The following is a 72,089-nucleotide window of genomic DNA, read 5'->3' as shown; positions in this document are numbered from 1 at the left end:
GGTGACTCCAGACTACCTCCCCCTCCTCAGCCTGGTGAGTGGCCGGCTCTCCGTCCTCACTGTCTGCCTCGTTCCTCTGGGCTCTGCTGCTGAAGCGTCTCCCTCGAGCAGCTCCAGCTCTGACCGCCTCAGTGATGCCCCAGGGCTGCGGCGATCAGGATATAGGCCACCATTCCTGGTCCAATTCAAAGTACATTGTCTGCAGGGGGTCAACGTCTGGCACCCATCATTGCGGACAGGGTGACCGGTGGCTAGTATGCCAAGCGGTGAGCTATTCGGCCCACAGCTGGCACCCTACGCTGGTCGTTGCCAATTTGTTGTGCCGCGTGCTGCCCCGCCGACTGTGATGGCCAGTTCGGTGGTAGGTTTGGAGTTGGGTGTCTGGCTAAGAGGTTGTGGATTGTGTGCACCCATACAACCGTTTTACTCGGCACACCCTCGGGCCATGTTGAGCGGTCAGTCCGGTGTGCAGCACGATGGCTGCCCTGCAGGCCTCCGCAATTGCCGTCTGTGCCTCGATACTCATGTCCCGTGGGATGTCACCGCCGGACCCATTTGCGTGTTAATCGCTTTCACCGGCTGCTGTCTCTGGGCCTGGAGGAGACGACCTTGCAGCCCGACCTACATGTCCACATTAACTTCACCCAACTTTCACAGGTACACCATAGAACCTATTCTATCTGGCTGCATCGCAGCCTGGTATGGCAACTGCTCGGCCCAAGACCGCAAGAAACTTCCAGAGAGTCGTGAACACAGCCCAGTTCATCACACGAACCTGCCTCCAATCCATTGATTCCTTCTATACCACCCGCTGCCTGGGGAAAGCGGGCAGCATCATAAAAGACCCCTCCCACCTGGCTTACTCTCTCTTCCAACGTCTCCTATCGGGCAGGAGATACAAAATTCTGAGAACACGCACGAACAGACTCAAAAACGTCTTCTTCCCAACTGTTACCAGACTCCTAAACGGCCCTCTTATGGACTAACCTGATTAATACTGTACCGCTGTATGCTTCACCCAATGCCGGTGCTTATGTAGTTACATTGTGTACCCTGTGTTGCGCTATCTTGTATTTTCTTTTATTTCCTTTTCTTTTCATGCAGTTATTGATCTGTTGAGCTGCTCGCACAAAAATACTTTTCACTGTACCCTGGTACACGTGACAATAAACAAATCCAATCCAATCCAACCCCTCCCCTGTCCCCTCCCTCCAGCCCTGTCAGTGGAAGGACCAGCAGCCTCTGTGTCACCTCCTGTCTCTTACTCGCCAGCCACCGCATCTTTTTCATGACCTTTATAACAAGTGAAACTCGCCGATGCATTACTTCCAGGGGCGGCGGAGCATTGTGGAAGCACTAGCGAATACTGTGTCGAGCCCACTAATTATACATAAATGTCGTTAACTGTACATATCGAGTAGAACGCATTGACGCCTTTGCCGAGGCGTCGAAGCATGGAAGAAAACCGGGTCCCCTGCACCCTCCATGATTTTGGCTTCTTGCCCGATTCTCCACCCAATCACCATTCCCTTTTTTGGCGTCGGCCAACGGAGCAACCGCCCAGGGACTCATCATTTCTGGAATTGAGGAGCAATCCTTGGAAGCGCCGAGACTGGAGGAAGGTGCTGGCGATGTGACACTCGGACAGCGAGACTGGGGTGTCCGATTAATGCGTCTTACATCACCAGTGCTGCAGTGTGTGAATAAATAAGAACGGAATTTCAAACTCACCAAATGTCAGTTTACTACACTGCACTGAGAAGATAAGTCAAATTTTCCACTGCCTGCAAAGACATTTAGAAAATTGTTTGTGCTGACCAGTTCCACAAAACCCAACTTTGTTTCGAAGTTAAACATTAAATCTAGGCAGCATAATATCCCCTAGATTCAGTTCTTCAGTCTGGAAAACACAATATTCCCAAGGATAAAATTAAATTATTGCAGATGCTGGGATCTGAAACGAAAGGAAAATGCTGGAAAATCTCAGCAAGTCTGCCAGCATCTGTAGGGAGAGAAAGGCGCTGACTTTTGAGTCCGATGACCTAGAATCAGATCTTGAATCTAGACAACACAATATCCCCGAGAATCAGATCTTCAATCTGGACAACACAATATCCCCGAGAATCAGATTGTGAATATATACAGCACAACATCACTCAGAATCAGGCTTGAATCCAGACAACACAGTAGACCCTCTAATCAGATCTTCAATGCAAACAACACAATATCCCCGAGAATCACATCTTGACTCTGGAGAGTAATATCTCCCCTCCTATTAGATCTTGAATCTAGAGAGGACAATCTCTCCTCGTATTTGTTCTTGAATCTGTACAACAAAATATCCCCGAGAATCAGACATTGAATCTAGTCGACACAATATCCCTTCGAATCAAATCATGAATCTGGACTACGCACTTTACCCTAGAATCAGATCTTGAATCTAGACAACACACTGTACCCTAGAATCAAGACTTCAAATTTAGACAACACAACATCTCCTTGAATCAAATCTTGAATCGAAATAACACATTATTCCCTAGAATCAGATTTTCAATCGAGCCAACACACTGTACCCTAGAATTAAGCCTTTAATCTAGAAAAAACAATATTCCCTCGAATCATATCTTGAATCTAGACAACACAATATCCCTTAGGATCAGATCTTGAATCTAGAAAATACACATTCCTTAGAATCAAATCTTGAATCTACACAACACAATATCCCCTAGAAATATATCTTAAATCTGGACAACACAATATCCCCCAGAATCAGGTCATTAATCTCGACAACAGAATATCCCGAGAATAATGTCTTGTAAGTAAACAGAACGATATCCCCGAGAATTAGATCTTGAATGTGGACAACCCGATATCCCTAAAATCAGATCTTAAATCTAGACAACACAGCCTCCACTAGAATAAGATCTTGAATCTAGGCAGCACAACATCCCCAAAAATCTGGTCTTGAATCTAGGCCTCACAATATCCCCGAGAATCGGAATTTGAATCTAGACAATACAATATACCCTAGAATCAGGTCATGAATTCAGACAACCCGATATCCCTAAAATCAGATATTTAATCTAGGCTACACAATATCCCCTAAAATCAGCTTTCGGACGCAGATAACACAATATCGCCTCGAATCAGATCTAGAATCTAGACAACACGATATCCTTAAAATCATGTCTTGAATCTTGGCAACACAATATGCCCTAGAATCATGTTTTGAATCTAGACAACCCAATATTCTCCAGAATTAGATCTTTAATCTAGGCAACGCGATATCCCTGAAATCAGGACATGCATCTAGGCAACATAATATCCCATAGAGTCAAGTTTTGAATCTAGACAACACAATATCCTCCAGGATTAGATCTTTATTTTAGTTAACACGGTATCCCTAAAAGCAGGTCTGATATCTGGACAACACAATATAACCTAGAATCAGATCTTGAATCTCGACAACACGATATACCTAAAATCTGGTCTTGAATCTAGACACAATAATATCTCCTAAATCTGATCTTTATTCTAGACAACCCGATATCCCTAAACGCTGGCCTGGTAGCTTGATAACACAATACCCCAGCTATTGGATAGGTACATGGATTACGGTAAAATGATATAGTGTAGATTTATTTGTTCTTATGGGCAGCACGGTAGCATTGTGGATAGCACAATTGCTTCACAGCTCCAGGGTCCCAGGTTCGATTCCGGCTTGGGTCACTGTCTGTGCGGAGTCTGCATGTCCTCCCCGTGTCTGCGTGGGTTACCTCCGGGTGCTCCGGTTTCCTCCCACAGTCCAAAGGTGTGCAGGGTAGGTGGATTGGCCATGATAAATTGCCCTTAGTGTCCAAAATTGCCCTTGGTGTTGGGTGGAGGTGTTGAGTTTGGGTAGGGTGCTCTTTCCAAGAGCCGGTGCAGACTCAGGGGGCCGAATGGCCTCCTTCTGCAATGTAAATTCAATGATAAGCTATGATTAATCTGGGACAAAGGTTAGGCACAACATCGTGGGCCGAAGGGCCTGTTCTGTGCTATGTATTTTCTATGTTCTATGTTCTATGTATCCCCTAAATAAGATCTTGAATCTGGACAACACAATAACCCCTAGAATCAGGTTTTGAATCTAGACACAATATCCTCCAGAATCAGATCTTGAATCTAGACAACCCAATATCACTAAAGTAAGAACTTGAATCTAAGCAGCACAATACCCCAGAGAATCCAATCTTGAATCTAGGCAACACCATATCCCCTAAAATCAGGTCTGGAAACGAGATAACACAATATCCCCTCGAATAAGATCTTGAATATTGACAACCCGAGACCCCTAAAATCAGATCTTGGATCTTGGCAACACAATATCTCCGGGAATCAGATCTTGTATCTGGGTAAATCAATATCCCCGAGAATCAGGGCTTGAATCTAGACAGCACAATATGCCCAGAATCAGGTCCTGTACCTAAACGGCACCATATCCCCAGAATCAAATCTTGAATCGCGATAGCGCAATTGCTCTAGAATCAGATCATCTATCTAGACAGCACAATATCCCATAAAATCAGGTCATGCGAAAAAAACACATCTTCAGCTGATTTCCATCTCTAACCCTCTGATGCGAATGCATCAGGAATCCTGGATGTTAAACGACACTTGGAAGGAGCTGTCAGCAATGACACCGAGTGATTACTGATGTCGCATTTCACTGCCTATCAGTGAGAGGCTGGGGCGTAGCTAATCATTGTGCTGCGCATGCGCTGAAGGATATGTCTGAAACCTTTGTTTCAGGACATGCAATGAGACAATCAACAAGAGGCGAAAAGCAACTCTGCACTGTCCTCAGCAGATCATACTTACCAGATAAAAGCACGACCGAGTCGTTGTGGAAATACATTCCCATGATGACACGTCAATTATTTTGTCAGGCACTGAGGCAGTGCCTAAACCAGCGAATCATAACCGAAATGCCACCTCAAGTTGAACCTCCAAAGTTGTGGGTCACCATCAGCAAAAGATTTGAGTTCAAATACAATCAATAACTACACGAACCACGATAAGACTTCACTCTCAACAATATCAAGGCAATGGTAGCAGCACGGTAGCGCAGTGGTTAGCACATTTGCTTCACAGCTCCAGGGTCCAAGGTTTGATTCCCGAGTTAGGTCACTGCCTGTGCAGAGTCTGCACGTTCTCGCCATGTCTGCGTGGGTTTCATCCGGGTGCCCCGGTTTATTCCCACAGACCAAAGATGCGCAGGTTATGTGGATTGGATATGCTAAATTGCCCTTAATGTCCAAAAAAAAGGTTAGTTAAGGTTATGGGGAAAGGGTGGATGTGTAGGGATAGGTTGGGGGTGTGGGCTTGGGTAGGGTGCTCTTTCCAAGGGCCGGTGCAGACTCCATGAGCCGTATTGCCTCCTTCTGCACTGTGAATTCTATGAGTCTATGATTCTATGATAATGGGGCATGTTTGGTTCAATCTGAACGTTAAGAGACCATGGCACGAACAAGATCAAAAATATCTAAATTAAGGCGAGAACCTGCCAGAATAATGCCGAAAGCAGGATGCGGCAGACAGACAAAAACCTCACCAACAGCGAATTATATGAAAGCTCTTCAATCCAACTGCATCCAGTTATGAATAATATATGCTAATATATTATATTCTATAACCAATAACTGACGGATCAAGTTCCGAAAATATCCCCAAATGAATTGCAGTTTAATTTCTTCATCGTGGGATGTTGCCATGGCTGGAACGGCCAACATTCGGTTGGTAATGTTTTGTTCCGCCATGTCGGCGGGCATTAGGAATCATTCACATTACCGTCATTTTGGTCTCATATGTGGGCCAGACCAAGTAAGGACAGCAGATTTACCCCGATAAATGGGATTAAAGGACTGAAATTATTTTTTACAACGTCACAATGGTTTCTTGGTAACAATTATTAAGACCGTCAATGCATGGCAGATTTATTTATTCAGTCTATATTTCAACAGCTCCCTGTTTGACCAGAGTGTGAATGCAAAAGGTGTACGGTAATCGTTTCCACGCGCTCTCAGATAAACGTGCCAATTGGACGATCTATATCGGCCTCCTCCTGCAGGCCAGAAAACCATGAATTCCAGTCTCCGTCCTCCCACATCACTGTAGTGGATATCAATAAATGACAATGCCTATGGACTCGTATACGTGTTTAGTTAATTTTGTGTTCGTAGTTGTGGCCCAAAATTCGAATAAACAGCGTTAGATACAACGAGTGATCTGAGGGTATTCGGCCATTCAATAGGGGAAAGTATAGGCATCGTCTCCTTTGTCTAGCAACATTGATCGTTGCTACTGGGTGCCAGAGAAGCTGGCAACAGGACAATTTAAGGTCAGAGAAAAAAATCACAAACAAACCTAATCACAATAATATAATATAATAATAATGTTTATTGTCACGAGTAGGCTTGCATTAACACTGCAATAAGGTTACTGTGAAAAACAGCCAGTCAACACATTCCGGCGCCTGTTCGGGGAACAGGACAACATAAGACCATAAGACGTACGAGCAGGATTTGGCCACTCGGCCAATCGAGTCTGCTGCGCCATTCAATAATGGCTGATATTTTTCTCATCCCCATTTTCCTGCCTTCTCCCCATAACCTCTGATCCCCTTATTAATTAAGAACCTATCTATACCTGTCTTAAAGACATCAGTGATTTGACCACCACAGCCATTTGCGGCAAAAACGTCCAGATTCAGCACCTTCTGGCTGAAGAAATAACCCCTCATCTCTATTTTAAAGGATCGTCCCGTTAGTCTGAGATTTTGTCGTCTGCTTCATGTGTTTCTTACAAGTGGAAACATCCTCTCCACGTCCACTCTATTGCAGGTCTCGCAGTATCCTATGAGGATCAATAAGATCCCCCCTCCCCCCCCCCCCCACCCTCGTCCTTCAAAACTCCAACGAGTACATATCCAGAGCGCTAACCCGTTCCTCATACGACAAGCTCTTCATTTCAGGCATCATTTTTGTGAACCTCCAAGGTCAGCACATCCTTCAATAGATATGGGGCCCAAAACTGCGCACAATAGTCCAAATGGGATCTGATCAGAACCTTCTATAGCCTCAGAAGTACATCCCTGGTCTTGTATTCTAGCCCTCTCGACATGAATGCCAACATTGAATTTGCATTCTTAACTGCCCACTGAACCTTCACGTTCACCTCAAGAGAATCGTGAGCAAGGACTCCCAAATGCCTTTGTGCTTCTCCTAAGCATCTCCCAATTTAAAAATAGCCTATGCCTCCATTTCTCCTTCCAAAGGACTTTTTCACATGGTATTCCATCTGCCACTTCTTTGGCCACTCTCCGAGCCTGTTCAAGTCCTTCTGCTTCTTCAATACTACCTGTCCCTCTACATATCTTTGTATTGTTTACAAACTAAGAAACTGTGCCTTCTGTTCCTTTTTCGAGGTCATTAATGTATATTTGAAAAGTTATGCTCCCAGTTCCGATCCCGGAGGCACACCCCTATTTTCCGGCTGCCATCCTGAAACCGACCCCTTGAACCCCACTCTCTGCATTCTGCCAGTCAGCCAATCCTCTATCCATGCGAGGATCTTACCCTTAACACCAAGGGCTCTTAACTTATCTGACATGTCATTTATGGCACCTTGTCAAAGGCCTTCCGGAAACCTAAATAAATCATGTGTAGATGGGCTTTAGAGTGGTTTCACAGGTCGGCGCAACATCGCGGGCCGAAGGGCCTGTACTGCGCTGCAATGTTCTATGTTCTATGTCCACTGGTTCACCTTTGTCTAACTTCCTTGTTACTTCCTCAAATAAGTCTAACAGGTTTGTCAAACATGACCTCCACTTGATGAAGTCGTGCTGAGTCAGTCCTATTCTATAATGCACTTCCAAGTACTCCGCGATCTCTTCTTTGATAATGGGGCTCTACATTCTTACCGATGATCGATGTCAGGCTTACTGGCCACTTATTTCCCGTCTTCTGCCTCCCTCGCTTATTTAACAGCGGCGTTACATCAGCCACTTTCCAGTCCTATGCGACCCTTCCTACCTCCAGAAATTCCTGAAGGATCATCACCAATGCCTCCACAATCTCCTCAGCTATCTCTTTCAGAACCCTAGGTGAAGGCCATTCGGTCCAGGTGATATATCCACCTTCAGGTCTTCTCCTTCACGATGGTCACTGCAATCACCTCTGCCCCCACATTCTCATGGACCTCTAGCATCTTCGACCGTGAAGACAATTGCAAAGTAACTATTCAGTTCGTCTGCCATTCCTTTATTTCCTATTGTTACTTCTCCAGCCGCATTTTTCAGTGTTCCAATATCTATTTTTGCCTCTCTCTTTTCTTTTTATATATGGGAAAAACACTTCCTATATATTACTAGCTAGTTTGCACTCATATTTTATCTTCTCTTTCCCCCCCCCCCCCCCATATTGCATTTTTAGTTGCCCTCTGCTCGCTTTTAAAGGTTTCCCAATCCTCTGGCTTCCCACTAATCTTCGCCACTTTGGATGTGTTTTCTTTTTATTTTATGCTGACCTCGTCAGCCATGGATTTCTTGACCTCCCCTGAGCATGAGTCGTCCCGCTTGGGATGGATTTCTCTTGTGCCTCACGAATAACCACCCAAAATGTCTGCCATTTCTGTTACACTGTCTTTCCTGCCGGGTCCTTTTCCAATGAATTTTGACCAGCTCCTCTCTCCTGTCTTTGTAGTTACCCTTATTTACCGGGGGAGAATTCAGACTGTCCAGATTACCTAACAGCACTTCTTTCATTACATATCCGGAGCACCCCGCAGAAACCAAAGCAGTCACAGGGAGAACATGCAGACTCTGCGCAGACAGCGACCCAAGCCAGGATTCGAACCTGAGACCCTGGCGCTGTGAAGCTCAGTGCTAACCAGTGTGCTACCGTGCTGCCCAAAGGTGATAAAACCGAGAGTTGTTTCAGCATCTTGGCAGTTGGAAAAGACAGGATGAGGGACACAAAGAAATGAGTCGAGAGGAAGATGATGAAGCAGATGGAGGGAGCAGGAGACAGAAACGCTGATAAAGACGAATGGAGTGAGATATTGTTTTGACCCACTGCCAAGTCTGCGGTCAGTTCCATTGTTAAGTCGCCGGAGTCACGGAGTATGAACATAAGTGAATTACGAATATTTTGTGTGTTGTTCATGAGAGGTTTGACAGTTGATTTACTAATGAGTTACAGACAAAAGAGCTGTAAGTGAAACATAATCAAAAGTGTTTATCTGTAATAATAGAAGAGATAAACATGAAATGGCAAAAGTAGAACAATCCCATGGTAAACTAACTATTCACTCAAACCTCCCCCACCCAGACATACGCAAGATAAATACGCGCTGGGTGGGGTGGGGTGGGGGGGGGAGGGGGTGGATTATATTTTCTAGAATTGAAGGAAAAGTTTTGACATGAATATTGGCTGCTGAGATTCTTGTCTATGAAGGCGCCTGTCGACCTTCTGGGAAATCATTTTCCACAGGAAATTCAGGTCGAGACAATTCTATCCTTCGATTACTAGGTGAAGCAAAAGTCTCACTGAGTGCAATCTCCAGTTCTCCACAACTTTCCCCACGTCTACGTCGAGGAGCAAATCACGTTCCAAGATAAATTGAGGACGATAGTAGGGATCAATGTTTCGTCCACCTGTCCATGTTTGTTGGAGCTGTGGCATTTTCCCAAATTACCAGGAAGTGTGTGACCAGCTCCCACAAACAGGACAATCACATTCTCACATTGTGGGGCCAGCACGGTGGCGCAGTGGGTTATCCCTGCTGTCTCATGGCGTCGAGGTTCCAGGTTCGATCCCGGCTCTGGGTCACTGTGCGTGTGGAGTTTACACATTCTCCCCATGTTTGCGTTTGTTTCGTTTGCACAACCAAAAACGATGTGCACGGTAGGTGGGTTGGCCATGCTAAATTGCTCCTTAATTGGAAAAAATGTAATGGGTACTCTAAATTTATTTTAAAAAAACATTCTCCACATTGTCTATCAGCTGAAGTGTGTTCCTGTTCTCCCACTTTTACACCCACTTCGTGATCCGGATGAACCAACATTTACATCAACCAAACTGAGGCAGTCCTCTGTCTCCCACAAACAGGGTCACAATGACGGACTGGATTCTACCAGCCTGCTCATTGCAATCTCAAGCTAAATCCAGATGTGTGTAAGCTTATTGTCCTGTTCAACACTGAATCCAACTTCCTCCCCTAAACCCAACCGATTAACAGCCATCTTTCTATCAGCACCCAAACAGTGCAACCTCACCCTTCCTGCTGCCTGAACCTGAATACAGACATTACTCTCACCATTCTCAATCTCCACAACGTTCTCCCTACACATTCCCAACACATCCTCAAACGACACGGTATTCCTAAAAGCTGGATCAACTTCCACATTTCTGGTCACGGTCTCCCTGCACATCTCCTCTCATTACAGTGAAATCGCGAATTGTTCTGAAGATTTTCGACAAATTTTTCCAAAAACTTCGTTGCTGACCCCTCCCTCCCCATTTCATCAGCCCCTCCAACTATGCATTGCTCTTCACATTCTCCGGTCCTCCAGCCTATCATGTAGAGCAAGATATCTCCTCTTCTTCCAAACCTTCTGTTTTGCGATAAGGCGATTTTATCCAAGGAACCAGAACGCCAGAATGTGGAAATCAGAGGAGCTTAGAGACAGGAGTAGACCATTTTGAACATAAAGCCCATTTTTATCCAATGAGATTAGAGCTGAAAAATGACCTTGATGCAATTGCTTTCATATGAAATGACATTATCCTTCTTTTCTCCTATTTCTTATTCATTGCGCTCAGTCACGGGGCCAGCTCCCATCCCACGGTGAATACAACTGAGGAATTGCAACCCAGGGAGGAAACCTCACTCGAGGTCACATTACAAAAGAAGTCATCAACCAAACAAACATTAGCCAGAGCTGCTCCAATCCTACCAGGTGGATGTAGGGTCACATGCTCCTGGTTCAGTCTCACAGGATTGGACGGCAGTTTGCAGGAACAACCTCACAGGATGATGGCCATGTTTTTAAGAAGCAAATTAATCATTAGCAACTCATGGAAGAAAAGGTTCCAATTGCCTGTTCGTGACTTTTGAGCAGGTTACACGTCGGTGCTTATGATTTACAATATCCTACCTCTTTGGCATCACTCCTGCAATATTGTGTTTTGTTCATTGCTGTCGATGTACTGTCAGCAAGTTCACGGAGTTTGCGGGAAAGCCGTGTTTATAATTAGCAGAAAATAACCAACAATTGGAGAGTTCACAGGAGGAGCATTTTGAAGTCTGCTGTCACATGGACGCTATATTTCACCAGTAACTACAGGGACATAATAAAGCACAGCGCACGACACATGGTTCATCGTGAGAGGAAGATAATGGATCTGCAAGTATGTCTCAGCATCAGCTCATGTATTGCAATATTCTGGGTTCGTGTGCTGATCTTTGAGTGTGGGGGAAGTACCTGATTTCTGGCCAATGATTGTTATTTAATCCATATTCGCTGAATGAAGGGGTCAGTCAGACCAAGAATGAAACTGTTTCTGCAACGAGCAATCGCCATCAGTTTTATCAACATTTCGTAGGGGTGGCAGGAATTCTCGCTCTGTTTTCTGAAATGTCTGTTTTCTTCTTTAGTTCCTCCATTGAATGTGGGTTCCAAAGCCAGGTCACTGAAATCAGAACAGAAAGGAACAGAATAGTGACAGATTCACCTCCCTCCAGCGATGGACTGAAAAATCTTGCTGTCGAGAAGAATCCAACACAAAACCAGGCAGATCATTTCGGTCACAGTTTAGAACTCGAATGGAGGGGGGAAGTTAATTTCTCAAGTGTTAGAGGAAAATTAATAGGAAAATAATATGTTTGTATTTAAAAGCGAATCTCAAAAATTCCACTGTATAGTTAGATTTTTCATGTTTCAATGAACACAAAAACTTTAAATTCAGAAGTTCAGAAGATATAGGAGCAGAATTTGGCCATTTGGTCCATCGAGTCTGTTCCACTATTCGATCATGGCTGGCACGTTCCTCGTCCCCATTCTCCTACCTTCTCCCCATGACTCATGATCCCCATATTAATCAGGAAATCGTTTTATTAACCGACAACATATAATTTGTGCTGGAAGTGCTGTTCCCAACATGGCTACAGACGAAGCTTTGGACGGTGAAATCAGACAGTGTAACTCTGTCTGAGAACATCAGAACTAGGAGCAGGATTGGGCAATTTACATTTCGAGCCTGATCTATTATCATGGCTGATCCTATCCTGGCCTCAAGCCCACCGTTGTACCCGTTCACCATAACCCTTCAACCCGTTGTCAATTAAAATATCCGTCTAATCACTCCTTCAGTTTTCTCAATGTATTCGTGTGAAGTTTGCACATTTCTCCGTGTCTGCGTTGGTCTTATCCCAACATCACAAAGGTGTGCAGAGTACAAGATTTGCAATGCTAAATTATCACTCAATTTGAAATAAAAAAGAGTTGGGTACGCTAAACTAAAAATAATAAATATTAAAAATGTTGCAGTATCCACCGCACTGTGGAGTAGCGAATTCCACAGATTCACGACCTTTTGGGAGAAGTAGTTACTCATCATCTATGTTTCCAACGTTTTGGCCATTATCCTGAGACTATGACCATTCTAAAGTGCCCTACAAGAGGAGCATCCACATTGCTTCTAATTTATCCATACTTTTATCATTTTGTGTACCTCAATGGACCTCCACTCATTTTCCTAAATCCTAGAGAGTATAGGCCAAAACTGTTCAATCTCCCTTCATAAGACCAACATCCCAACACTGGAATCAATATAGCGAACCTCCTGTGAACTGCCTCCAATGTAAGTACATTCCACCTCAACCAAGGGAACCAAAACTGTGCAAAAATTCTCCTTGTGTGGTCTCATCGATGCCTTGTTATTCAAACTTCCAACCACGTGACTCCATGCTCGGAGCTAAAGCTATCTGAAGGCTGTTATTATCCCACAGAATACCCTATCAATTCCTGCCGTGACAACAATGTTCTGTGACAATCATTAGCCAGGAGATACTATTAGTTCCCATCTCTCCCTTATTATTCAGCTGTTACAACATCTGCGCAGCTTTCGTTCACATGTGCTTATGTCCAGAGGAGAAGCAATGGGATTCGCAGGGATGGAGGGACAGCATCAAGATGCCCCAAACCTTTGCCCTCCCATTTAAATCGTGAAATTGCGCATGTAACAGACATAGCAGAATAATATAGGAATCTACACCACCTTTAAGATCCCTCCTCCTGATTATGTGTGATACCAACAGCAGTTTCTGTCCATGGGAACAATAATTCAGGAAACGTTCTCCCCGTGTCGGGTCGGTTTCCTCCGGGTGCTCCTGTTTACTCAGACTGTCCAAAGATGTGCGGGTTAGGTGGCTTGGCCACGTGAAATTGTCCTTAGCATCCAAAAAGGTGAGGGGGGTTACTGGGTTAGGGAAACAGGGTGGAGGCTGGGGCTTGTGGGGTGCTCTTTCCAAGGACCGAAGCAGACTCGATGGTCCGAATGGCCTCCATCAGCATTGCAAATTCTATGATTCTATCATTCTTAACTTCTCCCTCAAGGGCAATTAGGGATGGATAATAAATGCTGGCCCAGCTGCGATACCCGCGTCCCATGAACGAACAAAAAGAAATTTGCATTTCGTTCTTCAGTTATCTAAGTCTGTATGGCTGCCACACTTAACCAGTAACCTCCCTCCTGGCCAATTAATCCACTTCAATATCCCTTTGCTGTTACTGAAGGATGTGTGACGTTCTGCAATAATTTACCGATACTGTACATTTACGAATGCGTAACTGTGTAAAGTTGGGTTTGCTTTTATAATACAACAAATATTCTGTAAACAATATGCAAATGGACAAGTAATCTGACGACACAGATAATATAGGGGGTCGAGAAAGGTGTTGTTGAGGCACGGTGACTTCAGTGCTTTTGTGAAATCTGATCTGTTTTATTTTATTGATAAGGTCACCAAGGTAGAGTCGATAAATAAAACAAAACTGTCAAAGGGGAAGAGCAGAATGCCAGAAGTGAGGTGAGAGTGACTGCATTTGACTGAGTATGGAATCATTGAGCCCCAGCTAAACTGGAGACTATGGGCATCTGGCGGAACTGTCTCAGCTGATACAAGGGCAGCACGGTAGCATTGTGAATAGCACAATTGCTTCACAGCTCCAGGGTCCCAAGTTCGATTCCGGCTTGGGTTACTGTGTGTGCGGAGTCTGCACATCCTCCAGGTGTGTGCGTGGGTTTCCTATGGGTGCTCCGGTTTCCTCCCACAGTCCAAATATGTGCAGGTTAGGTGGATTGGCCGTGGTAAATTGCCCTTCATGTCCAAAATTGCCCTAAGTGTTGGGTGGAGTTACTGGGTTATGGGGATAGAGTGTGGAGGTGTTGATCTTGGGTAGGGTGCTCTTCTCCAAGAGCCGGTGCAGACTCGATCGGCCGAATGGCCTCCTTCTGCACTGTAAATTCTATGATCTACACACAGATAGATAGATACATAGTTGATAGAAGCAGGAGGGGGCTTTTTGGCCCTTCGAGCCTGCTCCACCAGTCATCACGGTCATGGCTGATCATCCAACTCAAAAGCCTAATCCTACTTTCTCCCCATAGCATTTGATCACATTGTCCACAAGTGCAAAATCCACCCGCCTCCTGAATATTTTCAAATTTCTAGCATCAACCTCTTCCTGTGGTAATGAATTCCACAGGCTCACCTCTCTTTGTGTGAAGAAATGTTTCCTTATCTCTGTCCGAAATGGTTTACACTGAATCCTCAGGCTGTGACCACTGGTTCTGGACACACCCATCATTGGTAACATCTTCCATGCATCTACCCTGTTATAATTTTCTTAGCTTCTATGAGATTCCCCCTTATTCTCCTCAACTCATAAGAATTATGAACAGGAGTAGGCCATCTGGTCCCTCGAGCCTGCTCCACCATTTAATGAGATCATGGCTGCTCTTTGTGGACTCAACTCCACTCTCCGGCCCGTACACCATATCCCCGAATCCCTTTATTCATTAGAAAGGCATCTATCTTTTTCTTAAGAACGTTTAAAGAAGGAGCATCGACTGCTTCACTGGGCAAGGAATTTCAGAAATTCACAACCCTTTGGGTGAAGAAGTTCCTCCTACACTCCGTCCTAAATCTACCTCCGCTTATTTTGAGGCTATGCCCCCTGGTTCTGCTTTCCCCGACCAGTGGAAACAACCTGCTCGCATCTATCCTATCTATTCCCTTCATAATTTTATATGTCTCAGTAAGATCCCCCCCCCCCGCATCCTTCTAAACTCCAATGAGTACAGTCCCAGTCTACTCAACCTCTCGTCATAATCTAATCCCCTAAACTCTGGGATCAACCTAGTGCATCTCCTCTGCACTCCCTCCAGTGCCAGTATGTCCTTTCCCAGGTAAGGAGACCAAAACTGAACACAATACTCCAGATGCGGCCTCACCAACACCCTATAAAATTGCAGCATAACCTCACTAGTCTTGAACTCCATCCCTCTAGCAATGAAAGACAAAACTCGATTTGCCTTCTTAATCACCTGTTGCACCTGCACACCAACTTTTTGCGACTCGTGCACCAGCACACCCAGGACCCTCTGCACAGCAGCATGTTTTAACATCTTACCGTTTAAATAATAATCCATTCTGCTGTTATTCCTCCCAAAATGGATAGCCTCACACTTGGCAACATTGAATTCCATCTGCCAGACCCTAGCCCATGCACCTAACCTATCCAAATCCTTATGCAGACTTCCGGTATCCTCTGCACTTTTTCCTTTACCACTCATCTTAGTGTCGTCTGCAAACTTTGACACATTGCACTTGATCCCCAACTCCAAATCGTCTATGTAAATTGTGAACAACTGCGGGCCCAACACTGATCCTTGAGGGACCCCACTAGTTACAGGTTGCCAACCAAAGAAACACCCATTTATCCCCACTCTCTGCTTTCTGTTAGTTAACCAATCCTCTACCCATGCTACCACTTTACCCTCAATGCCATGCATCTTTAGTTTATGCAGCAACCTTTTGTGTGGCACCTTGTCAAGAGCTTTCTGGAAATCCAGATATACCACATCCATTGGCTCCCCGTAATCTACTGCACTGGTAACGTCCTCAAGAAATTCTACCAAATTAGTCAGACACGACCTAACCTTTGTGAACCCATGCTGCGTCTGCCCAATTGGCAATTTCCGTCCAAGTGCCCCGCTATTTCCTCCTTAATGATAGATTCCAGCATTTTCCCTACAACCGAAGTTAAGCTTACCGGCCTATAATTACCCGCTTTCTGCCGACCTCCTTTTCTAAACAGTGGTGTCACGTTTGCTACTTTCCAATCCTCTGGGACCACCCCAGAGTCTAGTGAATTTTGATAAATTATCACTAGTGCGTTTACAATTTCCCTAGCCATCTCTTTCAACACTCTGGGATTCATCCCATCAGGGCCTGGAGACTTGTCTACCTTTAGGCCCATTAGCTTGCCCAATACTGCCTCCTTAGTGATTACAATCATCTCAAGGTCCTCGCCTATCATATCCTTATTTCCATCAGTTACTGGCATGTTATTTGTGTCTTCCACTGTGAAGACTGACCCCCAAAAAACGTGTTAAGCTCCTCAGTCGTTTCCCCGTCTCCTATTATTAAATCTCCCTTCTCATCTTCCAAAGGACCAATATTTACCTTAGCCACTCTTTTTTGTCTTATATATTTGTAGAAACTCTTACTATCTGCTTTTATGTTCTGAGCCAGTTTACTTTCATAGTCTACCTTACTCTTCTTTATGGCTATTTTAGTAGCTTTCTGTTGTCCCCTCAAGACTTCACAGTCCTCTGGTCTCCCACTAATTTTTGCCACTTTGTATGTTTTTTCCTTCAATTTGATACTCTCCCTCACCTCCTTAGATATCCACGGTCGATTGTTCCCCTTCCTACCATCTTTCTTTTTTGTCGGTATGAACCTTTTCTGAACACTGTGAGAGATCGGTCGGAAGGCTCTCCACTGTTCCTCAACTGCTTCACCATGAAGTCTTTGCTCCCAGTCTACCTTAGCTAGTTCTTCTCTCATCCCATTGTAATCGCCTCTGTTTAAGCACAAAATACTAGTGTTTGATTTTACCTTGTCATTCTCCAACTGTATTTTAAATTCCAGCACATTGTGGTCGCTCCTTCCAAGAGGATCCCGAACTATGAGATCATTAATCAATCCTGCCTCATTACACAGGACCAGATCTAGGACGGCTTGTTCCCTTGTAGGTTCCATTACATACTGTTCCAGGAAATTATCCCGGGCACATTCTATAAACTCTTCATCAAGGCTGCATTTACCAACCTGGTTAAACCAATCGATATGCAGATTAAAATCTCCCATGATAACCGCTGTACCATTTCTACATGCATCCGTTATTTCTTTGCTTATTGCCTGCCCTACCATCTTGTTACTATTTGGTGGCCTATAGACTACTCCTATCAGTGACCTTTTCGCCTTACTATTCCTGATTTCCACCCAAATTGATTCAACCTTGTCCTCCATAGCTCCAATATCATCCCTTACATAGAATTTACAGTGCAGAAGGAGGCCATTCAGCCCATCGAGTCTGCACCCTACCCAAATCAACACCTCCACCCTATCCCCATAACCCAGTAACCCCACCTAACACTAAGGGCAATTTTGGATATTAAGGGCAATTTATCATGGCCAATCCACCGAAACTGCACATCTTTGGACTGTGGGAGGAAACCGGAGCACCCGGAGGAAACCCACGCACACACGGGGAGGATGTGCAGACTCCGCACAGACAGTGACCCAAGCCGGAATCGAACCTGGGACCGTGGAGCTGTGAAGCAATTGTGCTATCCACAATGCTACCGTGCTGCCCTTCGTGTCCCTTAGTATTTCCCGGATGCCATCCTGAAACAACAAAGCTACACCACCCCCTTACCGTCCATTCTATCCTTTCGTACAGTCTGACACCCTTGGATATTTAACTCCCAGTCGTGACCATCTTTTAACCATGTTTCAGTAATGGCCACTAAATCATAGTCATTCACGATGATTTGCGCCATCAACTCATTTACCTTATTTCGTATACTACGAGCATTCAGGTAAAGTACACTTATGCTGTTTCTGATGTCTTTGTTATGAATCCTAACACCTTGATCAGTAACTTTTCGCAATTTATTTTTCCTCTTACCCTTTCTCCTAATTTTCCTTGTCTTTGAACCCAAATCCCGACATAATAACCTGTGACGTAACCTGCTGCCTTGATCTCCATTAACCATTATACTGTCCATAGGTTTACACTTCCCTTCCCTCCATCTTGCTAGTTTAAAGTCCTTGTGACCAACCCATTTATCCTATTCGCTAGAACACTGGTCCCAGAATGGTTCAGGTGAAGACCGTCCCAATGGTACAGGTCCCTCCTGCCCCAGTACTGATGCCAATGCCCCATGAAATAGACTTCCTCTTTCCCGCACCACTCCTTTAGCCACGTGTTAACTTCTCTAATCTTCTCAATCCTATGCCAATTGGCACGTGACTCGGGTAGCAATCCAGAGATTATAACCCTGGAGGACCTGCTCTTTAATTTAGTCCCTAGTGTTTGATAATCCACAAACAGGTCCTCTTTCCTAGTCTTACCTATGTTGTTAGTCCCAACGTGGACCACAACAACTGGATCCGCCCCCTCCCTCTCCAAAATCGTTTGGAGCCGATCAGGAATATCCCTCACCCTGGCACTGGGCAGGCAACATACCATCCGGGACTCTCGATATGGCTTACAAAGGATGCCATCAATCCCTCTAATTATAGAATCCCCTACAACTACCACGTGTCTTTTTGCTCCACCCTCTTGAATGGCTTCCTGTAACCACGATGCAGTGGTCAGTCAACGCATCCTCCCCACAGCCGTCTTCCTCATCCACACAGGGAGCAAGTACCTCATACCTGTTGGACAAGGTCAAGGGCTGATGCTCCTCAACTCCTAAACTCAGGATCCCCCTACCTGCCTCCCTTGCAGTCACACCACTCTGTCCCTGACCACTATCCGAATTAACAGAACTTATTCTACTGGGTGTGACTGCCTCCTGAAACAAAGCGTCCAGGTAATGTTCCGCCTCCCTGATGTGCCGCAGTGTGTGCAGCACGGTCTCCAGCTCATCAACTCTGAGCCGAAGTTCCTGGAGCAGCCAACACTTGCTGCAGATGTGGTCACTGGCGGTCTCAATGGGATCCACCAGTTCCATCATCATACAGCAACAGCACATCACCTGTCCAGCCATATTCAACTAGTTAATTAATTTAAATATATTTTTTCAAAATTGTCTTTATACATCCTCAAGGATAAACCCGAACACCAACAAAAACACAGCCACTCAACCGAACTCAGTCACTCACCTAAACTCAGATGCACTCTGTTCCAATCAGCACTCCGTGACTAAAGGCACTCACGCCCACCTTTTGTGCACTCACCTCTCCCAGCACTGTCCCGGCTTTCTTTCCGGCGCTTTTAAAATCTCCCGGCTCTCTCCTCCGGCGCTGTTTTCGCTGTCCCGGTTCTCTCTGCTCCTGCGCTGATTTCGCTGTCCCGGCTCTCTTCTCCCGCGCTTTTTAAATCTCCCGGCTCTCTCCTCCGGCGCTGTTTTTGCTGTCCCGGCTCTCTCTGCTCCCGCGCTGTTTTCGCTGTCCCAGCTCTCTCCTCCCGCGCTTTTTAAGTCTCCCGGCTCTCTCCTCCAGCGCTGTTTTCGCTGTCCCGGCTCTCTCTGCTCCCGCGCTGTTTTCGCTGTCCCGGCTCTCGCCTCCCGCGCTTTTTAAATCTCTCGGCTCTCTCCTCCGGCGCTGTTTTCGCTGTACCGGCTCTCTCTGCTCCCGCGCTGTTTTCGCTGTCCCGGTTCTCTCCTCCCGCGCTTTTTAATACTCCGGGCTCTCTCCTCCGGCGCTGTTTTCGCTGTCCCGGCTCTCTCTGCTCCCGCACTGTTTTCGCTGTCCGGCTCTCTCCTCCCGCGCTTTTTACATCTGCCGGCTCTCTCCTCCGCCGCTGTTTTCGCTGTCCCTGCTCTCTCTGCTCCCGCGCTGTTTTCGCTGTCCAGCGAGAACTATCCCAACCTAGTCAATCTCTCCTCATATGACAGTCCCGCCATCACTGGATCAGTCTGGTACAAAGGAAGATGTTTGTTGTGGTTGGATATCGATCATCTGAGCCCCAGGCCATCGCTGCAGGAGTTCTTCCAGGTAGTGTCTTCACGCGTAGCACGGTGGCCCTGTGATTAGCAAAGGGGCCTCACGGCGCCGAGGAACCAGGCACGACCCCGGCTTTGGGTTACTGTACGTGTAGAGTTTGCACATTCTCCCCGTGTTTGCGTGGGGTTCGCCCCCACGACTCAAGGGTGTGCAGGGTAGGTGGACTGAAAGCACTAAATTGTCCCTTAATTGGAAAAAAATAATTTGGTACTCTAAATTTCTGTTTTTGAAAAAGGATAGTGACCTCGGCCCAACCATCTTCAGCTGCTTCACCAATGACCTCCCTTCCATCATGAGGTCAGAAGCGAGGATGTTTGAGGATGACTGCACGATGTTCAGCACCACTCTACAGGGTGTGTCAAGATCCCACCCCATGCAGACGTTTGGAAGGCGCTGGCCGAACTGTGCACAGTTATAAATCCTACCAACTGTCCTGGCTTGATACAATTCACACCTCTTTAACCTGGGGTTACCCCATCTCTGGATCTGTAAAGATTTAATCACCTGCTAATGCTCGCATTCCTAGCATTGTTTGGCATCTTTGAATTTGTCTATATATGTGTTTCTGGAACAGACCTCTTCATTCACCTGAGGAAGGAGCTGCGCTCCGAAAGCTAGTGACATCGAAACAAACCTGTTGGACTTTAACCTGGTGTTGTAAGACTTCGTACTGTGCTCACCCCAGTCCAACGCCGGCATCTCCACATCATGGCTACCATCGACACCGCAAACTGCCGGCTCAAAGTGGAGAGGATCTCCAGGAAGATCGCGCATATAGACACTGACATTAAGTTTCTCCAAAGATGCAAGAAAGCATACAAGATCCCGAAAGGGCTGCAGATCACAAACCCACTCATGTCGACCTACAACACAGACTTCGCTGAGAGACTCTGCCGTCGCACCTCTCTCACACTCCTCAACCACCTCGTCCGCCAGCTCTACAGCAGACGACGCAACCTGGAAACCAAGATAGAGGCCATAGTCTCAACTTGCGCTCAGGATGCAGCAGACCAGCTGCGGAACACCGTCAAACAGATGCGACAACAATACTATGCCACCTATATGCATACCAAGAACAGAAAGCTTGAGAAACTTGGCATCACCACCGGCAGCAACCAAGCCACCCCCGGTGTCACAGTAGAAAACAATACAGGGAAATCTATTGTCAACTTGTCAGACTACACCCTTCAACCAGACGAAATCGAAGTCCTCAGCAGAGGGCTCAATTTCTGCACCACCACCAAAATGGACCCCATCAGTCTCGCGGCAGACACGGAGGAATTCATCAGGCGAATGAGGCTCTGGGAATTCTTCCACAGACCCCAAGAGGCCAACAACGAACCCAAGCAGACTACCAATGAACCGGAACAGCAGACCGAGAGATCTGCGGTGCGGCAACCAAAGAGGAAAGAGTCAAATTGGACCCCTCCGGAAGGCCGCTGCCTTAGACTCGACATTTATGCTCAAGCCATCAGGAGTCGCGTCAATGCCAGATTCATCAGTCGCATTCACAAGACAGCCCCGAACGTCACCCACGCACAACGCAATGCCATCCGCGCTCTCAAGACAAACCACAGCATCGTCATCAAACCAGCAGACAAAGGGGGGCCACTGTCGTACTGAACAGAACGGACTACTGCAAAGAAGTATACCGACAACTGAACAACCAAGAACACTACAGACAGTTACCCGCAGATCCGACCAAGGAACACATCCGACAACTTAACAGACTGATCAAGACCTTGGATCCAGATCTTCAGAGCACCCTACGTGCTCTCATCCCACGTACTCCCCGCATTGGAGATCTCTACTGCCTCCCGAAAATACATAAGGCCAACACACCAGGCCGCCCTATCGTTTCAGGCAATGGGACCCTGTGTGAGAAACTCTCTGGCTACATCGAGGGCATCTTGAAACCCATTGTACAAGGTACACCCAGCTTCTGTCGCGACACGACGGATTTCCTACAGAAACTCAGCACCCATGGACCAGTTGAACCAGGAACATTCCTCGTCACAATGGACGTCTCGGCACTCTACACCAGCATCCCCCATGATGGCGGCATTGCTGCAACAGCCTCAGTACTCAACACCAACAACTGCCAATCTCCAGACGCAATTCTGCAACTCATCCGCTTCATTCTGGATCACAACGTCTTCACCTTCGACAACAAGTTCTTCATCCAGACGCACAGAACAGCCATGGGGACCAAATTCGCACCCCAATAAGCCAACAACTTCATGCACAAGTTTGAACAGGACCTACTCACCGCACAGGACCTTCAACCGACATTATACACCAGATACATTGATGACATTTTTTTCCTTTGGACCCACGGCGAAGAATCACTGAAACGACTACACAATGACATTAATAAGTTCCATCCAACTATCAGACTCACCATGGACTACTCTCCAAAATCAGTTGCATTCTTGGACACACTCGTCTCCATCAAGGACGGTCACATCAGCACTTCGCTTTACCGCAAACCCACGGATAACCTCATGTTGCTCCACTTCTCCAGCTTCCACCCTAAACACATTAAAGAAGCCATCCCCTATGGACAAGCGCTCCGTATACACAGGATCTGCTCAGATGAGGAGGAGCGTAACAGACATCTACAGACGTTGAAAGATGCCCTCGTACGAACGGGATATGACGCTCGACTCATCGATCGACAGTTCCAACACGCCACAGCGAAAACCCGGACCGACCTCCTCAGAAGACAAACATGGGACACAACCGACAGAATACCCTTCGTCGTCCAGTACTTCCCCGGAGCGGAGAAACTACGTCATCTTCTTCACAGCCTTCAACACGTCATTGATGACGATGAACATCTTGCCAAGGTCATCCCCACACCCCCACTACTTGCCTTCAAACAACCACGCAACCTCAAACGAACCATTGTTTGCAGCAAACTACCCAGTCTTCAGAACAGTGACCTCGACACCACACAACCCTGTCATGGCAATCTCTGCAAGACGTGCCAGATCATCGACATGGATAACACTATTACACGTGAGAACACCACCCACCAATTACGCGGTACATACTCGTGCGACTCGGCCAACGTTGTCTACCTCATACGCTGCAGGAAAGGATGTCCCGAAGCGTGGTACATTGGCGAGACCATGCAGACGCTGCGACAACGAATGAACGGACATCGCGCACCAATCACCAGGCAGGAATGTTCCCTTCCAGTCGGGGAACACTTCAGCAGTCAAGGGCATTCAGCCTCTGATCTCCGGGTAAGCATTCTCCAAGGCGGCCTTCAGGACCCGCGACAACGCAGAATCGCCGAGCAGAAACTTATAGCCAAGTTCCGCACACATGAGTGCGGCCTCAACCGGGACCTGGGATTCATGTCACATTACATTCATCCCCCACCATCTGGCCTGCAAAATCCTACCAACTGTCCTGGCTTGATACAATTCACACCTCTTTAACCTGGGGTTACCCCATCTCTGGATCTGTAAAGATTTAATCACCTGCTAATGCTCGCATTCCTAGCATTGTTTGGCATCTTTGAATTTGTCTATATATGTGTTTCTGGAACAGACCTCTTCATTCACCTGAGGAAGGAGCTGCGCTCCGAAAGCTAGTGACATCGAAACAAACCTGTTGGACTTTAACCTGGTGTTGTAAGACTTCGTACTGTGCTCACCCCAGTCCAACGCCGGCATCTCCACATCACAGTTATAAACAACTACGAAACAGAACACCCGGAGGCCTTGTTCATCATGGCCGGAGACTTTAACAAGGCCAACCTCAAGAATATACTGCCAAAATTCCACCAGCACATCTCCTGTCCCACGAGTGGCGACAACACTCTTGACCACTGCTACTCAAAAATCAAGGGCGCCGACCGTTCCATCACCCAACGCACTTTGGGAAATCATACCATAAGGTGGTGCCCCTTCTTCAGGCCTCCAAGCAGAAAGTCAAGCGGGAGAACCCAGCTAAGTAGGTCGTGCAGTGCTGGTCCGGGAAATCAGAAGAGCTCTTACTTGACTGTTGAGAGACAGTGGACTGGTCCATATTTAAGAACTCAGCGACCAAATTAAATGAGTATGCCACCACCGTCACAGGCTTCATCAGCAAATGTGTGGACAACTGCGTGGCAAAGAAAGCAGTACGTATCAGGAATAAAAGAATGACTAAGGTAAGAGTGGGGCAAGTCAATGACAGTCGTGGGAAGTTGTGCGTGGAGTCCAAGGAGATAGGAGAGGTGCTAAATTAATATTTTTCGTCAGTATTCAAACAGGTAAAAAACAATGTTGGCGAGGTGAATACTATGATACAGGCTACTAGACTAGAAGGGTTTGCTGTCCTTAAGGAGGAGGTGATAGCAATTCTGGAAAGCGTGAAAATAGATAAGCCCCCTGGGCCGGATGGGATTTATCCTAGGTGTCTATGGGAAACTAGGGAGGAGATTGTTTAACCTTTGGCATTGATCTTTATGCCATCATTGTCTACAGGAATAGTGCTAGAAGACTGGAGGATAGCAAATGTTGTCCCCTTGTTCAAGAAGGGGAGTAGAGACAACCCCGGTAACTAGAGACCAGTGAGCCTTTCTTCTGTTGTGGGCAATATCTTGGAAATGTTTATAAGAGATAGAATGTATAATCATCTGGAAAGGGATAATTTGATTAGAGATAGTCAACACGGTGTTGTGAAGGGTAGGTCGTGCCTCACAAACCTTATTGAGTTGTTTGAGAAGGTGAACAAACAGGTGAGCGAGGGTAAATCAGTTGATGTGGTGTATATGGATTTCAGTAAAGCGTTTGATCAGGTTCCCCACGGTCGCCTATTGCAGAGAATACAGAGGCATGGGATTCTTCCAGCTAGCTGGAAGAATGCAAAGGATGATGGTTGATGGGAAATGTTCAGCCTGGAGTCCAGTTACTAGTTGTGTACCACAAGGATCTGTTTTGGGGCCACTTCTGTTTGTCATTTTTATAAATGACCTGGAGGATGGCGTAGAAGAATGGGTGAGTAAATTTGCCGATGACACTTACGTCGGTGGAGTTTTGGACAGTGCAGAAGGATGTAACACGTTACAGAGGGACATATATAAGCTGCAGAGCTGGGCTGAGAGGAGGCAAATGGAGTTCAATGCAGAAAAATGTGAGGTAATCCATTTTGGAAGGAATAACAGGAAGACAGAGTACTGGGCAAATGATAAGATTCTTGGTAGTGTGGATGAGCAGAGAGATCTTGGTGTCCATCGACATAGATCCCTGAAATTTGCCACCCAGGTTGAGAGGGTTGTTAAGAAGGCATACGGTGTGTTAATTTTTATTGGTGGAGGGATTGAGTTTCGGAGCCATGAGGTCATGTTGCAGCTGTACAAAATTCTGATGCGGCCGCATTTGGATATTGCGTGCAGTTCTGGTCGCCGCATTATAGGAAGGATGTGGAAGCATTGGAAAGGGTGCAGAGGAGATTCACCAGGCTGTTGCATGGTCTGGAGGGATGGTCTTATGAGGGAAGGCTGAGGGACTTGAGGTTATTTTCTTTAGAAAGAAGCAAGTTAAGAGGTGACTTAATTGAGGCATGCAAGATGATCAGAGGATTTGAAAGGGTGGACAGTGAGAGCCTTTTTTCCTCGGATGGTGATGTCGAGCACGAGTGGACATAGATTTAAATTGAGGGGTGATAGATATAGGACAGATGTCAGAGGTAGGTCCTTTACACAGAGAGTAGTAAGGGCGTGGAATGCCCCGCCTGCAACAGTAACGGACTCGCCAACATTCTTGGCATTCAAATGGTCATTGCATAAACATATGGATGAGAAGGGAATCGTGTCGATGGGCTTTCAAGTGGTTTCAAAGGTCGGCGCAACATCGAGGGCCGAAGAGCCTGTACTGCGCAGCAATGTTCTATGTTCTACGTTCCACAACCGGAAACCATGGCTCAGTCGCGAGATTGACTTCCTACTGAAGGAAAGTTCTGAGGCGCTCAAGTCAGACGACACTGACCTACACAAGAAATCCACGACAAAGCCACCCGAGATGCCAAGAGAGAAGATCAATCCAAACTAGAGTCACAGACAGACACTCGGCGATTGTGGCCAGGACTAAACAACATAACGGGCTACAAAGCGAATTCGAGCAGTATCTGCGGCAGCAACGCACCCCGCCCCGATGCCCTCAATGCATTCTATGCTCGGTTCGAGCAGGTAACCAACAATCCGCTGTCGAGTGCCCCAGCAGCCCATAACTCACACATACCCACCATCACAGCTCCTGAAGTCAGATCGGCCTTCCTGAATGTGAACCCTCGTAAGGCGACGGGTCCGGATGGGATGCCTGGTCGTGCACTCAGAGCCTGCGCGGAACAGCTGGCAGAGGTGATCGAGGACATCTATAACCTGTCCTAATCCACTCCGAGTTCCCCACCTGCTTCAAGAAGACCGCCATCATACCGGTGCTAAACAAGAACGAGGCAACATGCCTCAATGACTGCCGCCCGGTGGCCCTGACTTCAGTCGTGATGAAGTACTTCGAGAGGTTGACCATGAGGCGCATCACCTCCATAATCGTAGAACGCCTTGATCCACTGCAATTCCCTAATCGTCGCAAACGGTCCACAGCAGGCGCCATTTCCCTGGCCCTACACTCATCCCTCGAGCATCTCGACAACAAGGACTCCTATTTATTGACTAAAGCTCCACGTTCAACACCATAATCCCAGCCAAGCTTATATCAAAGCTCCAACACCTAGGACTTGGCTTCCCACTCTGCAACTGGATCCTCGATTTTCTGACCAACAGACCACGATCAGGAAGATTGAACAACAACACCTCCTCCACAATAGTCCTCAATACCGGTGCCCAGCAAGGCTGCGTACTTAGCCCCCTACTCTACTCCCTGTACACACACGACTGCGTGGTAAAATTTGATTCCAACTCCATCTACAAGTTTGCTGACGATACGACCATAGTGGGCCTGATTTCGAATGACGACCAGTCCGAATACAGGAGCCAGATTGAGAACTTAGTGGATTGGTGTAGCGACAACAACCTCGCCCTCAATGCCAGCAAAACTAAAGAGCTGGTCATTGACTTCAGGAAGCAAAGTACCTTGCACACCCCTTTCAGCATCACTGGGGTCGAGGTGGAGATGGTCAGCAGTTTCAAATTCCTAGGGGTGCATATTTACAAAAATCTGTCCTGGTCCACCCACGTCGACGCTACCTCCAAGAAAGCACGACAGCGCCTATACGTCCTCAGCAAACTAAGGAAATTCGGCCTGTCCACATTAACCCTTACCAACTTTTACAGGTGCACCATAGAAAGCATCGTATCTGGCTGCATCACAGCCTGGTATGGCAACTGCTCGGCCCAGGACCGCAAGAAACTTCAGAGGAGTGAACACCGCCCAGTCCACCACACGAACCTGCCTACCATCCATTGACTCCATCTACACCTCCCGCTGCCTCGGTAAAGCAGGAAGCATAATAAAAGACCCCTCCCACCCGGTTCACTCACTCTTCAAACTTCTTCCATCGGGCAGGAGATACAGAAGTCTGAGAACACGCACAGATAGACTCAAAAACTGCTTCCTGCCCGCTGTTACCAGACTCCGAAACGACCCTCTTATGTTTTGACCTCATTAACAATACACCCTGTATGCTTCATCCGATGCCGGTGCTTATGTAGTTATATTGTTTATATTGTGTTGCCCTATTATGTATTGTCTTTTCTTCCCTTTTCTTCCCATGCACTTAATGATCTGTTGAGCTGCTAGCAGTGAAATACATTTCACTGTACATCAGTGCTCGTGACAATAAACAAGTCCAATCCAATCCAATCTATTCCCTACTCCTCAAATAATGAAGCAGGCCATGTCCAAATGCAACAAATCCTGGACAATATGCAGGCTTGGGCTGACAAGTGGCAAGTTACATTTGCGCCACACAAGTGTCATGCGATGACCTCCTCCTACATGAGAGGACCTAACCATCACGCTTTGACATTCAATGGCATTGCCACCGCTGAATCCCCAACAATCAGCATCCTGGGGGTTGCCATTGATCAGAAACTGAACTGGACTAGCCATATTAATACTGTCGCTATCAGGGAAGATCAAAGGCTAGCAATCCTACGGCGAGTAAATCGCCTCCTGAACCCCCAAAGCATGTCCAGCATCGACAAGGCCCAAGTCAGGAGTGTAATGGAATCGTCTCCACGTGCCTGGATGAGTGCATCTCCAACAACACTCAAGAAGCTCGACAACATCCAGGACAAAGCAGCCCGCTTGATTGCTCCTCTTTCCACAAACATTCAAACCTTCCACCACCGAAGAACAGTGACAGCCTTGTGTGCCATCTACAAGATGCAGTAACTCACCAAGGTTTCTTCGACAGCTCCTTCCAAACCCACGACCACTACCAGCTAGAAGGACTAGAGCAGCAGATACTTGGGAACCCCACCACCTGGACGTTCCCCTCCATGTCACTCACCGCCTTGACTTGAAACTATATCACCGTCCCTTACCTTCCGCTTGGGTCAAAATACTGTAACTCTCTCACAGCACAGTGGATGTGCCTGCATCTTAAGAACACCCCTGGTTCAATAAGGCAGCTCACCACCTTCTGAAGGGCAACGTGGGATGGTCAATGTATTCTGGCATAACCGGCGACACCCACGTCTCGTAAATGAATAACAAAAACATTGGGGTCTTCAGGGTGAATGGGGTGAACAGTGTCGAGAAGATAATGTGAGGGGAAATTTGACCACTTAATTGGAAAAGGAAAAAATATGGAAATAGCAGCAGTTACATTAAAACAGGGGAATATCACCCGTATTTGACAGCGTAATGCAACAGGCATTACATTGCTGCCTGCTCTGCTGCCTATTTCATATGCTGATTTTAAATGTTTTTGTTGATTCCCGATCAGCCCGTCACAATTGTTGCTGGTAGAAGACAGACCATTGACGAAACGGACAGTTTCAACAAGTTCCCCATAAATCACATTACAGGCGGCACGTGGCTAGTAAAGTTGCTTCACAGCTCCTGGGTCACAGGTTCCATCCCGGCTTAGGTCCCTGTCTGTCCGGGGTCTGCATGTTCTCCCCGCGTCTGCGTGGGTTCCCTCCGGGTGCTCCGGTTTCCTTCCATAGTCCAAAGGTGTGAAGGTTAGGTGGATTAGCCATGCTAAATTACACCTTAGTGTCCAAAAAGGTGAGGTGGAGTTACTGTGTTACGATGATAGGGCGGAGGTGTGGGCCTGAGCAGGGTGCCCTATCCAAGGGCCGGTGCATACACGTTGGACCGAATGACCTCCTTCTGCACTGCACGTTCTATAATTCTATGATTCACTGAGACTGATTAGGTTTCATTTATATCCATCAGATCATATATTAAATTGAACATAGCTGCAAGGGTAGGTTCCTACGAGTGTCCTGAGACATATTTCAGGAGTAACAGTATGGCAAGAAGAGAAGTATCATGGGTTTGTAACACTGTCCTCTTGTACGGCAGGAACAGCAGTAACATGGATTTTTAACACACCCCTCCTGTACGGCAGGACCAGCAGTATCGTGGGTTTTTTAACACGGTCCTCCTGTACGCCGGCACCAGTTGTATGATGGGTTTTTTATGCTGTCCTCCTGAACGGCTGGAACAGCAGTTTCATGGGTTTGTAATACTGTCCTCCTGTACGCCGGAACAGCAGTATCATACGATCATAAGAACCAGGAGAAGTGAGAGATTTAGTAGGTTTAGTGAGAGGGAAGAACTGAGTGAGATCAACGTTAGTAGAGAAATGGTGCTGGTTAAACTGATGGGATTGAAGGCGGATAAATCCACAGGGCCTGAGAATCTGCATCCCACTTGCTTACGAAGGTGGCTCTGGAAATAGTGGATGCATTGTTGGTCACCTTCCTGGATTCTATAGACTCTGGAACTGTCCCTGTAGATTGGAGGGTAGCTCACGTCCCTCCGATATTCAAAAAGGGTGGTAGAGAAAAAGCAGGGAATTATAGACCACTAAGCCTAACATCAGGAGTGGAGTAAATGTTTGAATCCGTTATCAAGGACTTTATACCGGAACATTTAGAAAGCAGAGGCAGGATCGGTCAGTCAGTCTGGATTTATGAAGGGAAAATCATGCCTGACAAATCCGTTGGAAATCTTTGAAGAGGTAACCAGGACGGTCGACAATGAGGGGCGGGGGGGGGGGCGGTCAATTTGGTGTATTTGGCTTTCAGGAGGCGTTTGACAAAGAGAGATTATTGTGCAAAATTAAAGCGCATGGTATTGGGGGAAATGTATTGAGATGGATAGAAAACTGGTTTGCAGAGAGGAAACAAAGAGTAAGGATTAAAGGGCCCTTTTCAAATTGGCAGGCAGTTACTAAAGGGGTTCGACAGAGATCGATTTTGGGATCACAGATATTCACAATATATATATAGTGATTTGGATGACGGAACAAATTGTAACATCTCAGAATTTGCAGTTGATACCAAGTTAGGTCGGAGGGTAAATAGTGACGAGGATGCAGGGATCCTACTGCAAGATCTGGACAGGTTGGACGAGTGGGAAAATCAATGGCAGATGCAGTATACTTTGGATATGTATGAGGTTATTCATTTTGGAAACAATAACAGGTAGGCAGATTACTACCTGAATGGTTGTAAACTGGGAGAGGGGAGTGTGCAGCGCGACCTGCGTGTCGTTGTGTACCATTCGCTGAAGGTAAGCATGCAGGTGCATCAGGCGGTAAAGAAGGCTAATGGTATGTTGGACCTCATTGCAAGAGGTTTCGAGTATAGAAGCAGGGATGTGATGTTGCAATTGTACAGGGCCATGGTGAGGCCACACCTGGAGCATTCTGTGCAGCTTCGGTCTCCTTCTCTGAGGAAGGATGTTCTTGCTCTCGAGGCAGTGCAGCGAAGGTTTACCATGCTGATTCCAGGGATGGCGGGACTGCCATATGAGGATAGATTGACTAGGTTGGAATTGTTCGCCTGGAGTTCAGAAGCATGAGGGGGGATCTCCTTCAGACTTATAAAATTCTTACAGGACTCGACAGGGAAAATTCAGGTCAGATGTTACCAATGAGGGGTGCGTCCAGAACCAGGGGGTCGCAGTCTGAGGATTCAAGGTAAATCATTTCGGACAGGATAAGGAGACATTTCTTCACACAAAGAGTGGTGGGCCTGTGGAATTCATTACCACAGGAAACAGTTGATGTAAAACTTTGAATATATTCAAGAGGCGGCTGGATATAACAATTGGGGAGAATAGGCTCAAAGGCTATGGGGAGAAAGCAGGGTTAGGCTACTGAGTTGGATGATCAGCAATGACCGTGATCACTGGTGGAGCAGGTTCGAAGAGTCACAAGGCCTCCTCCCGGTTCTATCTTCTATGTATCTATGTATCTGGTCCTTCAACCCTGCTCCCCCATTCAATGAGATCATGGCTGAGCTTTTGTGGACAAAGCACCACTTTCCCGCCTGAACACCATAACCCTTTATTCCTGTATTCTTCAAAAAATATCTATCTTTATCTTGAAAAAAATTAATAAAGGAGCCTAAACTACATCACTGGACAAGGAATTCCACAGCCTCACAGCCCTTTGGCTGGAGATGTTCCTCCTAAACTCAGTCCCACATCTACTTCCCCTTATTTTGAGGCTATGCCAGCTGGTTTCCTTTGACCCGCCAGTGCAAACAGCCTTCCCGCATCTATCCTATCTATTATCTTCACAATGTCATATGTTTCTATAATACGCCCCCCACCCCCACCCCCACCCCCGCCCCCCCCCCCCCCCCCCACCCCCTCGAATCCTTCTGAATTCCAACGAGTAGAGTCCCAGTCTACTCAACCTCTCCGCGTAATCCAAGCCCACAACTCTGGGATTAACCTAGTGAATCTCCTCTGCACACCCTCCAGCGCCAGTACGTCCTTTCTCAGGCAGAGAACATAGAACATTACAGCGCACTACAGGCCCTTAGGCCCTCGATGTTGCGCCGACCTGTGAAACCACTCTAAAGCCTATCTACACTATTCCCTTATCGTTCATATGTCGATCCAATGACCATTTGAATGCCCTTAGTGTTGGCGAGTCCAGTACTATTGCAGGCAGGGCATTCTACGCCCTTACTACTCTCTGAGTAAAGAACCTAACTCTGAAATCTGACCTATATCTATCTCCCCTCAATTTAAAGCTAAGTCCCTTCGTGCTAGACATCATCATCCGAGGAAAATGGCTCCCATTGTCCACCCTATCTAATCCTCTGATCATCTTGTATGGCTGAATTAAATCACCTCTTAACGTTCTTCTCTCTAACGAAAACAGCGTCAAGTCCTTCAGCCTTCCCTCATAAGATCTTCCCTCCATACCAGGCAACATTCTGGTAAATCTCCTCTGCACCCTTTCAAATGCTTCCACATCCTGAATTTGCTGAACTTGGTACATTCGAGTGCTGTAGAGAGAGTTTGGTGATTGAGAGAGTATAAGGCGTCATTTTATCTAAAGTTTAGTCTTTGTTTTATTTAGTTAATTAACTTAAAAGTTGCTGTTTGGTTTAGAAGAAGGTGAATTTTCAATCAGCTTTAAACAAAGCTTCTACTTGTAGGCACTTGCAGCTGGAGCTTGTTAATTCGTTAATTGGATTAGGCCAGTTTTCAGAGGCTCGATTCACAGTATTAAAGTGATCCCCTACAGTGCAGACATTGTTTGCACTGGGTGCTGGATTTCGTGCATTTGAGTGCTATAGTGAGAGTTTGGGGACTGAGGGAGTATAAGGCTTCATTTTTATTTAAAGTCTAGTCTTTTTTAAATTCAGTTAATTAACTTAAAAGTTACTGTTTGGTTTCGAAGAAGGCGAATTTTCTATCAGCTTTAAACAAAGGTTTTACTTGTAGGCACTTGCAGCTGGAGCTTGTTATTTAGTTAATTGGATTAGGCCAGTTTTCAGACGCTAGATTCACAGTATAAAAGTGATCCCCTACAGTGCAGACTTTGTTTGCACTGAATGCTGAATTTGGTGCATGTGAGAGTTTGGTGACTGGGGGAGTTAGATGAGGAGGGAGTAAGATGCTCCTTTCATTTTGTTTCCTACATTTCCGCAAAGAATGAGAAGAGAGCCAGGGGTTTACAGAGAATGCAGCTGACTGGGAGCAGAGTCGGAGAGCGGAGATCCAGTTGGTCCACAGGGCAGCTATATTCTGTAAGGTAAGATGGGATGGAGGCTAGGCCAGTTGCATGCTCCTCCTGTAGGATGTGGGTGGTGAGGGATACCACCGGTGTCCCCGCTGACTATGCCTGCGGGAAGTGCATCCAACTCCAGCTCCACAAAGACCGTGTTAGGAAACTGGAGCTGAAGCTGGATGAACTTCGGATCATCCGGGAGGCAGATGGGGTGATAGAGAAGAGTTACAGGGAGGTAACCACACCCAAGGTACAGGACAAGAGTAGCTGGGTAACAATCAGGGGGGAAAAAACAAACAAGCAGACGGTGCAGTGATCCCTCGTGGCCGTTCCCCTTCAAAACAAGTATACCGTTTTGGATGCTGTTGGGGGGTATGACCAACCGGGGGAAGGCCCTAGCGGCCAGATCTCTGGCACTGAGTCTGGCTCTGGGGCTCAGAAGGGAAGGGGGAGAAGAGAAAAGCAATAGTTGTAGGAGATTCAATGGTTAGGGGAATAGATAGGAGATGTTGTGGTCGCGAGCGAGACTCCCGGAAGGTATGTTGCCTCCCGGGTGCCAGGGCCAGCGATGTCTCGGATCGTGTCTTCAGGATTCGTAAGCAGCCAGAAGTCGTGGTGCACATTGGTACCAACGACGTAGGTAGGAAAAGGAACGTGGAGGTAATAAACGAGTTCAGGGAGTTAGGTTGGAAGTTAAAAGCCAGGACAGACAGAATTGTCATCTCTGGTTTGTTGCCGGTGCCATGTGATAGCGAGGCTAGGAACAGGGAGAGAGTGATGCGGAACACGTGGCTGCAGGAATGGTGTAGGTGGGGGGGGGGGGGGGGCTTCAGGTATTTGGATAATTGGAGCGCATACTGGGGAAGGTGGGACAAGTACAAGCAGGTCGGGTTGCATCTGAACCAGAGGGGCACCAATATCCTGGGAGGGAGATTTTCTAGTACTGTTCGGGAGGGTTTAAACTAATTTGGCAAGATAATGGGAACCGGATTTGTAGTCCAGCAACTAAGGTAGCCGATATTCAGGACGCCAAAGCGTGTAATGAGGCAGTGGGGAAGGGGACACTGGCAAAAGAGAGTACTTGCAGGCACGGAGATGGGTTGAAGTGTGTATACTTCAACGCAAGAAGCATCAGGAATAAGGTGGGTGAACTTAAGGCATGGATCGTTACTTGGGACTATGATGTGGTGGCCATCACGGAAACGTGGATAGAAGAGGGGCAGAAATGGTTGTTGAAGATCCCTGGTTATAGATGTTTGAATAAGATGAGGGAGGGTGGTAAAAGAGGTGGGGGTTGGCATTGTTAATTAGAGAAAGTATAACTGCTGCAGAAATGCAGTTCGAGGAGTATCAGCCTACTGAGGTAGGATGGGTTGAAGTTAGAAATAGGAAAGGAGCAGTCACCTTGTTAGGAATTTTCTATAGCCCCCCCCCCCCCCCCCCCCCCCCAATAGTAGCAGAGATGTGGAGGAACAGATTGGGAAACAGATTTTGGAAAGGTGCAGCAGCCACAGGGTAGTAGTCATGGGTGGCTTTAACTGCCCAAACATTGAGTGGAAACGCTTTAGGTGAAATAGTTTGGATGGGGTGGTGTTTGTGCATTGTGTCCAAGAAACCTTTCTAACACAGTATGTAGATTGTCCGACCGAGGAGGGGCAATATTGGATTTAGTTCTTGGTAATGAACCAGGGTAAGTGATAGATTTGTTAGTGGGGGTGCATTTTGGAGATAGTGACCACAATTCTGTGACTTTCACTTTAGTAATGGAGAGGAATAGGTGAGTGGAACAGGGCAAGGTTTACAATTGGGGGAAGGGTAAATACGATGTTGTCAGACAAGAATTGAAGTGCATACGTTGGGAACATAGGCTGTCAGAGAAGGACACAAGTGAAATGTGGAGCTTGTTCAAGGAACAGGTACTACGTGTCCTTGATATGTATGACCCTGTCAGGCAGGGAAGAGATGGTCGAGTGAGGGAACCATGGTTGACAAGAGATTTTGAATGTCTTGTTAAGAGGAAAAAGGAGACTTATGTAAGGCTGAGGAAACAAGGTTCAGACTGGGCGTTGGAGGGATACAAGATAGCCTGGAGGGAACTGAAGAAAGGGAGTAGGAGAGCTAAGAGAGGGCATGAACAATCTTTGGCGGGTAGGATCAAGGAAACCTCCAAGGCCTTTTACACATATGTGAGAAGTATGAGAATGACTAGAGCAAGGGTAGGTCCGATCAAGGACAGTAGCGGGAGATTTTGTATTGAGTCTGAAGAGATAGGAGAGGTCTTGAGCGAGTACTTTTCTTCTGTATTTACAAATGAGAGGGGCCATATTGATGGAGAGGACAGTGGGAAACAGACTGGTAAGCTCGAGGAAATACTTGTTAGGAAGGAAGATCTATTGGGCATTTTGAAAAACTTGAGGACAGACAAGTCCCGCGGGCCTGACGGGATATATCCAAAGATTCTATGGGAAGCAAGAGGTGAAATTACAGAGCCGTTGGCAATGATCTTTTCGTCCTCACTGTCAACATGGGTGGTACCAGGGGATTGGAGAGTGGCGAATGTTGTGCCCCTGTTCAAAAAAGGAATAGGGATAACCCTGGGAATTACAGGCCAGTTAGTCTTACTTCGGTGGTAGGCAAAGTAATGGAAAGGGTACTGAAGGATAGGATTTCTGAGCATCTGGAAAGACACTGCTTGATTAGGGATAGTCAGCACGGATGTGTGAGGGGTAGGTCGTGCCTTACAAGTCTTATTGAATTCTTTGAGCAGGTGACCAAGCATGTGGATGAAGATAAAGCAGTGGATATAGTGTACATGGATTTTAGTAACGCATTTGATAAGGGTCCCCATGGTAGGCCTCTGCAGAAAGTAAGGAGGCATGGGATAGTGGCAAATGTGGCCAGTTGGATAACGAACTGGCTAACCGATAGAAGTCAGAGAGTGGTGGTGGATGGCAAATATTCAGCCTGGGTCCCAGTTACCAGTGGCGTATCGCAGGGTTCAGTTCTGGGTCCTCTGCTGTTTGTGATTTTCATTAATTACTTGGATGAGGGAGTTGAAGGGTGGGTCAGTAAATGTGCAGACGATACGAAGATTGGTGGATTGTGGATAGTGAGGATGGCTGTTGTCGGCTGCAAAGAGTCATAGATAGGATGCAGAGCTGGGCTGAGAAGTGGCAGATGGAGTTAAACCCTGAAAAGTGTGAGGTTGTCTATTTTGGAAGGACAACTATGAATGCGGAGTACAGGGTTAACGATAGAGTTCTTGGCCATGTGGAGGAGCAGAGCGATCTTGGGATCTATGTTCATACGTCTTTGAAAGTTGCCACTCAAGTGGATAGAGCTGTGAAGAAGGTCTATGGTGTGCTAGCATTCATTAACAGAGGGATTGAATTTAAGAGCCGTGAGGTGATGATGCAGCTGTACAAAATTTTGGTTAGGCCACATTTGGAGTACTGTGTACAGTTCTGGTCGCCTCATTTTAGGAAGGATGTGGAAGCTTTGGAAAAGGTGCAAAGGAGATTTACCAGGATGTTGCCTGGAATGGAGAGTAGGTCTTACGAGGAAAGGTTGAGCGTGCTAGGCCTTTTCTCATTAGAACGGAGAAGGATGAGGGGCGACTTGATAGAGGTTTATAAGATGATCAGGTGAATAGATAGAGTAGACAGTCAGGGACCTTTCCCCGGGGTGGAACAAACCATTACAAGGGGACATAAATTTAAGGTGAATGGTAGAAGTTATAGGGGGGATGTCAGAGGTAGGTTATTTACCCAGAGAGTAGTGGGGGCATGGAATGCACTGCCTGTTGAAGTAGTTGAGTCGGAACCTTATTGATCTTCAAGCAGCTATTTGATAGGTACACGTATCACGGTAAAATGATATAGTGTAGATTTATTTGTTCTTAAGGGCAGCACGGTAGCATTGTGGATAGCACCATTGCTTCTCCCAGTGAGCCAGAGAGAAGGCAGCCAGAGTGAGACAGCAAAGAGTGAGTTTGGGAATTTGAATCAAGGTGGGAATTGAATTGAATTGAATCAGTAAGGCAGCTCCTTTTAAATTTCAGGAGTTTCAATTAATTTAAATTAAGCTAGTATTGTGCAGTGTTGGTTAACAAGGGCTGACCCACCCACTCACATAACTGGTTGGCAGTTAAGTGTCAGTTACTTAAATCTACCTTGATCTAAAAGCAGGTGGGGGAGGGGAGTCAATTCAGGACAGTTTACAAAGAGCAACTTGAAAACTCACTCCCAGTGAGTTCTCCCAGTGAGCCAGAGAAAAGACAGCCAGAGTAAGACAGCAAAGAGTGAGTTTGGGAATTTGAATCTAGGTGGGAATTCGAAGCTGAGTGGGGAGGAAGTGCTTTTTATCCCTGGTGAGTGACTGGTAAGTAGTGTTTCTGTTTTTCTGTTTTTTTTCATTTGTATATTTATTTATTTTTTCTTTGGTTTTATGTTGTTGAAATTGTAGTTGTTGAAGTTAACCGAAGGTTTAAGACATGGCAGGAGATCTCAGACCCGTGTCATGCTCCTCGTGTGCGATGTGGGAGCTCAGGGACACGTCCACTGTCCCTGGCTCCTTCACGTGCAAGAAGTGTGTCCAGTTGCAGCTCCTGTTGGACCGCTTGACGGCTCTGGAGCTGCGGTGGACTCACCTTGGAGCATCCGCGATGCTGAGGACGTCGTGGATAGCACGATTAGCGAGTTGGTCAAAGCGCAGGATAAAGGTACTGAGGGAGATAGTAAATGGGTGACCAAAAGACAGAGCAAGAGTAGGAAGTCAGTGCAGGTGTCCTCCGCGGTCATCTCCCTGCAAAACAGATATACCGCTTTAGATACTGTTGAGGGAAATGACTCACGAGGGGAAGGCAGCAGCAGCCAGGTTCATGGCACCGTGGCTGGCTCTGCTGCGCAGCTGGGCAGGAAGAAGAATGGCAGGGCTATAGTGATAGGGGACTCAATTGTAAGGGGAATAGACAGGCGGTTCTGCGGACGCAATCGAGACTCCAGGTTGGTATGTTGCCTCCCTGGTGCAAGGGACAAGGATGTCTCGGAGCGGCTGCAGGACATTCGGGGGTGGGGGGGTGAACAGCCAGCTGTCGTGGTGCACATAGGCACCAATGACATGGCTAAAACACGGGACGAGGTCGTACAAGCTGAATTTAGGGAGCTAGGAGTTAAACTAAAAAGTAGGACCTCAAGGGTAGTAATCTCAGGATTGCTACCAGTGCCACGAGCTAGTCAGAGTGGGAATGTCAGGATAGAGAGGATGAATACGTGGCTCGAGAGATGGTGCAAGAGGGAGGGATTCAAATTCCTGGGAAATTGGAACCGGTTCTGGGAGAGGTGGGACCAGTACAAACCGGACGGTCTGCACCTGGGCAGGACTGGAACCGATATCCTAGGGGGGGTGTTTACTAGAACTGTTGGGGAGAGTTTAAACTAATGTGGCAGGGGGATGGGAACCGATGCAGGAAGTTGGAAGGTAGTAAAACAGGGACAGAAATAAAAGGAAGTAAGGGGGAAAGTGTAAGACAGAAAAGCCAGAGTCAAAAATCAAAAAGGGCGACAGTACAAGGTACAGTGACTGAGGGGAGCTCAGTGAATAGGACCAGGAATACGAAAAGGATTAAAACGGGAAGGAAAAACATTAATGGTAAGCGACACGGCAGGTTGTTACTTGAAGATATGGGTTCGAAGACAAGGAAAATTAGGAGAAAGGTTAAGAGGAAATATAACTTAGGAGATGTTACTGATCAAGGTGTTAAGATTCAGAACAGAGGTAAAAAAGCCAACATAAGTGTACTTTACCTGAATGCTCGTAGTATTCGGAATAAGGTAAATGAGTTGATGGCGCAAATCATCGTGAATGACTATGATTTAGTGGCCATTACTGAAACATGGTTAAAGGATGGTCACGACTGGGAGTTAAATATCCGAGGGTATCAAACTTTTCGGAAGGACAGAGTGGATGGTAAGGGAGGTGGTGTAGCTCTGTTATTTAAGGATGACATCCGGGCAACAGTAAGGGATGACATCGGTGCCATGGAGGATAAGGTTGAATCCATTTGGGTGGAAATCAGGAATAGTAAGGCGAAAAGGTCACTAGTAGGAATAATCTATAGGCCACCAAATAGTAACATTATGGTGGGGCAGGCAATAAAAAAAGAAATAACAGATGCATGTAGAAATGGTACAGCAGTTATCATGGGGGATTTTAATCCACATGTTGATTGGTTTAACCAGGTCGGTCAAGGCAGCCTTGAGGAGGAGTTTATAGAATGTATCCGCGATAGTTTCCTCGAACAGTATGTAATGGAACCTACGAGGGAACAAGCGGTCCTAGATCTGGTCCTGTGTAATGAGACAGGATTGATTCAGGAACTCATAGTTAAGGATCCTCTCGGAAGGAGCGTTCACAATATGGTTGAATTTAAAATACAGATGGAGGGTGAGAAGGTAAAATCAAGCACGAGTGTTTTGTGCTTAAACAAAGGCGATTACAATGGGATGAGAGAAGAACTAGCTAAGGTAGACTGGGAGCAAATACTTGAAAGTGAAACAGTTGAGGAACAGTGGAGAACCTTCCAAGTGATTTTTCACAGTGCTCAGCAAAGGTTTATACCAACAAAAAGGAAGGACGGTAAAAAGAGGGAAAATCAACCGTGGATATCTAAGGAATTAAGGGACAGTATCAAATTGAAGGAAAACACATACAACGTAGCAAAGATCAGTGGAAGACTAGAGGATGAGGAAATCTTTAGGGGGCAACAGAAAGCTCCTAAAAAAGCTATAAAGAAAAGTAAGATAGATTATGAGAGTAAACTTGCTCAGAATATAAAAACAGATAGTAATAGTTTCTACAAATACATAAAACAAAAAAGAGTGGCGAAGGTAAATATTGGTCATTTCGAGGATGAGAAGGGAGATTTAATAATGGGAGATGAGGAACAGGCTGAGGAACTTAACAGGTTTTTTGGGTCGGTCTTCACAGTGGAAGTCACAAATAACATGCCAGTGACAGATGGAAATGAGGCGATGACAGGTGAGGACCTTGAGAGGATTGTTATCACCAAGGTGGTAGTGACGGGCAAGCTAATGGGGCTAAAGGTAGACAGGTCTCCTGGACCTGATGGAATGCATCCCAGAGTGCTAAAAGAGATGGCTAGGCAAATAGCAAATGCACTAGTGATAATTTACCAAAATTCACTAGACTCTGGGGTGGTCCCGGCGGATTGGAAATTAGCAAACGTGACACCACTGTTTAAAAAAGGAGGTAGGCAGAAAGCGGGTAAGTATAGGCCAGTGATGTTAACTTCGGTAGGAAGGAAGATGCTGGAATTTATCATCAAGGAAGAAATAGCGAGGCATCTGGATGGAAATTGTCCCATTGGGCAGACGCAGCATGGGTTCATAAAGGGCAGGTCGTGCCTAACTAATTTAGTGGAATTTGTTGAGGACATTACTAGTGCGGTAGATAACGGGGAGCCAATGGATGTGGTACATCTGGATTTCCGGAAAGCCTTTGACAAGGTGCCACAGAAAAGGTTGTTGCATAAGATAAAGATGCATGGCATTAAGGGGAAAGTAGTAGCATGGATAGAGGATTGGTTAAGTAATAGAAAGCAAAGAGTGGGGATTAATGGGTGTTTCTCTGGTTGGCAATCAGTAGGTAGTGGTGTCCCTCAGGGATCAGTGTTGGGCCCACAACTGATCACAATTTACATAGACGATTTGGAGTTGGGGACCAAGGGCAATGTGTTCAAGTTTGCAGACGACAGTAAGATAAGTGGTAAAGCAAACAGTGCAGAGGATACTGGAAGTATGCAGAGGGATTTGAATAGGCTAAGTGAATGGGCTAGGGTCTGGCAGATGGAATACAATGTTGACAAATGTTAGGTCATCCATTTTGGTAGGAATAACATCAAAAGGGATTATTATTTAAATGTTAAAATATAAAAACATGCTGCTGTGCAGAGAGACCTGGGTGTGCTAGTGCATGAGTCGCAAAACGTTGGTTTTCAGGTGCAACAGGTGATTAAGAAGGCAAATGGAATTATGTCCTTCATTGCTAGAGGGATGGAGTTTAAGACTAGGGAGGTTCTGCTGCAATTGTATAAGGTGTTAGTGAGGCCACACATGGGGTATTGTGTTCAGTTTTGGTCTCCTTACTTCAGAAAGGACGTACTGGCACTGGAGGGTGTGCAAGAGGAGATTCACTAGGTTAATCCCAGAGCTGAAGGGGTTGGATTACGAGGAGAGGTTGAGTAGACTGGGACTGTACTCGTTGGAATTTAGAAGGATGAGGGGGGATCTTATAGAAACATATAAGATTATGAAGGGAATAGATAGGATAGATGCGAGCAGGTTGTTTCCACTGGCGGGTGAAAGCAGAACTAGGGGGCATAGCCTCAAAATAAGGGGAAGAAGATATAGGACTTAGTTCAGGAGGAACTTCTTCACCCAAAGGGTTGTGAATCTATGGAATTCCTTGCCCAGTGAAGCAGTAGGGGCTCCTTCATTAAATGTTTTTAAGATAAAGATAGGTAGTATTTTGAAGAATAAAGGGATTAAGGGTGATTGTGTTCGGGTCGGAAAGTGGAGCTGAGTCCACAAAAGATCAGCCATGATCTCATTGAATGGTGAAGCAGGCTCGACTGGCCAGATGGCCTACTCCTGCTTCTAGTTCTTATGTTCTTATGTTCACAGCTCCAGTGTCCTGGTTCGATTCCGCCTTGGGTCACTGTCTGTGCGGAGTCTGCACATCCTCACCGTATCTATGTGGGTTTCCTCCGCGTGCTCCGGTTTCCTCTCACAGCCCAAAGATGTGCAGGTTAGGTGGATTGGCCATGATAAATTGCCCTTAGTGTCCAAAATTGCCCTTAGTGTTAGGTGGAGGTGTTGACTTTGGGTAGGGTGCTCTGTCCAAGAGCCGGTGCAGAGTCAATGGGCCGAATGGCCTCCTTCTGCACTGTAAATGCAATGATAATCTATGATTAATCTAGGACAAAGATTCGGCACAACATCGTGGGACGAAGGGCCTGTTCTGTGCTGTATTTTTCTATTCTCTATCCTTCAGATAATGCGGCGACCAGAATTGCACGCAATACTCCAAATGCGGCCGCACCAGAGTGTTGTATCGCTGCAACATGACCTCATGGCTCGGCATCACAATCCCTCTACCAATAAAAGCTAACACACCGTACGCCTTCTTAACAACACTCTCAATCTGGATGGCATATTTCAGGGATCGATGTACATGGACACCGAGATCTCTCTGCTCATCCACACTGCCAAGAACCTTACCATTCGCGCAGTACTCTGCCTTCCTGTTATTTCTTCCAAACTGAATCACCTCACACTTTACTGAATTAAACTTCATTTGCCACCTCTCAGCCCAGCTCTGCAGCTTATCTATGTCCCTCTGTAACTTGTACCATTCTGCTGCACTGTCCACAACTCCACCGACTTTAGTGTCATCTGCAAATTTACTCATCCATCATTCTACGCCCTCCTAAAGGTTATTTATAAAAATGACAAACAGCAGTGGCCCCAAAACATACTTGTGGTACACCACTAATAACTGGACTCAAGGCTACACATTTCCTATCAACCACCACCCTTTGCCGTCTTCCAGCTAGCCAATTTCTGATCCAAACTACTTAATCACCCTGGATCCCATCCCTCCGCTTTTTCTGCAATAGACTACCGTAGGGAACCTTATCAAAGGCTTTACTGAAATCTATATGCACCACACCTACTTTAGCTCATCCACCTGCTTCGTCACCTTCTCAAAGAACTCAATAAGGTTTGTGAGGCACGACCTATCCTTCACAGAACCGTGTTGACTATCTCTAATTAAATTATTCCTTTCCTGATTATTATACATCCTATCTGTTATAAAATTTGCCAAGATTTTGCCCACAACAGAAGTTAGGCTCACTGGTCTATATTTACCCGGGTTGTCTCTACGCCCCTGCTTGAACAAGGGGACAACATTTGTTATCCTCCAGTCTTCTGGCACTATTCCTGTAGACAACGTTTGCTTAAAGATCAAAGCCAAAGGCTCAGCAATCTCCTCCGTAGCTCCCAGAGGATCCTAGGATAAATCACATCCGGCCCAGGGGGCTTATCTATTTCCTCACTTTCCAGAATTGCTAACTCCTCCTCCTTATGAACCTCAAGCCCTTCTAGTCTAGTAGCCTGTATTTCAGTATTCTCCTCGATAACATTATCTTTTTCCTGTGTGAATACTGACGAAAAATATTGATTCAGCACCTCTCCCAGCTCATCGGACTCCACGCACAACTTCCCACTACTGTCCTTGACTACCCTACTCTTACCCGAGTCATTCTTTTATACCTGAAATATCTAGAGAAAGTGTTAAGTTTATCCTTGATGCTAACTGCCAAATACTTCTCATGACCCCTCCTGGCACTTCTTAGCTCTCTCTTTAGGTCCTTCCGAGCTAACTTGTAATTCTCGAGCGCACTAACTGAACGTTCACGTCTCATCTTTTCATACGCCTCCTTCTTCCTCTTGACAAGTGTTTCAACTGCTTTAGTAAACCACGGTTCCCTCGCTCGACCACTTCCTCCCTGCCTGACAGGTACATACTTATCAAGGACACGCAGTAGCTGTTCCTTCAACAAGCTCCACATTTCCATTGTGCCCATGCCCTGAAGTATTCCTCTCCATCCGAAGCCTCCTCAGTCTTGCCTCGTCGCATCATAATTGCCTTTTTCCCAGATAGAACTCTTGCCCTGCGGTATATACCTATCCCTTTCCATCACTAAATCGAATTATGGTCACTATCACTATCAACAAAGTGCTCACCTACCTCCAAATCCAACACCTGTCCTGGTTCATTACCCAGTACCAAATCCAATATATCTTCGCTTCTCGTTGGCCTGTCTACATACTGTGTCAAGAAACCCACCTGCACACATTGGACAAAAACGGGCCCATCTAAAGTACTCGAACTCGAGAGTTTCCAGTCAATATTTGGAAAGTTAAAGTCCCCCATCACAACTACCCTATTACTTTCGCTCCTATGCAGAATCATCTTTGCAATCCTTTCCTCTACATCTCTGGAACTTTTCGGAGGCCTAAAGAAAACCACTAACAGGGTGACCGCTCCTTTCCTGTTTCTAACCTCAGCCCATGCTACCTCAGTAGACGAGTCCTCATCATACGTCCTTTCTGCTGCCGTAATACTGTTCTTTACTAACAATGCCACCCCTCCCCCTGTTATACCACCTTCACTGAGCTTACTGAAATATCTACACCCCGGCACCTGTAACCACCATTCCTGTCCCTGCTCTATCCATGACTCCGAAATGGCCACAACATCGAAGTCCCAGGTACCAACTCATGCCGCAAGTTCACCCACCTTATTCCGGATGCTCCCGGCATTGAAGAAGACACACTACAAACCACCTTCCTGCCTGCTGGTACACTCCTGCAACTGTGACACCTTACTCATGACCTCACTGCTCTCAAACCCCTGTAAACTAGAGCTGCAATTGAGGTTCCCAATCCACTGCTGAACTAGTTTAAACCCTCCCGAAGAGCATTAGCAACCCCCCCACCCCCACCCCCCGACCCAGGATATTGGTACCCCTCTGGTCCAGGTGTAAACCATCCCGTTTGTAAAGGTGCCACGTACCGCAGAATGAGCCCGAAGTATCCAGGAATCTGAAACCCTCATTCCTGCACCATCCCTGCAGCCACGTGTTCAACTGCTCTCTCTCCCTATTCGTCGTCTCGCTAGCACGTGGCACGGGTAACAACCCAGAGATAATAACTCTGTTTTTCCTAGATCTGAGTTTCCACCCTAGCTCCCTGAATTCTTGCCTTACATCCCTATCCCCTTTCCTACCTATGTCGTTGGTACCTCTGTGGGCCACGACATGGGGTTGCTCCACCTCCCACTTAAGGATACCGAAAACACGATGGTAAGGAGACCAAAACTGACTACAGTATGCCAGGCGTGATCTCACTAACACCTTATACAGTCATGATGTGGAGATGCCGGCGTTGGACTGGGGTGAGCACTGTACGATGTCTTACAACACCAGGTTCAAGTCCAACAGGTTTGTTTCGATGTCACTAGCTTTCGGAGCGCTGCTCCTTCCTCAGGTGAATGAAGAGGTATGTTCCAGAAACATATATATAGACAAAATCAAAGATCCCAAACAATGCTTGGAATGCGACCATTAGCAGGTGATTAAATCTTTACAGATCCAGAGATGGGGTAACCCCAGGTTAAAGGGGTGTGAATTGTGTCAAGCGAGGACAGTTGGTAGGATTTCGCAGGCCAGATGGTGGGGGATGAATATAATGCGATATGAATCCCAGGTCCGACTTCCGGTTGCGGCAATGACCAGCTAAGTCGTACGTTTCGGCAGCTCCCGGTGGAACGGACTTTTGGGCTCTTAATAGGAGCCCCAACGGCAATTCTAACGGCTGAAAACGCTGTGCGGCAAACCAGAAGGGAATTCCCCCTGGATACGGAGGGAAAAAGGAGGGAAAAGTGGCCGGATTGCAGTGGATCCCTTAGAGCAGCGGTAAGGAAGGCAAGCAAAAACCAAGATGGCGTCGGAAGGTGGCAGTTTAACATGGGGCCTTGAACAACAAGAGTTCTTGAAATGCTGTGTGGAAGAACTCAAAAAGGAAATGAAGAAAGAGCTGTTGGCCCCGATTTTACAGGCGATCGAAGGGCTAAAGGATGAGTAAAAGACCCAGGAACGGGAGCTTCGGGTCGTGAAGGCAAAGGCTGCCGAGAATGAGGACGACATACAGGGCCTGGTGGTGAAGAAGGAGATGCACGAGGCACACCATAAACGATGTGTGGAAAGACTGGAGGTGCTGGAGAACAACGCGAGGAGGAATAACTTAAGGATTCTTGGTCTTCCTGAAGGTGCGGAGGGAGCGGACGTCGGGGCATATGTGAGCACGATGCTGCACTCGTTAATGGGAGCGGAGGCCCCGGCGGGCCCGCTGGAGGTGGAGGGAGCATACCGAGTGATGGCGCGAGGACCGAGAGAAGGAGAAATTCCTAGAGCCATAGTGGTGAGATCCCTCCGTTTTAAGGACAGAGAGATGGTCCTTAGATGGGCAAAGAAAACTCGGAGCAGTAAGTGGGAGAACGCAGTGATCCGCGTATACCAAGACTGGAGTGCGGAGGTGGCGAGAAGGAGGGCGAGCTTTAATCGGGCCAAGGCGGTGCTTCACAAAAAGAAGATAATATTCGGGATGCTGCAACCGGCAAGACTGTGGGTCACATACGAAGGGAGGCACCACTACTTTGAGACGGCAGATGAGGCGTGGAATTTTATCGCGGAAGAAAAATTGGAATGATCGGGTTATTAAAAAGAACGTTTGAAACAAAGTGGTGGGGCGAGTATGGGGGGCGAAGAGGGGGATAAAAAGGGGGGAAAGAGAAGTTTTATGTTATTAATCCTGCGATGTGGTAACTTTTCTCTCTTCCACAGGTGGTGGTGGGGGGAGGAAAGGAGGTGGAGGAGTTGGGGCGTTGGCCATTGGGGGCGGGGCCAAAGGGGAAGCGCAGGCTTGGTTCCCGCGCTATGATAATCATGGCGGGAATAGGGAAGCAGGAAGGAGGGGGCGTCGCACGGTGCGAGCCGAGGTCACGGGGGGAAGCCGAGGTCGGCCAGAGTTTGCTGACTTCTGGGAGCAACATGGGGGGTGTAACTACGCTAGTGGGGGATCTAGCGGGGGGAGGGGGGAATTATTGGGTTGCTGCTGCTGGGGAGAGGGGGGAGCTGGTATGGGGTGGGGTGGGCCTGGGGGCACCGCCTGGGGGGGGGGGGGACAGCTGCGTGGGAACCGGGGGAGGAGCTGGAAAAAGGGGATGGCTAATCGACAAGCGGGGGTGTTAAAAAGCCCCCCAATCCGGCTGATCACGTGGAATGTGAAAGGGCTGAACGGGCCGATAAAAAGGGCAAGGGTACTCGCACACCTTAAGAAACTTAAGGCAGACGTGGTTATGTTACAGGAGACGCACTTGAAACAGATAGACCAGGTTAGACTACGCAAAGGATGGGTGGGGCAGGTGTTTCATTCGGGGCTAGATGCGAAAAACAGGGGGGTGGCTATATTAGTGGGGAAGCGGGTAATGTTTGAGGCAAAGACTATAGTGGCGGATAGCGGGGGCAGATACGTGATGGTGAGTGGCAAATTACAGGGGGAGACGGTGGTTTTGTTAAACGTATATGCCCCGAACTGGGATGATGCCAATTTTATGAGGCGTATGCTAGGACGCATCCCGGACCTAGAGGTGGGAAAGTTGGTAATGGGGGGAGATTTCAATACGGTGTTGGAACCAGGGCTGGACAGGTCGAGGTCCAGGACTGGAAGGAAGCCGGCAGCAGCCAAGGTGCTTAAAGATTTTATGGAGCAGATGGGAGGAGTAGACCCGTGGAGATTTAGCAGACCTAGGAGCAAGGAGTTTTCGTTTTTCTCCTATGTCCACAAAGTCTATTCGCGAATAGACTTTTTTGTTTTGGGAAGGGCGTTGATCCCGAAGGTGAGGGGAACGGAGTATACGGCTATAGCCATTTCGGATCACGCTCCACACTGGGTGGACTTGGAGATAGGGGAGGAAACAGAAGGGTGCCCACCCTGGAGAATGGACATGGGACTAATGGCAGATGAGGGGGGCTGTCTAAGGGTGAGGGGGTGCATTGAAAAGTACTTGGAACTCAATGATAATGGGGAGGTCCAGGTGGGAGTGGTCTGGGAGGCGCTGACGGCAGTGGTTAGAGGGGAGCTGATATCAATAAGGGCACATAAAGGAAAGCAGGAGAGTAAGGAACGGGAGCGGTTGCTGCAAGAACTTCTCAGGGTGGACAGGCAATATGCGGAGACACCGGAGGAGGGACTGTACAGGGAGAGGCAAAGGCTACACGTAGAATTTGACTTGCTGACAACGGGTACTGCAGAGGCACAGTGGAGGAAGGCACAGGGTGTACAGTACGAATATGGGGAGAAGGCGAGCAGGTTACTGGCCCACCAATTGAGGAAAAGGGGAGCAGCGAGGGAAATAGGGGGAGTGAGGGATGAGGAAGGAAAGATGGAGCGGGGAGCGGAGAGACTGAATGGAGTGTTCAAGGCATTTTATAAAAGATTATACGAAGCTCAACCCCCGGATGGGAGGGAGAGAATGATGGGCTTTCTGGACCAGCTGGAATTTCCTAAGGTGGAGGAGCAGGAGATGGTGGGACTGGGAGCACAGATCGAAATATAGGAAGTAGTGAAAGGAATTAGGAGCATGCAGGCGGGGAAGGCTCCGTGACCGGATGGATTTCCAGTTGAATTATATAGGAAATATGTGGACTTGCTCGCCACGCTACTGATGAGGACCTTTAATGAGGCAAAGGAAAGGGGACAGCTGCTCCCGACTATGTCTGAGGCAACGATATCGCTTCTCCTAAAGAAGGAAAAGGACCCGCTGCAATGCGGGTTCTATAGACCTATTTCCCTCCTAAATGTAGACGCTAAGATTCTGGCCAAGGTAATGGCAATGAGGATAGAGGACTGTGTCCCGGGGGTGGTCCACGAGGACCAAACTGGGTTTGTGAAGGGGAGACAGCTGAATACGAATATACGGAGGCTGCTAGGGGTAATGATGATGCCCCCACCAGAGGGGGAAGCGGAGATAGTGGTGGCGATGGATGCCGAGAAAGCATTTAATAGAGTGGAGTGGGATTATTTGTGGAAGGTGCTGAGGCGATTTGGTTTTGGAGATGAGTATGTTAGATGGGTACAGCTGTTGTATAGGGCTCCGATGGCGAGTGTGGTCACGAATTGATGGGGATCTGCATACTTTCGGCTCCATAGAGGGACAAGGCAGGGATGCCCTCTGTCCCCATTATTGTTTGCACTGGCGATTGAGCCCCTGGCAATAGCATTGAGGGGTTCCAGGACGTGGAGGGGAGTACTCAGAGGAGGAGAAGAACACCGGTATCTCTGTATGCGGATGATTTGTTGTTATATGTAGCGGACCCTGCGGAGGGGATGCCAGAGATAATGTGGACACTTCGGGAGTTTGGAGAATTTTCGGGATATAAACTGAACATGGGGAAAAGTGAGTTGTTTGTGGTGCATCCAGGGGAGCAGAGCAGAGAAATAGAGGATTTACCGTTGAGGAAGGTAACGAGGGACTTTCGTTACTTGGGGATCCAGATAGCCAAGAATTGGGGTACATTGCATCGGTTAAATTTAACGCGGTTGGTGGAACAAATGGAGGAGGACTTCAAGAGATGGGACATGATGTCCCTGTCATTGGCAGGGAGGGTGCAGGCGGTTAAAATGGTAGTCCTACCGAGATTCCTTTTTGTGTTTCAGTGCCTCCCGGTGGTGATCACGAAGGCTTTTTCAAAAGGATTGAAAAGAGTATCATGAGTTTTGTGTGGGCCGGGAAGACCCCGAGAGTGAGGAAGGGATTTTTACAGCATAGTAGGGATAGGGGGAGGGGGGGGCTGGCACTACCGAGCCTAAGTGAGCACTACTGGGCCGCCAATATCTCAATGGTGAGTAAGAGGATGGGAGAAGAGGAGGGTGCGGCGTGGAAGAGACTGGAGAGGGCGTCCTGTAGGGGGACAAGCCTACAAGCTATGGTGACGGACCCATTGCCGTTCTCACCGAAGAAATACACCACAAGCCCGGTGGTGGTGGCTACTTTGAAAATCTGGGGACAGTGGAGACGGCATAGGGGAAAGACGGGTGCCTTGGTGGGGTCACCGATAAGAAATAATCATAGGTTTGCCCCGGGGAGAATGGATGGGGGATTTGGAATATGGCAAAGAGCAGGAGTAAGACAATTGAAAGATCTGTTTGTGGATGAGAAGTTTGCAAGTCTGGGAGCGCTGACCGAGAAATATGGGTTGCCCCAAGGGAATGCATTCCGGTATATGCAACTAAGGGCTTTTGCGAGGCAACAGGTGAGGGAATTCCCGCAGCTCCCGACGCAGGAGGTGCAGGACAGAGTGATCTCAAAGACATGGGTGGGGGACGGTAAGGTGTCAGATATATATAGGGAAATGAGGGACGAGGGGGAGATTATGGTAGATGAGCTGAAAGGGAAATGGGAAGAAGAGCTGGGGGAGGAGATTGTGGAGGGGCTGTGGGCGGATGCCCGAAGTAGGGTAAACCCATCGTCCTCGTGTGCCAGGCTAAGCCTGATACAATTTAAGGTGTTACACAGGGCGCATATGACTGGAGCACGGCTCATTAATTTTTTGGGGGTGGAAGATAGGTGTGCGAGATGCTCGAGAAGCCCAGCAAATCACACCCACATGTTCTGCTCATGTCCGGCACTACAGGGGTTTTGGGTGGGGGTGACAAAGGTGCTTTCGAAAGTAGTGGGGGTCCGGGTCGAACCAAGCTGCGGGTTGGCTATATTTGGGGTTGCAGAAGAGCCGGGAGTGCAGGAGGCGAGAGAGGCTGATGTTTTGGCCTTTGCGTCCCTAGTAGCCCGGCGCAAGATACTGTTGATGTGGAAGGAAGCCAAGCCCCCGGGGGTGGAAACCTGGATAAATGATATGGCAGGGTTTATAAAGCTGGAACGGATTACGTTCGTCCTAAGGGGATCGGCTCAAGGGTTCACCAGGCGGTGGCAACCGTTCGTCGAATACCTCACAGAAAGATAGAGGGAATGGAAAAGAAGAAGGCAGCAGCAGCAGCCCAGGGGGGTGGGGGGTGGGGGGGGTGGGGGGGGGGGAGGAACCAGAAGGACTCTCAGGTCCGTTAATATATATGTATAATATGTATAGGTTGTTGCTATAGTTAATTGTATATTGGACTGTCAAATCATATTTTTGGAGAGTGTTTATCTGAGACAAGGCAGTTGCCATTTAGAGTTAGTTTTCGTTTTTTATTAGATATTATTTATTTTTTGTTTATAAAACAGGCCATTGTTATTTATACTGTTATATTACTGTGTAAAAGATATACAATGTTCTGTGATGGTTGGCCAAAAAATTTTCAATAAAATATATTTTTTTTATAAATGAATCCCAGGTCCCGGTTGAGGCTGCACTCATGTGTGCGGAACTTGGCTATAAGTTTCTGCTCGGCGATTCTGCGTTGTCGCACGTCCTGAAGGCCGCCTTGGAGAACGCTTACGCGGAGATCAGTTGCAGCATACGTTTCCTAGTCTTAAACTCCATCCCTCTAGCATTGAAGAACAAAACTCCATTCGGCGTCTTCATCACTTTTGCACCTGTAAACCAACACATTCCGATTGATGTACTAGGGCACCCAGGTCTCTCTGCACAGCAGCATGTTTTAATATTTTATAATTTACATAATAATCCCTTATTCTGTTATTCTTACCAAAATGGATGACCTCACATTTGTCAACATTGTATTCCATCTGCCAGACCCAAGCACATGAACTTAAACTATCCAAATTTCTCTGCAGAATTCCAGTAACCTCTGCACTTTCATGCTTTAAATCATGGGTTTGTAACACTGGCCTTTTTTTTACACCGCGAGAAGCAGTATGATGGGTTTGGAACACGGTCGTCCTGTACAGCAGAAACAGCAGCATCATGGGCTTGTAACACTGTCCTCCTGTAGGGAAGAAACAGCAGCATCATGGGTTTGTAACACTGCTCCCCCCCCCCCACCTTGCAAGGCGGGAGCATCAGTACCATGTTTAACACAGGGACTGTTTAGCTCAGGGCTAAATCGCTGGCTTTGAAAGGACACCAAGGCAGGCCAGCAGCACGGTTCAATTCCCGTATCAGCCTCCTCAGACAGGCGCCGGAATGTGGCGACTAGGCGTTTTTCACAGTAACTTCATTTGAAGCCTACTTGTGACAAAAAGCGATTTTCATTTTCTTTTCATTTCATGAGTTTGTAACACTGTGTTCCTGTCTGCCGAGTATAGCAGTATCTTGGGTTTGTACCTCTCCTTCTGTACGTCAGGAACAGCTGTATCATGGGTGTGTAACGCTGCCCTCCTGCATGCTGGGAGCAACAGGCCAAAGGGTTTGTAACACTGCTCTCCTTTGCGACCGGAACAGCAGGATTATGGGTTTGTAACACTGCGTTCCTGTACGGCACGAAGAGTAGAATAACAGCTTTGTAACACTGCATTCATGTCTGCCGGGAAGAGCAGTACCGTGGGTTTGTAACACTCTCCCCCTGTACAGCAGGAACAGCAGTATCATCGGTTTGTAACGCTGCCCTCCTGCACGCCGGGAGCAGCAGTATCATGGGGTGAAGGCAGAAGATGGGAAATTATAAGCAGCTTAGCGTGGCTTCGGTCATTGGTAAGCTTTTAGAGTCTATTATTCAAGATGAGATCGCGGAGTACTTGGAAGTGCATGATAACAAGGGACTGAGCTAGCACGGCTTCGTTAATGAGAGGTCATGTGTGACAAATATGCTAGAGTTCTTTCGGGAAGTAACAAGGAAGTTAGGCAAAGGAGAACCAGTGGACGTGATTTATTTCGATTTCCAGAAGGCCTTTCACAGGGTGCCGCATGGGAGACTGTTAAATAAGTTAAGAGCCCATGGTTTTAAGACTAATATCCTGGCATGGATAGAGGACTGCCTGACTGGCAGAAGGCAAAGAGGGGGATGAAGGGGGCTTTTCAGGATGGCAGCCTTTGACTGGCGGTGGGCCTCAGGGGCCTGTGCTGGGACCACAACTTTTCACAATATACATTAATGATCTGGAGGAGGGTGGAACTGAAGGCACTGTTGCTGAGTTTGCAGATGATACAACGGTCTGTAGAGGGACAGGTAGGATTGAGGAGCAGGGGGGCTGAAGAAGGATTTTGACAAGTTAGGAGAGTGGACAATGAAGTGGCAAATGAAATACAATGTGAAAAGGTATGAAGTATACGCTTTGGAAGGAGGAATGGCGGCATAGACTATTTTCTAAATGGGGAAGTGCTGAGGAAATCAGAAGCGCAAAGGGAATTGGGAGTCCTTGTTCACGATTCTCCTAAGATTAACGTGCAGGTTCAGTCGGCAGTTATAAAGGCAAATGCAATGTTAGCATTCACGTCAAGAGGGCTAGAATACCAGACCAGGGTAAGTACTTATGAAGCTGTATAAGGATCTAGTCAGACCCCATTTGGAGTATTGTGTGCAGTTTTGACTTGGAAGGAAACCCCCAGGTGGTGGGGATCCCAAGTGTCTGCTGCTCTTGTCCATCTAGATGGTAGTGGTCGTGGGTTTGGAAGGGGCTGTCTAAGAAACTTTGGTGAGTTACTGAATTGCATCTTGTCGATAGAACGTAGAGCATTACAGCGCAGTACAGGCCATTCGGCCCTCGATGTTGCGCCAACCTGTGAAACCACGCTAAAGCCCATCGACACTTTTCTCTTATCGTCCATATGTCTATCCAATGATGGCACACAAGGCTGTCACTGTTCTTCTGTGGTGGGGTTTGGGGCACGTATCTGAGGAAGGATGTGCTGGCCTTGGATGGGGTCCAGAGGAGGTTCAAACGAATGATTCCTGGAATGAAGAACTTGTCGCATGAGGAACGGCTGAGGACTCTGTTACTGCACTGATTGGAGTTTAGAAGGATAAGGGGGGATCTTATTTAAACTTACAGCATCCTGCGAGGCCTGTATACACTGGACCTGGAGAGGTTCCACTTGTAGGAAAAACTAGAACCAGAGGATACTATTTCAGACTAAAGGGACGATCCTTCAATACAGAGATGAGGAGAACTTTCTTCAGCCAGAAGGTTAGTAAATCTGTGGAACTCTTTGTCGTAGAAGGCTGCGGAGGCCAAATTACTGAGTGTCTTTAAAACAGAGATAGATAGGTTATTGGTTAATAAGAGCATCAGGAGTTATGGGGAGAAGGCAGGAGAATGGGATGAGAGAATGGCGGAGCAGACTCAATGGGCCGAGTGGCCTAATTCTGCAACTGTCTCTTATGGTCTTATGGTGTTATGGTGTCCTCAGACAGTGTATTCTAGATAATAACAATCCCGTCAGTATTAATCCTGCTCGATTGTGAAATTTACTATTGAATCTGCTTCCATCGTGTGACCAGACAGCGTAATCCAGACTTTAGCAGTCCTCTGTCAGTATTTATCCAGTTCAATTGTAAAATTTATGATTAAATCAACCGCTATCGTGTCTTGAGACAGTGCATTCCGGATTATAACAATCCCCTGTCAGTATTAACCCTGTTCCATTGTGAAACATAGTATTGAATCTGCTCCCATCGTGCTTTAGACAGAGTATCCCAGGTTATAACAATCCTCTGTCAGTATTTATCCATTTCTATTGTGAAATTAACTATTGAATCTGTTCCCATCCTGTCTTAAAATAGAGTATTCCAGATTATAACAATTGTCACGTGAGAGTACCTTTAAGAAAAGGGTGTTTATAAATGGGTGTGTATATAAATATCTGTGGTGAGAGTACCTTTCAGAAATGGGTGTTAACTACTGCAGTGATGTCAGAGTGTGGGTGGAGCTGGGCTGTCTGTCAGCTTTTTTACTTTCGTTTTAGGGTGTTTGCAGCAGGGTGTGTTTTCTGGTTTCTTTTTCAGTGTGTTGGAGCTGAAGCCAGACAGAGCAGGAGTACTGTTGATCTCTCCGCCAGGTGGTAGATGGTTCAGTAGGGGAGCATTTCGGTAACAGTGACCACAATTCAGTAAGTTTTAAAGTACTGGTGGACAAGGATAAGAGTGGTCCTAGGATGAATGTGCTAAATTGGGGGAAGGTTAATTATAACAATATTAGGCGGGAACTGAAGAACATAGATTGGGGACGGATGTTTGAGGGCAAATCAACATCTGACATGTGGGAGGCTTTCAAGGGTCAGTTGAAAGGAATTCAGGACCGCCATGTTCCTGTGACGAAGAAGGTTAAATACGGCAATTTTTCGGGAACCTTGGATAACGAGAGATATTGTAGGCCTCGTCAAAAAGAAAAAGGAGGCATTTGTCAGGGGTAAAAGGCTGGGAACAGACGAAGCCTGCGTGGAATATAAGGAAAGTAGGAAGGAACTTAAGCAAGGAGTCAGGAGGGCTAGATGGGGGTCACGGAAAGTCATTGGCAAATAGGGTTAAGGAAAATCCCAAGGCTTTTTACACGTACATAAAAAGCAAGAGGGTAGCCAGGGAAAGGGTTGGCCCACTGAAGGATAGGCAAGGGAATCTATGTGTCGAGCCAGAGGAAATGGGCGAGGTACTAAATGAATACTTTGCATCAGTATTCACCAAAGAGAAGAAATTGGTAGATGTTGAGTCTGGAGAAGGGTGTGTAGATAGCCTGGGTCACATTGAGATCCAAAAAGACGAGGTGTTGGGTGTCTTAAAAAATATTAAGGTAGATAAGTCCCCAGGGCCTGATGGGATATACCCCAGAATACTGAACGAGGCTGGAGAGGAAATTGCTGAGGCCTTGACAGAAATCTTTGGATCCTGAGTCTCTTCAGGGGATGTCCCGGAGTACTGGAGAATAGCCAATGTTGTTCCTCTGTTTAAGAAGGGTAGCAAGGATAATCCAGGGAACTACAGGCCGGTGAGCCTTACTTCAGTGGTAGGGAAATTACTGGAGAGAATTCTTCGAGACAGGATCTACTCCCATTTGGAAGCAAATGGACGTATTACTGAGAGGCAGCATGGTTTTGTGAGGGGGAAGTCGTGTCTCACTAACTTGATATAGTTTTTCGAGGAGGTCACTAAGATTACTGATGCAGGTAAGGCAGTGGATGTTGTCTATATGGACTTCAGTGAGGCCTTTGACAAGGTCCCTCATGGTAGACTAGTACAAAAGGTGAAGTCACACGGGATCACGGGTGAGCTGGCAAGGTGGATACAGAACTGGCTAGGTCATAGAAGGCAGAGAGTAGCACTGGAAGGATGCTTTTCTAATTGGAGGACTGTGACCAGTGGTGTTCTACAGGGATCAGTGCTGGGACCTTTGCTCTTTGTAGTATATATAAATGATTTGGAGGAAAATGTAACTGGTCTGATTAGTAAGTTTGCAGACGACACAAATGTTGGTGGAATTGCGGATAGCGATGAGGACTGTCAGAGGATACAGCAGGATTTAGATTGTTTGGAGACTTGGGCGGAGAGATGGCAGATGGAGTTTAATCCGGACAAATGTGAGGTAATGCATTTTGGAAGGTCTAATGCAGGTAGGGAATATACAGTGAATGGTAGAACCCTCAAGAGTATTGAAAGTCAAAGAGATCTAGGAGTACAGGTCCACAGGTCATTGAAAGGGGCAACACAGGTGGAGAAGGTAGTCAAGAAGGCATACTGCATGCTTGCCTTCATTGGCCGGGGCATTGAGTATAAGAATTGGCAAGTCATGTTGCAGCTGTATATAACCTTAGTTAGGCCACGCTTGGAATATAGTGTTCAATTCTGGTCGCCACACTACCAGAATGATGTGGAGGCTTTAGAGAGGGTGCAGAAGAGATTTACCAGAATGTTGCCTGGTATGGAGGGCAGTAGCTATGAGGAGCGGTTGAATAAACTCGGTTTGTTCTCATTGGAACGATGGAGGTTGAGGGGAGACCTGATAGAGGTCTACAAAATTATGAGGGGCATAGACAGAGTGGATAGTCAGAGACTTTTCCCCAGAGTAGAGGGGTCAATTACTAGGGGGCATAGGTTTAAGGTGAGAGGGGCAAGGTTTAGAGTAGATGTTCGAGGCAATTTTTTACGCAGAGGGTAGTGGGTGCCTGGAACTCGCTACCGGAGGAGGTGGTGGAAGCAGGGACGATAGTAACATTTAAGGGGCATCTTGACAAGTACATGAATAGGATGGGAATAGAGGGATACGGACCCAGGAAGTGTAGAAGATTGTAGTTTAGTCGGGCAGCATGGTCGGCACGGGCTTGGAGGGCCGAAGGGCCCGTTCCTGTGCTGTACATTTCTTTGTTCTTTGTTTGTTCTTTGAAAAGATCTCTTGATTATTTGGTGAAGTCAGAATTATAAATGATCTCAGTAGTGAATGTAAACCGAATGTGCTTCTGTTAAATGGTGTTTCTTTTGTCTTCTGGATGTTGTTTGGGAAGTTATTAAGGATTACGTAGTGTTGTATTCTATAGGGGTTGTATTTCAGTTGATGGTTGCTGACATGTTCACTGTATGTTTTAAAAAGCTTAACTTGAGTTCAAAGAATAAACATTGTTTTGCTTTAAGAAATACTTTTCCATTTCTGCTGTACCACACCTGTAGAGTGGGCCGTGTGCTCGCCATATCACACTCTGTTAAAAGTTGTGGGTCAGGTGAACTCCATGATACATTTGGGGTTTTCTAAACCCTGGTCCATAACAAATTGGGCTTAGTGAACTTAAAGACAATTAGGGGTGAGCATATTGTGGTTGCTTTTCAGATGTGGTATTCTAGTTTACGCAGGGATTGTGTTGTGGTCAATGGCTCTTTCAGAGGCTCAGAGGTTTTTGGCGGTGGACAGGGTCACACACAGTACTTTACGGACAGATACTAAAAGCAGACTGTTAGATTTTGCAAAAACATTGCAGTTAACATTACCTGACAAAGTGCGAAAAGATGAGGTACTTATGGCGGTGGCTAAGCATTTAAGTTGCCTGAGATGCAGTTTGACTCATTGAACATGGTAAAAATTCAGTTACAAATTAAACAAATGGAACATGAGAAACAATTAAAGCAGCTTGAATGCAAGAGGGAGGAAAAAGAAAGTGAGAGAGAGGAAAAAGAAAGAGAGAGAGAGGAAAAAGAAAGAAAGACAGAGGAAAAAGAAAAGGAGAGAGAAGAAAGGAAAAAAGAAAGAAGAGGCCTAGCAGAACAAAACGAAAGAGAAACGGAGATACAGATCAGCGAAAAAGACAGAGTTTGAACTTCAGAAAATGGCCATGAAACATTACAGTCAGTTAAAATTGGCAGTCGTAAAGGGAAACATACAGTTGGATGATAGTGATGAGGATAGAGAGAACGAGCGTCAAAGTCGAAGGCATGATGGGAATCTATTTGAAGATGTCCAAGCAATGCCAAGGTTTGACGAGAAGGAGTTAGAAGCCGTTTTTATTTCATTTGAGATGGTGGCTAAACAAATGAAATTGCCACAGGACATGTGGGCATTACTGATTCAAACAAAGCTGGTAGGTAGAGCTAGTGAAGTATTTGCAACACTACCGGAGGAGATATCTGGGACGAATGAGGAGGTGAAACAGTCTATCTTAGGTGCATATGAACTAGTGCCTGAAGCCAACAGACAAAGATTTAGAAATTTAAGTAAAGAATTTGATCAAATATACAGGGAGATTGAAAGGCTCAAACAGAGTAATTTTGATAGGTGGATAAGGGCTTTGAAAATAGAACAAACGTATGAAGCTCTCAGAGAAATTATACTTCTGGAAGAATTTAAAAATTCAATTCCTGATGTAATGAGAACTCATGTGGAAAAACAGAGGGCTCAAACTGCAAGTTTAGCAGCAGAAATGGCAGATTATTATGAATTAGTTCATAAATCAAAGCTTGGTTTCCATCATCAGTTTCAGCCTGTGAAGGATGGAAACTGGGGACATGAGAAATACAGAAGTGGTAGAGGCAAAGGTGATCTCATGGGAGATAATAAGATGGGAGTGTACCTCAGATTAAAAACGAAATCCAGGAGGGTGGAAAAGAAATGAAAAGTTTCAAATATTTTCACTGTAATAAACTAAGCCATGTAAATTCACAGTGTTGGTGGTTGAAGAAAAGCACTGGGAAGGCTGGTGTAGGAAAACAGGATAAGACACTGGGGTGTGTTAAAGTGGTGACGGAAAGCCCAAGTGAAGCGAAGGAGGTGCAAAAAATCGTACAGCCTGATCAAGAGGTGACTGATAAGAAGGTGCCAGATCTCTTTGAAGAATGTCCTTGTGTGGGTAAAGTTTACTCATGTACGTCAGGAGGAGCTGGTGAAAAAGGTCACCATTTTAAGAGATACGGGAGCTAGTCAATCTTTAATGGTAAGAGATGAGGAGTTATGAAGTTTGGGAGGAATGTGGCCAGAAAAGGTGGTAATATGTGGAATTCAGGGTGAGAGGAGTAGTGTTCAATTACGTAAGGTAAGGTTGGAAAGTTCAGTGAAGAGTGGCGAAGTGGTAGTAGGGGGGTTGTTAAGAAGGCGTACGGTGTGTTACCTTTTATTGGTAGAGGGATTGAGTTTCGGGGCCATGAGGTCATGTTGCAGCTGTACAGAATTCTGGTGCGGCCTCATTTGGAGTATTGCGTGCAATTCTGGTAGCCACATTATAGGAAGGATGAGGAAGCATTGGAAAAGGTGCAGAGGAGATTTACCAGAATGTTCCCTGGTATGGAGGGAAGATCTTATGAGGAAAGGCGAGGGACTTGAGGCTGTTTTCGTTGGAGAGAAGAAGGTTAAGAGGTGACTTAATTGAGGCATACAAGATGATCAGAGGAGTGGATAGGGTGGACAATGAGAGCCTTATTCCTCGGATGGTGATGTCTAGCACGAGGGGACATAGCTTTCAATTGCGGGGTGATAGATATAAGACATATGTCAGAGGTAGGTTCTTTACTCAGAGAGTAGTAAGTGCGTGGAATGCCCTGCCTGCAACAGTAGTGGACTCATCAACACTAAGGGCATTCAAATGATCATTGGATAGACATATAGACGATAAGGGAATCGTGTAGATGGGCTTTAGAGTGGTTTCACAGGTCGGCGCAACATCGGGGGCCGAAGGGCCTGTACTGCGCTGTAATGTTCTATGTTCTATGTTCAAATAAAACATACAAACATAGAACATAGCACGATACAGCGCAGGACAGGCCCTTCGGCCCACGATGTTGCACCGACATGGGAAGTCAAAAAACAAGAGCCATCTAGCCTACACGATGCCATTATCACCCATATGCTTATCCAATAAACGTATTTAAATGCCCTCAATGTTGGCGAGTTCACTACTATTGCAGGTAGGGCATTACACGGCCTCACTACTCATTGCGTAAAGAACCTACCTCTGACCTCTGTCCTATATCTATTACCCTTCAGTTCAAGGCTATGTCCCCTCGTGCTAGCCATTTCCATCCGCGGGAGAAGGCTCTCACTGTCCACCCTATCTAACCGTCTGATCATTTTGTATGCCTCTATTAAGTCTCCTCTTAACCTTCTTCTCTCTAACGAAAACAACCTCAAGTCCATCAGCCTTTCCTCATAAGATTTTCCCTCCATACCAGGCAACATCCTGGTAAATCTCCTCTGCACCCGTTCCAAAGCTTCCACGTCCTTCCTATAATGAGGTGACCAGAACTGTACGCAATACTCCAAATGCGGCCGTACCAGAGTTTTGTACAGATGCAACATGACCTCATGACTCCGGAACTCAATCCCTCTACCAATAAAGGCCAACACACCATAGGCCTTCTTCACAACCCTATCAACCTGGGTGGCAACTTTCAGGGATCTATGTACATGGACACCGAGATCCCTCTGCTCATCCACACCCAAGAATTTTACCATTAGCCAAATATTCCGCATTCCTGTAATTCCTTCCAAAGTGAATCACCTCACACTTCTCTACATTAAACTCCATTTGCCACCTCTCATTCCAGCTCTGCAGCTTATCTATGTCCCTCTGTAACCTGCAACATCCTTCCGCACTGTCGACAACACCACCGACTTTAGTGTTGTCTGCAAATTTACTCACCCACCCTTCTGCGCCCTCCTCTAGGTCATTCATAAAAATGAAAAACAGCAACGGCCCCAGAACAGATCCTTGTGGTACTCCACTTGTAACTGAACTCCATTCTGAACATTTCCCATCAACCACCACCCTCTGTCTTCTTTCAGCTTGCCAATTTCTGATCCACATCTCTAAATCACCCTCAATCCCCAGCCTCCGTATTTACTGCAATAGCCTACCGTGGGGAACCTTATCAAACGCTTTACTGAAATCCATAAACACCACATCCACTGCCCTACCATCGTCTACCTGTTCAGTCACCTTCTCAAAGAACTCGATAAGGTTTCGCAAAGGTATACCCTTCACAAAGCCATGCTGACTATCCCTAATCATATTATTCCTATCTAGATCATTATAAATCTTCTCTCTTATAATCCCCTCCAAAACTTTACCCACAACAGACGTGAGGCTCACCGGTCTATAGTTGCCGGGTTTGTTTCTACTCCCCTTCTTGAACAAAGGCACCACATTTGCTATCCTCCAGTCCTCTGGCACTATTCCTGTAGCCAATGATGACATAAAAATCAAAGACAAAGGCTCACCAATATCTTCCCTGGCTTCCCAGAGAATCCTAGGATAAATCCCATCAGGCCCCGGGGACTTACCTATTTTCAGCCTATCCAGAATTGCCAACACCTCTTCCCTACGTACCTCAATGCCATCTATTCTAATAGCCTGGATCTCAGCATTCTCCTCCACAGCATTATCTTTTTCCTGAGTCAATACTGACGAAAAATATTCATTTAGTACCTCGCCTATCTCTTCAGACTCCACACACAACTTCCCATCCCTGTCCTTGACTGGCCCTACCCTTAACCTAGTCATTCTTTTATTCCTGACATACCTATAGAAAGCTTTTGGGTTTTCCTTGATCCTACCTGCCAAATACTTCTCATGTCCCCTCCTTGCTCGTCTTAGCTCTCTCTTTAGATCCTTCCACCTTGTCCAGTAATACAGTTTATCTTGGGTAATGTTATAGCTGGATCTCAGGTCGGAGTGATGCCTGCGGTCGTTGATACGCCACTGGATAATCAGAGAACTTAAGTGTAGAAGGACGAATATCCTGGGATTTCTCCGGATTGTGTAGTAACAAGGTCGCAAAGTCGCTGGTAAGACAAGAGGAGAAATGAAAGAGTGAAGATGAAGTTGAAGTGGAATTATCAGAACCGATTTTTGATCAGGTGGTTGAAAGAGAACAAGAACATGTGGAGGATGATGCGCATATTTTTTGTTCAGGAAAATTGGTGGAGTTACAACAGAAATGTGTAGAAATAAAACGGACTTATCAGAAAGCATACAAGGAAGAGGAATCTGAGTGGATACCAGAGTTTTATTACTGTAAATGTTATGTCTTGATGATAAAATGGAGTCATTCACATTTCCAGGCGGTTGAAAAGTGGGCAGAGGTTCGTCAAGTAGTCTTGCCGGTAGGTTATAGATAGGAGATGTTGCGAGTTGCAAATGTGTTACCAGTGGGAGGTCATTTGGGAATACATCTGGATACATTTTTCTTCGCTAGTAATACATAAAGATATACTTAAACTTGGCAATCATCTCACACAAGTCAAGTGATAGATAAACATCAAGCAGTGATAAAACCAGAGCCCTTAATACTCATTCAATCATTTGAGGAACCTTTTACACGGGTCCTAATTGATTGCGTAGAGCCGCCTCCTAATACGAAATGTGGGAATCAATATCTTTTGACGATAATTGATGTGTCTACTAGGTTTCCAGATGCCATTCCAGTAAGTAATATTACAGCTAAAAAGATTGTGGACGAGTTACTGAAACTCTTTACTAGACATGGACTACCCACAGAAATACAATGGGATCATGGATCAAATTTTACCTCCAGGTTATTCAAAGAAGTTATGGATAGCTTAGCTATAAAACAATTTATATCAAATGCGTATCATCCAGAATCGCAGGGACCGTTAGAAAGATGGCATAAGACATTTAAGACAATGTTGAGGGCTTTTTGCCACGGTTATCCAGAGGATTGGGAGAAAGGTATTCCATTCATACTGTTTGCAATTAGAGATGCACTTAATGAGTCAACAAAATTGAGTCTTTTTGAACAAATTTTTGGTTATGAGGTAAGAGGACCACTTAAATTGATTAAGAAAAATTGGTGAGTGTGAAATCAGAAATTACATTATTGGATTATGTGTCAAATTTTAGGGAACGATCAAATAGAGCAGGTGAATTGGCTAGACGACATATAAAAGTTGCACAACATCTTATCAAACGGGTAGCGGACAAGAAATCCAAAGTTCGTAGTTTTGCCTGTGGAGATAAAGTTTTAGTATTGTTACCAGTGGTAGACGAACCTTTAAAAGCTAGGTTTTGAGGACCTTATCAGATTGAAAGGAAATTAAGTGAGGTGAATTATGTGGTAAAAACACCGGGTAGACGGAAGACTCACCGAGTGTGTCATGTGAATGTGCTTAAAAGGTACTTTGAAAGGGAAGGAGAGAAAAATAAGATTTTAAAGATTCGAACTCAAATTGCAGAACCGAATCCAGATGCCTGTGATTTTGACAAACCTCAAAATAAATTGGAAAACGAGGATGTTCTTCAAAATTGGGGCAAATTGTTGAGTTGCCTTCCAGAGGAAAAACGGACTGAGCTGAAAGAGTTATTGATATCACATGGCAAGTTTGTGGAGATAAATTCGGAAGTACTAAAGTGGCTGTACATGATCTAGATGTGGGAAATGCTGTTCCAATCAAACAACATCCATACAGACTTAACCCTTCAAAATTGGCACAGGTTAACAAAGAGATTGAGAGTATGCTTAAAAATGGCAGAACTGAATTGGGTTGCAGCCAATGGAGCTCACCCATAGTGATGATACCAAAACCAGACGGTACCCATCTGTTGTGTGTGGACAATAGAAAGGTTGATGCATTTTCAAGAGCGGACTCTTATCCTAGCCCACGTTTGGAGAACTGCATTGAGAAATTGGGACAATCAACTTTTATTTCCAAACTGGATTTACTTAAACATTACTGGCAGGTATTATATCCGAATGGGCGAAGGAAATTGGTTAACTAACAAATTCGTTTCAGGATTATCCAATTGTGCGGTATACGCCGACGAACAGGTACTTTTCAGCCAGACATGGAAGGAACATTTAAAACATTTGATGGAGTTTTTCGATTCACTTCAGGAGGCGGGTTTCGTGATAAACCTAGCCAAAAGTAAATTTGGAAAAGCCCAAGTCACTTTCCTTGGCCATACAATCGGACAGGGTCGGATTTTCACACGGGATGTGAAACCAACAGTTATTGAGGAGTTTCTGATACCCTCAAGACGAAGGGAAATAATGCGATTTCTTAGCACGAGTGGATTTGATCGAACATTTGTGCAGACGACACAAAGGATGGTGGAATTGAGGATAGCGATAAGGACTGTCAGAGGATACAGCAGGATTTAGATTGTTTGGAGACTTGGGCGGAGAGATGGCAGATGGAGTGTAATCCGGACAAATGTGAGGTAATGCATTTGGAAGGTCTAATGCAGGTAGGGAATATACAGTGATTGGTCGAACCCTCAAGAGTATTGAAAGTCAGAGAGATCTAGGTGTACAGGTCCACAGGTCACTGAAAGGGGCAACACAGGTGGAGAAGTTACTCAAGAAGACATACGGCATGCTTGCCTTCATTGGCCGGGGCATTGAATATAAGAATTGGCAAGTCATGTTGCAGCTGTATAATGCCTTAGTAAGACCACACTTGGAGTACAGTGTTCAATTCTGGTCGCCAGACTACCAGAAGGATGTGGAGGCTTTAGAGAAGGTGCAGAAGAGATTTAACAAAATGTTGCCTGGTATGGAGGGCATTAGCTATGAGGAGCGGTTGAATAAATTCGGGTTTTTCTCACTGGAACGACGGAGGTTGAGGGGCGACCTGATAGAGGTCTACAAAATTATGAGGGGCATAGACAGAGTGGGTAGTCAGAGGCTTTTCCCCAGGGTAGAGGGGTCAATTACTAGGGGGCAGGTTTATGGTGAGAGGGGCAATGTTTAGACTAGATGTACGAGGCAAGTTTTTTACACAGAGGGTAGTGGGTGCCTGGAACTCGCTACCGGAGGAGGTTGTGGAAGCAGGGATGGTAGTGACATTTAAGGGGCATCTTGACAAATACATGAATAGGATGGGAATAGAGGGATACGGACCTAGGAAGTGTATGAAGATTGTAGTTTAGTCGGGCAGCATGATCGCTACGGGATTGGAGGCCCGAAGGGCCTGTTCCTGTGCTGTACTTGTCTTTGTACTTTGTTCTTTCATAGGTTTTGGAGCGTGATTGCTCCACTGATGGACTTGCTAAAGAAGCGTCAAAATTCCAGTGGACAGCGGACCTTTCAACAGGCATTCATTTGTCGGTGAAAACTGTGATAACCAATGCTCCTGTGTTGGAGAATTACTAGGGAACACTGCGATCATATTGAACTAAAATATCTGACTTGAAAGAGAAATGCCGAGGCGTAGATAATTTGGACGGATCGTGCAGAGAACTTCTTGTTCAAAGAGACTGTCAATCCGGAAGGATATCAGTTGGAGAAAAAAGAACAAAAATGGACTGTATTATTGTACCTGCTTGCTTGTGTTGTTTTTTTTTCGAATCAAAAATGTATATTTACTGTGTGCACTTCTTAAAGGATAGTGAAACGGTGAAAATTGAAACATCTTGAAGTTGATGGTTTATTTGTTTTTCTTGTTGGGGCGCGGGGGGGGGGGGGGGTGACTTTAAGAAATGGGTGTTTACTACCACAGTGATGGCAGAGTGTGGGTGGAGCTGGGCTTTATGTCAGCTTTTTACTTTCGTTTTAGGCTTTTTGCTGCAGCGTGTGTTTTTTAGTTTCGTTTTCAGTGTGTTGGAGCTGAAGCCAGACAGAGCAGGTGTACTGTTTATCTCTCTGTAATGAAAAGACTATCTCTTGATCATTTGGTGAAGTCAGAATTAAAAATGTTCTCAGTAGTGAATGTAAACCTAATGTGCTTCTGTTAAAAGGTTTCTTTTGACTTCTGGATGTTGATTGGGAAGTTATTAAGGATTACTTAGTGGTGTATTCTATTGGGGTTGTATTTCAATTGATGGTTGCTAAGATGTTCACTGAATATTTTAAAACATTAACTTGAGTTCATAGAATAAACATTGTTTTGCTTTAAAACATACTTTTCCGTTTTTGCTGTAACACACCTGCAGATTGGGCCATGTGCTCACCATTCCACAATCTATTAAAAGTTCTGCGTCAGTTCAACTGCATGATACACTCTGGGGTTCTCTAAACCCTGGCCCATAACAAAATCCCCTGTCAGTATCTGACCAGTTCCATTGTGAAATTTACGATTGAATCTATTCCAATTGTGTCTTCAGACAGTGCATCGCAGATTATAACAATCCCCTGTCAGTTTTTAATCCATTTCCATTGTGAAACTCACCATTGAAGCGGCTGCTGTCGGATCTTTAAAGACTGGCGGCCACTCAGTGGATTAACGAGCAACTGATTTATTTAGATTAAAACGTATTTACAGCGAGTGAGATAATGCTCACAGTAGTACACGACACCAGGTTCCAAACAGTCAGAGTAAATCGGGGCTGCGTCACATGGATTTACGCTCCACAGCATGATTGCTCCAATGGCTGACATGGCGCTGCGATAACCTGCCCGTGAAACGGGCACACTATCGCATCACTCCCCTTGAAGCTCCTGATTGACACATTTTAATAACAATTGAATTATTTTGTATATTCCTCTACGAATGGATCTTGGGCACATCCCCTTCTTTGTTAAGTCGCTCCAGAGACTTACTGATCCGTTGCAAGCGTCGCAATCTATTACCGGGTGCACATCAGTCGTGGTAACTTCGGATTGATCTTTAATTAGATGATGATGTGGAGATGTCGGAGTTGGACTGGGGTGAGCACAGTTAGAAGTCATACAGCACCAGGGTAAAGTCCAATAGATCTGTTTCAAATCACTATGTTTCGGAGCACTGCTCCTTCCTCAGGTGAATGAAGAGATAGGTTCCAGAAACATGTATATAGACAAAGTCAAAGATGCAAGACGACACTTTCAATGCGTGTCTTTTTAGGTAATTCAGTCTGCAAGTCCAGACGGAGCAACTGGAGAGAGGGATAATCACAGGTTAAAGAGGTGTGAATTGTCTCAAACCAGGACAGTTAGAAGGCTTTCCCAACCCAGGCTAGATGATGGAGGGTTAATGTAATGCGACAAGAATCCATGGTCCCGGTTGAGGCTGTACTCATGTGTACGGAACTTGGCTGCAACTTTTGGCTCGGTGATTCTGCGTTGTCGCACGTCCAAAAGGCTGCTTTGGAGAACGCTTACCCGAAGATCAGAGGCTGAATGCCCTTGACTGTTGAAGTGTTCCCCTACTGGAAGGGGACATTCCTGCCTGGCGATTGTCGCGCCATGTTCGTTCATTCATTGTCGCAGCGTCTGCATGTGTCTCGCCAATGAACCACGCCTTGGGACACGCTTTCCTGCAGCGTTCGGGAGAGTTTAAACTAATGTGGCAGAGGGATGGGAACCGATGCAGGAAGTTGGAAGGTAGTAAAACAGGGACAGAAACAAAAGGCAGTAAGGGGGAAAGTGTAAAGCAGGGAAGCCACAGTCAAAAATCAAAAAGGGCGAAAGTACAAGGTACAGTGACTGAGAGGAGCTCAGTGAATAGGACCAGGAATACTAAAAGGAATAAAACGGGAAGGAAAAACATTAATGGTAAGCGACGCAGCAGGTTGCTACATGAACATATGGGTTCAACGACAAGAAAAATTAGGAGAAAAGTTAAGAGGAAATATAACTTAGGAGAGGTTACTGATCGAGGTGTTAAGATTCAGAACAGAGGTAAAAAAGCCAACATCAGTGTACTTTACCTGAATGCTCGTAGTATTCGGAATAAGGTAAATGAGTTGATGGCGCAAATCATCGTGAATGAATATGATTTAATGGCCATTACTGAAACATGGTTACAGGATGGTCACGACTCGGAGTTAAATATCCGAGGGTATCAAAGTATTCGGAAGGACAGAGTGGGTGGTGAGGGAGGTGGTGTAGCTCTCTTAATTAAGGATGACATCCGGGCAATAGTAAGGGATGACATCGGTGCTATGGAGGATAACGTTGAATCCATTTGGGTGGAAATCAGGAATAGTAAGGTGAAACAAATCACTGATAGGAGTAGTCTATAGGCCACCAAACAGTAACATTATAGTGGAGCAGGCAATAAAAAAAGAAATAACTGATGCATGTAGAAATGGTACAGCAGTTATTATGGCGGATTTTAATCTACTTGTCAATTGGTTTAACCAGGTCGGTCAAGTCAGCCTTGAGGAGGAGTTTATAGAATGTATCCACGATAGTTTCCTAGAACAGTATGCAATGGAACCTACGAGGGAACAAGCGCTCCTAGATCTGGGCCTGTGTAATGAAACAGGATTAATTCAGGATCTCATAGTTAGGGATCCTCTCGGAAGGAGCGATCGAAATATGGTGGAATTTAAAATACAGCTGGAGGGTGAGAAGGTAAAATCAAGCACTAGTGTTTTGTGCTTAAACAAAGGAGATTACAATGGGATGAGAGAAGAACTAGCTCAGGTAGACTGGGAGCAAAGACTTTATGGGGAAACAGTTGAGGAACAGTGCGAACCTTCCAAGCGATTTTTCCCAGTGCTCAGCAAAGATTTATACCAACAAAAAGGAAGGACGGTAGCAGGAGGGAAAATCGATCAGTGGATATCTAAGGAAATAAGGGAGAGTATAAAATTGAAGGAAAAAGCATTCAAAGTAGCAAAGATTAGTGGGAGACTATAGGACTGGGAAATCTTTAGGAGGCAACAGAAAGCTACTAAAAAGCTATAAAGAAGAGTAAGATAAATTATGAGAGTAAACTTGTTCAGAATATAAAAACAGATAGTAAAAGTTTCTGCAAATATATAAAACAAAAAAGAGTGGCTAAGGTAAATATTGGTCCTTTACAGGATGAGCAGGGAGATTTAATAATGGGAGATGAGGAAATGGCTGAGGAACTGATAAGGTTTTTTGGGTCGGCCTTCACAGTGGAAGACACAAATAATATGCCTGTGACTGATGGAAATGAGGCCTATGGTCCTATGGTGAGGACCTTGGGAGCATTGTTATCACTAAGGAGGTAGTGATGGGCAAGCTAAAGGTAGACAAGTCTCCTGGCCCTGATGGAATGCATCTCAGAGTGCTGAAAGAGATGGCTAGGAAAATTGCAAATGCACTACTGATAATTTACCAACATTCACTAGACTCTGGGATGGTCCCGGCGGATTGGAAATTAGCAAACGTTAGACCGCTGTTTAAAAAAGGTGGTTGGCAGAAAGCGGGTAATTAAAGGCCAGTGAGCTTAACTTCGGTAGTAGGGAAGATGCTGGAATCTATCTTCAAGGAAGATATAGCGAGGCATCTAGATGGAAATTGTCCCATTGGGCAGACACAGCATGGTTTAATAAAGGGCAGGTCGTTTATTTATTTATTTAGTGGAATTTTTTGAGGACATTACTAGTGCGGTAGATAACGGGGAGCCAATGGATGTGGTATATCTGGATTTCCAGAAAGCCTTTGACAAGGTGCCACACAAAAGGTTGCTGCATAAGATAAAGATGCATGGCATTAAGGGAAAAGTAGTAGCATGGGTAGAGGATTGGTTAATTAATAGAAAGAAAAGTGTGGGGTTAATGGGTGTTTCTCTGGTTGGCAATCAGTAGCTAGTGGTGTTCCTCAAGATCAGTGTTCGGCCCACAATTGTTCACAATTTACATAGATGATTTGGAGTTGGGGACCAAGGGCAATGTGTCCAAGCTTGCAGACGACACGAAGTTGAATGGTAAACCAAAAAGTGCAGAGGATACTGGAAGTCTGCAGAGGGACTTTGATAGACTAGGTGAATGGGCTCGGGACTGGCAGATGGAATACAATGTTGACAAATGTGAGGTTATGCATTTTGGTAGGAATAACAGCGAATGGAATTATTATTTAAATGATAAAATATTAAAACATGCTGCTGTGCAGAGAGACTTGGGTGCGCTAGTGCATGAGTCGCAAAACGTTGTTTTACAGGTGCAACAGGTGATTAAGAAGGCAAATGCAATTGTGTCCTTCATTGCTAGAGGGATGGAGTTTAAGACTAGGGAGGTTATGCTGCAAATGTATAAGGTGTTAGTGAGGCCACATCTGGAGTATTGTGTTCAGTTTTGGTCTCCTTACTTGAGAAAGGACGTACTGGCACTGGAGGGTGTGCAGAAGAGATTCGCTCGATTAATTCCAGAGCTGAAGGTGTTGGATTACGAGGAGAGGTTGAGTAGACTGGGACTGTACTCGTTGGAATTTAGAAGGATGAGGGGGGGGCGGGGATCTTATAGAAACATATAAAAGTATGAAGGGAATAGCTAGGATAGATGCGGACAGGTTGTTTCCACTGGCGGGTGAAAGCAGAACTAGGAGGAATAGCCTCAAAATAAGGGGAAATAGGTTTAGGACTGAGTTTAGGAGGAACTTCTTCACCCAAAGGGTTGTGAATCGATGGAATTCCTTGCCCAGTGAAGCAGGAGAGGCTCCTTCATTAAATGTTTTTAAGATAAAGATAGATAGTTGTTTGAAGAATAAAGGGATTAAGGGTTATGGTGTTCGGGCCGGAAAGTGGAGCTGAGTCCACAAAAGATCAGCCATGATCTAATTGAATGGCGAAGCAGGCTCGAGGGGCCAGATGGCCTACTCCTGCTACCTAGTTCTTATGTACGATGTGTACAACGTTGGCCAAGTCGCACGAGTATGTACCACGTACCAGGTGGGTGGTGTTCACACGTGCAATGGTGGTACCCATGTCGATGATCTGGCATGTCTTGCAGAGATTGCCACGGCTGGGTAGTGTGGTCCCTGTTCTGACGGTTGGGTAGTTTGCTGCACCGACCACCTCAAAAGACAAACACGGGACACAACCGACAGAGTACCCTTCGTCATCCAGTACTTCCCCGGAGTGGAGAAACTATGACATCTTCTTCGCAGCCTTCAACACGTCGTCGTTGCAGACGAACAAATTGCCAAGGTCATCTCCACACCCCCACTACTTGCCTTCAAACAATCGCGCAATGTCAAACAAACCATTGTTTGCAGCAAACTACACAACCCTGCAACGGCAATCTCTGCAAGACGTGCCTGATCATCGACATATATACCACCATCACACGTGAAAACACCACCCACCAGGTGGGTGTCAAGTTCTGCACTCATGAGTAGGGCCTCAACCGGGATCTTGGATTCATGTTGCATTATATTCACCATCCACCATCGAAACGAACCTGTTGGACTTTAACCTGGTGTTGTAAGACTTCTTATTTAAGGAGATGACTGCAGCATTGATGGCGCATCGGAAACAAGCTGTTGAACAATGCGAGTTCGTCTCTGCGCTGAAAAATCTGTTTTGAGACAGACTGGTCTGTCGTGTTGCGAGCACGGCAATATAAAGATGAATTGTTTGTTGAGGTCGAGATTATCTATCTTGAAAAAGGTCTTCAGAGGTGCTCCAGGCTACGGCAAGTACAGACTGGGGGCAATTGAGCTGCTTATCGTGCAAGCAGCGAGGTGCAACTGAACTGGCGGGAGGCCGATGACAGTTGTCACGTCGGGAATGACGGTACAGGAACCATTGACCAAAGATCCCAGGAGCAAAACAGAGGGCAAAGATCCAAGACATTTAGTCCACAGAACAGTCGTTTTGAATATTGCTATCATAGACGGGAGATAACCATATAAATATGCGATATAAATTGAGGGAGTATACACAATGTCTCAAACAGAACGGCGGGGGGACAGTGAAAGGAAAAGAGACAAGAA

Source organism: Scyliorhinus torazame, chromosome 26 (assembly GCF_047496885.1).
Source record: "Scyliorhinus torazame isolate Kashiwa2021f chromosome 26, sScyTor2.1, whole genome shotgun sequence".
Taxonomy (NCBI): domain Eukaryota; kingdom Metazoa; phylum Chordata; class Chondrichthyes; order Carcharhiniformes; family Scyliorhinidae; genus Scyliorhinus; species Scyliorhinus torazame.
Note: the sequence above shows the minus strand (reverse complement) of the source record.